Source organism: Gouania willdenowi, chromosome 13 (genome assembly GCF_900634775.1).
Source record: "Gouania willdenowi chromosome 13, fGouWil2.1, whole genome shotgun sequence".
NCBI classification, from domain to species: domain Eukaryota; kingdom Metazoa; phylum Chordata; class Actinopteri; order Blenniiformes; family Gobiesocidae; genus Gouania; species Gouania willdenowi.
The window spans coordinates 41,299,008-41,371,096 of record NC_041056.1 but is presented as its reverse complement, the minus strand read 5'-3'; the positions used below and the strand labels follow the sequence as shown (position 1 = coordinate 41,371,096).

At 38.3% G+C, this 72,089-nt stretch overlaps 1 protein-coding gene across 2 annotated transcripts; it reads right to left on the bottom strand.

Moving 5' to 3' along the window:
- Positions 1 to 15,859: 15,859 nt before the first annotated feature.
- On the bottom strand, positions 15,860 to 68,204 carry LOC114475075 (SPRY domain-containing SOCS box protein 4-like). Of its 2 annotated transcripts, none has more exons than XM_028465783.1 (3): positions 67,931 to 68,204; positions 33,626 to 34,487; positions 15,860 to 16,711 (listed from the first exon to the last, which is right to left on the bottom strand). In XM_028465783.1, exons 2-3 carry the CDS (start codon positions 34,326 to 34,328, stop codon positions 16,584 to 16,586), a joined length of 831 nt encoding a protein of 276 aa, XP_028321584.1. In that variant the 5' UTR covers positions 34,329 to 34,487; positions 67,931 to 68,204; the 3' UTR covers positions 15,860 to 16,583. The 2 variants fall into 2 exon arrangements, with proteins under 2 accessions (XP_028321584.1, XP_028321585.1); XM_028465784.1 differs by lacking the exon at positions 67,931 to 68,204 and adding an exon at positions 40,067 to 40,152.
- Positions 68,205 to 72,089: the final 3,885 nt, after the last annotated feature.

Below are 72,089 nucleotides of genomic sequence, written 5' to 3'. Positions count from 1 at the left end.
CTGAAAATGGCTGCCCTAAAAAACAAAATGTAGAAACTTCCAATGAGGAGGAGCGATCGGGACATGGAAATACGCATCCTCCAGATCGATGCTGGTGAACCACTCGCCCCTCGATACAGTGCGAAGCACCTCCGTGGTGCGTCACATGCGGAACGATAACACCTTTAAAAACATGTTGAGACCTCTCAGGTCCAGCACGGGACGCAGGTCCCCTGTCTTTTTCGGGACCAGAAAATATCTGGAATAAAAACCCCCTGGATCCTGCAGGGGATCCACAGGCATGATCGCACCCTTGTCCAGCAAGATTCGAATCTCGAGTCGTAACACCTGGGCCTTGGCCGGGTGGACGTGTGTGACCCAGACTGGGCCAGAAACGGGAGGTCGGCGGCGGAACTGTAGTCTGCAACCCCCGGACAATATGTTCAACACCCCCACATCCCGGGTGTGGGCAGCCCAATAACAGACCTGCTCCAGGGTGAAACGACCGACCCCCGGACCCCGGATCTCACCTGCGTCCCCCCCGACCCCTAGTGGATCGGGAGGGTTGCCGACTCTGTCGCTCCATGCGGGGCAGACGAGCGGCCTGCGTCCGAGGTCGATCGCCACAAAAATGGTCAGACCTCGTAAGCGGTCGCCGAGGAACAGCAAAGGGATCCGCCGAGGGAGGGGAAACCCTTGGGGGTGGACACGGCGCAGGCGCCCGCGGAGGTGCACGCCGGTGAAGGCCCGCCAACTGCTGATGCATCTGGGTGGCCTCCATTGCCGCCGAACCAAAGAGTTCCCTCGGGTGGACCGGGAGACCCCGCAGAGTCCTCCTACAGGACTCGGTCAGAGGAGACTGGGACAGCCAGACTTGCCTCCGAGCCAACGTGAGAGTGGAGAGCAGGCGGCCCAGCTCCCTTGACATAAACGCAAAAGCCTGCAGAGAAGTGTCAACAAGACCCTGCGTAGGCAAATCTAGACCAACGTCCTCCAGTGACGCAGCCAGTCCCAGCAGCAAATGGGACAGGAAATTCCCGATACGCCCCATACGAGCCCCGGCCTCATAAGCTCAACACAAAAGCTCATCAGTGGCCCGACACTGAGGGCGCGGGCACCTCGCATCGGATCTGAGGGCCTCCTCTGGAGACACAATAAGGGAGGCCACTGCCGGTTCGACCGCCGGCATGCGATCCAAGCCCAATTTTGGCGCCTCCTGCATGGAAGCAAGCGCTCTACCATCGGCAGTAGGCTTGGAATATGCCTTTGTGTCGGTCCAGCAGGCATGGAGCTGACCGACGTATTCTGCGGAAGGGGGAACCAAAAAAGAGGTGGACGAAACCTGCCGCCTAAAAAAGGCACTCGAGGCAGTAGACTGCGCGGGGGGGGGCGTCCAGGTGCAAGCGCGCCAGCGCAGTACGAATGGCGGAGATGGCAGAGCCCTCACCATCCCCCGCAGAGACATCAGACACACAAGTGCCCAGTTCAGACGCCTCTGTATCCACGTCCGCCGATTCAGGCGAATGCAGGTCGGCATCCCGAAATTGCGAGTCCGACGCTGCCACAGACAGGACGTTCTGGTCGTGAACAGACGCCTCGTCTTCATGCCCCTGCACAACCACCCCGTGAGCAGGACCAGCTCCGTGAAAGGACTGGAGGAGAGCCTTCATCTGGGCCAGCTCCGAAGACAAGTGGTCGACCTTCACCGCTAGCCCCGATGGACGACCCACCTTGGATCATTTCCTGGCAGAGACCGCGGCTCCTGTAGCGGAGCGCTTCCGTGCAGCGGAGGGGGCGGCTCCCGCCGCGGAGCACCCCACCAACGTGGCCTGCCCATCCGGAAGCCGAGAGGAAGACAACCTCTGCGGCCAGCACGTAGAACCCTCGCACGTGGCCAACCGGGCATTACGTAAGGACAACGGCATTACCCGACAGTCCACACACGCCGCGTTGGTGAGGCCGTCCCGAAGGTGGTCCACACCGAGGCACGAGGCGCACCGATCGTGCCCGTCGTCCAAATCCAGCGGCGCCGAACAATCCTTACAACAAGGAGAGGCCAGCATGACGTCGGGTCGAGTCGCAGACCAATAGCAACCCAAAACGCTACAAAAACAGACCCACCCGAACGAACACGTCACTGGTAGAGTCAAACAAAAAAAAGAAAAGAAAAAAAAAAAGTAAAGCGAGCAGGGAATGACCACTGCCGATAGCCCGTAACAATACCAATTATCTTAACCAGCAACGAGGAAACCGAACACGGCAGCGTCGTGCGGAAGCAGGCAGCTGAACAAGCTGATTGTACTCTGTGTAACACAAAAGTCACGCCGAACACGGCACCAGACACACAAACCCACTCCTCACCGTAAACGGCAACAGGAAAATACTCACAAGGGACTCACTCCGCAGCAGCAGCAGCCCACGCAGCCCAGGAGGGCGAGACGCGCTCGCAGCTCCCACCACAGGTCACGGGCCGATAGCAGTGAGCCGCAAAAGACTACAGCAGTATGTGGAGTCTGTTCAGAAGAGCAACACTCGACCATACGCGAGAAGAACAAAAGGGACTGTGTTTCCGGTGTCATGTGACTTTATAGATTCACGTGGGTCACCGGAGGTCACAGGTGACTTTCTCGACCTGCGCATGCGCAAGAATGATCATTCAGTGCTTGAAGCACCGCCTCTGGCGGTCAGAAGGGATGACATAGAACCGACAATAAACATTTAAAAGTGAGTCCAAAGACAGTCCAAGAAGATAGAGCAGTGGTTAGTGGAGGAGAACATTGTTTCCTGGTACTGTGCATGTCTGAAGAGATTCAGGGGAAGAGGACGAAGCCCCACGGACCGAACAGAACTACAACCATGGAGGAACTCGTCCTGTAGAACTGTTACTAATTCTGGTAAGTTTTATTTCACCCTGTTGTTAACCTACTACCAATATTAGCTTGCTACAATATTCCCTCATCAATATTATTAACGTTGCGTCTAACGTGGTGCAGGCTAGCCAGTTAGCCGCTGGTTAGCTAGGAAACCATAACAATGCTTTAATATTCCTGAAAGCAGTAGCAATATTTCATTGACCTGTATTCAGAACTTATCTTATTGTTACACAATGGTCATGTCGCATTCTCTGTTTCTCCCTCCCTTCCGTCTTATCTCTCTCCTAGCTGCTGCTTTGTCAGGTCTTGTGAAACTAACAAGAGCCTCTCTCTGCAACTCATCCAAAACCGGAATAATGGAATTAATTAGTTGGTCTCTCAGTGCTATCGATCAGATTTTTTCGACGCAAAGAACCAGGGGTGGTGACCCCGCATGTCCAAGCGGGACGTTTGCGGCTGGATACACACTTGACCCTTGGAACAAGTGGCGAGTTGTGTGTCTGTCCATCCTTTCCGTGGAAGATGTGGAGGACATCTACATGATTGGAATAATGATAGTAGGCATGCTGCTGATCGGAGCTGGTGGCTTCCTAATCTATCGAAAAGTCCGTACTACGCTGGCGACTGTTTTGGAAAAGCTGCCAGTGATTTCTGAAGGATGTAGCAGGGCTCTGAACACTCAGACTCATGTGATGATCGATATCAAAAGCAAGCAAGAGCTGCTTTTGGATCGTCTACGCGTTATGGATAACAACTGGGAGAAGTTCGAGACCCGGCTTGGAAGTGGAAACTAGGCCACTCATTGGATTACAGCAGAGAGACCCAGGACAGAAGGCTATTGGAAATTAACATAGCCTGTATCAAATCACATTGCTTATCTCCCTTTCGGCTCCCCAGCTGCCAAGGCTAAAGCCAAGGTTGTCTCAACTCTTATCACCAGGAAGTTTCTGCAGACGGCGGCTCTTACCCCCACTCCCTCCCCCCGCTCCTTCCCTACATTCCTCCTGGAACTGTTGATGCTGAACTTTTCCACACGTCATCTGGTTATCAGTAACGCAGCTACAGGTCTTCAACTTCAAATGCCTCGTCGGCCATCTTTCCCCACCTCCCCAACCGCAGCTGCATGGAGGCGTGGTTGCAGCGCCGACTGGCAGCACGCCCATGTCCCCAAACGGCTGGACTCCTGTTGTTCTTCCCACCTGACCCCCTCCCCCAGCCAACCTCCCACCCAACCCTTCCTACATGCCTTGTCTCGAGTTGTTTGACTGTGTCATGCTTACATTTATGTTTGCAGAGGCGGTTTTTTTCCTGGTTTCACACTGCTTTCTCTGTTTAGGGAAATCAGTTTCAAACTGGCAGTTTTTTTTCCCCTCACCCCTCCTCTCCTCCTGTTATTGATCCCTTTTTTCACCTAAATATGTGGGCGCCGCAAATGGCTGCTCCGGTGTGTTGATGTGTCTCCTTTCACTGCAACTACCTAGTCAAATTCCTCGTATTGTTCTAAACTGTACCTGGTCAATAAAGCTGATTCTGATTCTGATTCTGATAATATTATTGAACTATGTGGTAACAACATTTCTGATCACTTCATAGTTAGATTTAAAGGTTCATCTGTAGCTCAGCTCGTCTTCATCTCAGAACAAATCCAGTTAGATTCATTCATTCTATGCAAACATGTACAATAATATCTGTTGGTCCATCCTAAAATATCATTTGTTTATGAACAAATGAAACTATTATTAAGAACTAATATTGTTTTCTATTCCTGGACAAAACCAGGCACATTCTTAATCAAAAAGCGTTGCACACTCTTTATTGTACAATTGTTTTACTATATTTGATTTACTGTCTTGAAGTTCGGGGAAATACATACATGACGAACATCCAACCGTTATTTATAATGTAAAAAAGATCCATCAGACTCAGACATAACGCTGGATACAGAGAACACACACATGGATTATTGTTAAAAACACCAGATTTAAAACTCCAGATCTCATCAAACTCAAAACTGTCCAAATGATTTATAAAACAAGTAAAGGTTCACTTCCAAAAGGTTTGCAGAAAAGATTTTTAAAGAGAGAAGGGGAAAATAATTTAAGAGAACTACCTTTCAAGATGAAAAATGCTAGAACAACAAAAAAACATCAAAAAGATGAGTATAACAATATCAGGGGTTAAATTATGAAACAGTGTAAGGATGAAAAAAAACAACATAAATCAGTTTAAAAAGTTTTTAAAATCATATATTGTTAGTAAGTATAAGAAAGAAGAGTAACAATTTTACCAAGTACATGGCATATATACATTCATGTGTATGTACATATGTATATATGTTTGATATGAATGTATACACTGTATATATAAAACTTGTGTAGAATATATAGTTAAAATAGTAATATAAGCTAAATATTTTTTGTGTGTAATTATCTAGAGAGTCTTGTTTAGTTTTGTGATAAGGTAGGTTTGTATAAGCTTTGCTTCAACCTACACACTTTGAGTTTACACAGTTGAGTGTTTGTTTTTGTATTTTCTTATTGTGGAGACTGCTGAAATAAATAATAAATTCAAATATTATTTTTAATGCTTCTATGCAGGAAAAAAAGGAGGAAGATGTTCATGCAGATTTTCTTCCATGGAGCAGTCAGCGACTCGATTCATGGACCAGAACCAGATGATGGTTCATGATGAACTCCACAGCACTGGTGTTGATTCTGGAGTAGATAGAATCAGGCTTTGGTCCTTTCTAATAGAAAACCCACATTCATTTTTTAAGTAAATGTTAATATATATTGAGTTGATTTGTTCATCTATTTTTACTTTGTGTAAATAAAGTTACTGATTTTGTATTCTACAAGGACTTTGTTCATTGTTTGTTGCCTACTTGTAAGCACACACATGTATTTTATTTCTATTCAGTTAATTTAATTACTCTTTACATCCACTTTTTTGCCCTAAGATAGAAACATAACCTGCTGTAACACACACTATTAGGTTTGTATTTTTTTATTTTGATACATTTATAGAATTGAAAAGTTCATACAATACTCACCTAATGAGTAGGACAATTAAATAGAATGCAATTAAGATTTCCTCAATTCAAAATGTATTGAAACAAATCAAACAGCAGCAATTGGTATAAAACATGTTGGAGTCAATAAGGTGTCATTGATCATTAATAACACAAGTTGAACAACATGATGAGGACACAAACATTTTAATAAAGCATCCCTTCAGTCACACACAGTAAATCCTTAGTCCAAATATATATGAATGAAATGACATCAGGACTCGTTAGTTTGACACAAACTTTAGCTGATTCTGGTCGTGTTGAGTCCCACCAACAGCATGGTCACGGAAGTGCACAGTCAGCATTAAGAGCATCTATAATGATAAACAAACATATCAAAATCAACTTATTGTTTTTATCTGCTGTACTTATGCAGGCGTAGTTGAAGCTAAGTAGCTTAGCAAATGCTAACACGGTCATTGTTAAGCAATAAAACGTCTTTGATAATTACCTGTGTTCACAAATGTTGTCGCAGATTCCTGTGACTCCAATGAAGATGGTTACATTTGTTCAGCAGAATATTTACGTAGGATAAGATAGTATTCATATGATGTCAACAGTCAAAACATGGGCTTCATAATGTCGCAGAAGTGCTCATGGGTAAACTGTTACGTAATCAGTGACGAACTGATGTATTGTGGTGACGCAAGGATGTGGCTCCAATGTCCCGCTGCTGCGGTGGAAAACCAAACCGGTTCTTCAGCTCAACAGGTCTAGCTCTGAAGGAGCTCTGGCACCAACCCCAGCTCCAAAAAAAACCTCCGTGCTCTTGGTGGAAAAGCCCTAACGCGTCTATCTCTTTGTCTGTTTGTGTGTGTGTCTCTCTCTCTGTATGTGTGCCACACAATAATATCTCACTGATATCTTCATCTGTCTGTTTGATTCCCATTATTAATGTTTTACTCCCTGTAGTCTTCACTACAGTTTAGGTTGGGGTTGGGGTTTTAATCTATTTTGATATCAGTACAGAGGTGAACTCGTTACATGGCACCGGGGTGTTTTGGAAACTTTGGTTGCCTGTCTATCCTATGGTCAGGACCTCACAGGCTGTCCGTGGAGGTGCCTGAACAAAACCAAAGTAAATAATGACCAGCCGTCCTAGATGCCCGAAGAAAAATATATGGAACTCATAATATTAAAAAGTAAAAAACTTAAACCATTTGAGCCTTTCTCATGGCAGACTTTTCACTGCGTCAAAACAGAACATCTGAAGGAAGAGTGAACCTCCAGAATGATGAAAGTCAATATTTACCTTATTAGTTTGAATTGGTGTTTGAAGATCAACCGATAATTTATGGTCCAGTCTCTGTCTGGGAGAGAGACCACCGCCGGGCAGACTCGGAGTCCCATGCCAAAACCTGGCTTTGGGTTTTAAGCGCGTCTGTTCTCCGGTACCGGTCCGCAGCAGAAGCCCCCCCAGAGCAGAAGATGGATCCTGTTCGTGATCGCCAATTTGTCACAGCAAATTTGCGGTTGACCTCATTTGGTGACATGAATTATGCTCTGTGTTGAATGATGACGTTCAGTCAAAGCTTGATGATTTTATAAAAAAAGGATTTATTATCAAACTAAATGAAAAGGAGTACAAAAAAAGGAGAGCACCATCCTGTGGGAAGGAAAGGCGGCCAGGTACTAAGCAGGATGGTCCAAAAGGTCTTGTCCCCGGCTCAGGATATACAGGACTGACCAACAGTTTCACAGTTTAAGCTTTACACAGATATGAGAAAAAGTCCCAACCCAGAAAAAAAGAAAAGGAGGGAGTCAGATGCCCAACAGTGGAAACGTTGGAGGATGATGAAGACGTGTATATTATGAGGAAGGCCTGCGCCACTGGTATCTGTCCTTGATAGTGTGTGTGCGTGTATATCTGCATGTGAGTTTGAGTTTGGCCTTCAGACAGAGACTCTGTGTTGCACTGTGTATGCAATACGATCTGTACTGTTAATCTAACATGACTCAGATGTTCAAAAGTGCAAAGAGTAATTCAGTCATTGCGTATTAAAACATGACAAATTGTAGACATGAACACTCATTTGACAATATGATGATGAATATAATAATTGCCATAACATGGGATTAGACAGATTTTGGATCATTAATGTGTTATTCATACCACGTTCCGCGCGTTTCAGACGTGAACGTTTTGCATGCTCTCGGGTGCCCTGAAGTTTGTGTCCTCCGTGTGGCACGAGCTGCGGATCCTTTTCAATTTCAAGTCATTGAGATAAGCATGAATTTCATCTGGATCGTCGAGATTTGGCTCGAACCTTGTGAGGTTCCGTGCTATTCGATCCAAATCTTTGGGTTTTGGATGAGACGTGTCATCCCAGGTGGTTTCAGCTCTTTCGGTTCACCTCCCTGCTGTGAAGAGAAAAAATGCAGTTCCTGCCGTGCTGTTGCTGATTCCATCTCAGCTTGATGCTGAAGCAGTCTGGCATGTCTGCATTCGGTTTCCGCATTCCGTATCTGTCGTTCAAGAGAGTCAATTCATAACAAATCATTTTCTCTGAGATGTGTTAGCATGCTGTTCTCATCTTTAAGAGCTGTCAATTCACGATTGGTGATTGAAAGTGTCTGAACGTTTGCCTCATGTTTCAGTGTTTGCTCTTTTAAGAGAATGTTTACATCGGTGAAATCTTCCTTGATGTATCTTACCTCGTGTCTGAGTGCATCATTTTCACCTTTCAAAATCTGGTTCTCATGGAGCAGATTTTCACTTTTATCCTGTTCTGAGGATAAAGACTCATCATCGCTGGTCTGTAGGTTGCTTTGAAGCCTGTCAGACTTGTTCTGAAGCTTCCTTTGAAGAATCTGGTTCTGCTCCTGAGCCAGTTTCAGCTGTGACATCATTAAAAGTGCCAACTTACCAAAAGTATGAGTCAGGTCTGCGTTAGACCTGTTGGAATCAGAGGGAGACGTGAAAGTTAAAAGCGAGCTGAATTTGGTAGGTGTTTGCGTGCTACTTATCAGTTCTGGGGACGAGTTAGAAGTTTGGAGCGCCCCCCCTCACAGCTGTGAGAGGAGGTTGGTGTCCAGGTTTGGACTGCTGGGAGGAAGGGAATCCATTTTGATTAGTGTTGATATGTGTAAGCTTGGCACAATATAATGAGTGTGTGCGCCTGTGTGGTTAAACCTTGGAGTTAAATGCAAACAGGTCACAAAAGGTCAATGATTAATAAATTATTCAGGTTACAGGTGACAGTTTCTGAGAATGTATTTATCTGTGATAACAATCTCTGTGATAGAAATGTTTAGTTTAGTTTGTAAATTATTCACTGGAAGCTTCTCTGGTGGCGTGTGCAGTGGTTGTTATTATTATTTTTGTATGAAGCCAACATTACTGCAGCTCTGCACATCATTGTTGTCCTGTTAAAGTATTTTTATACTAAAACTTAAAAACAATCTGAAATTAGTGCTGACTCAAGTAAATCACCTTTATTATGCATTATAACAATCTGTTCCTTAAGTCTCTAAATTATTGAAACAATTAAAAACATCTCCTAAAAAATAAAATTACAGAAAATTAAATAATCATTTAATATACATTTCAATAAATAAATGCATCCCATGTTGACTCTGAGCTTTATTCTGTCTGTTGTCTGTAGAAGTGATGGGTCTTGACCAGATGATGGAAACTAGGGTCAGCTCATGGTTTTAATGTCCAGGGAGGGGCGTGTCCACTCTGTATGGACTTAAAGAAGAAGAAATAAAAGAAGAGTTAGATAATGTCATGTTCATCAAAAGGAAAACTGAAAGTGATGGAGATAAATATGCTCAGATGGACACAGACACACACAAAGTTTAAACAAACACACAAATACTCTGTCCTAAATTGTCTCACACATTAAAAGCATCTATTTACACTTATATTAATGTACACAAAGACTAGCTCCACAAAATCAGAACGACATTTATTGATCCAGAAATTAAACTGATCTTACCTTTATAGGCTCAGTTTCCTCCTTTGTTTTTAAATCCATTTGAACCTCCATTCATGGTGGTTTTTATCGTCAGAGAGTCTTTCATTTTGAATAAATCCACCGTTATTTGGTCTGTTTTAATCTCTTTCTTTCTCACTCACTTGGTTCTCTATGTTCTTTGTGTTGATTTCGTCAAAACATAGCAGCATCTTTAATGTTTCCGTTACGTGTGAGTAAAATTACCGCAATGTACCAACACTGGCTGTAAAGAGCAACTTATTATCTTTCATAAACTGGTGGAATTTCTCCGATAGAACAAATATGAGCAGAGTTACAGTCATTTAAATTAACGTGATGCGTTCAGGGGCCCTGGGAAACCCAGTCCGTGAAAAGAGCACGTGTCTGGGTAAATCTTGGTTTATAGTTACCCTACGCAACACAAAAGATGAAATTAACAGAATGTACTGTCAACAACAAACCCAGAGTCGCTTAATGGTGACGTAACGCCATACGTGTGTCATAAATTAACGTGATGACGTGTTTGTCTGTGGGAACCGAGTTGAGCTGCTGATCACGTCCGTTCTACCGTGTCAGAAAAGGGACAGGGAGGGGGGGATTCCTGCTGTGAGCTTGGAACGGTCCCAATTGCCAGTGTGAGTACACCCTGAGACGAATCTGCACCAGCAACATGTTAAAGTAACAGGGTTAAGGAAATGCCTTTTTAACATCACCAACTTGTGTTTCATAGGATTTTCTTGATCGGAAGTACTTGTTACGCTGCTTGGATCTATTTTTAGATTCAGCTGTGAACTCGTCAGCTCGAAGGGAATTTTCTAAATAAATGTCAGAAAATTAATGACATTGTTTTATTTATTAAACTTATTCAACGTCCCATATGCGGGTGCAAAAATAACATGTAGGGGAACAAAGGGTAATTAATATTCAAAAATATGAAATATTAATTTTTAGGGATGTAACGATTAATCGTAAGGCAGTTAAAAATCGATTCATAGGTATCACGGTTGATATCGATTTTCTGAAAATTGAATCGCAGTACTTTTTTTAACCAGCAGAGGGCGCTATCCACAAGTGTAGGCGGCGGGCGGAGTCTGCTAATACTTTCTTTCTGGCCGCCTTCTACTCTTAAATATGTTAATAAATGATTCATTACCCCTTTAGCATCGAAAGAATATCTGTAATATTACTTGAATATCTGTAAAAGTCAAGTTTTTCTATTAGCTCTGTCTGCTAGCATAGCTTCTCTTCTTCACTGCAAGATATCTGCATGCCAGCCGACCACTGTGTTACCAGCGCCCTCTGCTGGTCCAAACAAATATGGCGTAAATCAGTGTAATCACGTTTTTTTTTTTTTTTTCAAGTCCAATTGTTAAGGCACAAAATACATTTTCAGTTGCACTTTTAAAAGAAAAATGACTATTATTCAGTTTTGAATTGTTTATTATAGAACCAGAATTTAAATTAATAGGCTTCATTTTCATTTCTATTATTCCTTTATTTATTTCATTCAAGATTTATTTTTAGTTAAATTGCATTGTTTTGAATAGTTTATCAAGGAATTATTTTGACAATAAAAAATAAAAGGAAGATAGTACAGTATTTTCTAGTTTTTTTCCCAAAAAAAAAAATTTTGTCTACAGTCCCATTTTGTAAATGAAAAAATCGTGAGAGAATCGTATCGTGAACCCAGTATCGTGAATCGAATCGTATTGGGAGTTGAGTGAATCGTTACATCCCTATTAATTTTTAATATGTTCGTTGCCAGAGGTGCCATCTAGATTTGAGTTTTAAGTGTCCTAGATCACTTTATTTTAATTAATTGTTACAGTCTCCTGTTTTTGTAGTGGGTTCTTGACGTCAGAATAGAGGTTTAATAAAAGCGTAAATGTCAATAAAAACACAGCGTTTACAATATGTACACGTTTATTTTACAGGCTTATTAACATGATGATAAATTAGGCAGTTTCACAATTATTTACAGTTATTTTGACTCATTGGTATTGTAACCAGAAATTTTGTGAAAATTTAAACTCAAGGTCTGGAATCACCACTTTCATTAAATGATGTCCTGGTTCGGGGTAAAAACAGAAAAATAAATAAATAAATAAGTAAATGAAAATATATATATAAAGAAATTGGTCTTTGGCCATAGAAAATGAATGACTTCACACAGAGAATAATGCACGGACACAAACTGCTTACGTTGTTATACCAAAATTATTATTTTAACAATTATCACAAGTTTTTGCATTAATAACATCACAATTCATTCCCCAAAACAAAACAAAAATAAAATAAAACTGGTCAGAAAATAAATAAATAAATACGCTGCAGCTTTAGTCCCTTTTTGTTGTGCACAACTTAAACTCAGTCCAAAAAAAATGTTGAAAAGAAATCAGTTTTTAGGAGTGTTTTTCTGAGTCACTAGTGTTGTACTGGTGAAGGAGACATGAAATCCAAGTCCTACTGAAGCACTGATGTGGACTCCACAGCCACAGGTCCTGTGTTGGTAGAATTCAGCACAGACCTTCACACAGTCCAGACTATTATGACAAGTACAAAGTTTCAGACAAAAATCCTTTTTTCCCTTAGTTTTAAAGAGAACTGGCTATCACTCACCTCCCTCCACAGTGCATGTGGTTAGTAGTAGTTATAATAAAAGGTTGAACATAAACCATCTATAATCTACACGTGTGCATTAGAATACAATTTAAAGGCAGCTACAACTCTTTACACAAAAAGTTATAACTTTTAAGACATCCAAACAGATTATATAAAACAACAATTAGCATACACATCATATTTTGAACAACATTCAGACTATTCCTTAGTTCAATATAAAAAAATATCAGAACATTCACTATGGCTTTACAGTAATATTTAATTAATATCTTTATTAATATCTTTAACAGAATAGAAAGTTACAGAAAACAATATATATGAGCTTATTTATCATGACAAGTACAAAATTTCACACAATACGCCAAAAATCCCAGGTTTTGATCTTTTTTTTCCTTAGTTTTAAAGAAAGTTGACCATCACTCCACAGTGCACGTGGAAAAGACGGTAAACGCAGTCACACTGCCACCTAGCGGATTTTGTCTGTCAACTGCTGTAAAGTGTCATAAAAAAAAACAATCCTAAAAATTGACACAAATATATAAATAAAACAAGGACATAGCCCCAACACATTTGTCTACTTACACATTGACATAGAAAGCTTATACTTTGTTAACGACTTACTGAAAACTTAAATATATATTTATAAATAATGAATACCTAACACATCAAATAACAGTAACTTTTAGGTGGGTTACAGTTTCACACAAAATGTACATTTTAAACAGGGATCTATGGTATTTACACGTTCTGAGTTTTAGATGTTCGTGTAAATTTGGGATTTATAGGGATTTTCTAACGCTCTGAGGAGGAAGAAGGAAAATGGAAAGTTAAAGTAATTAAATTAATAAAACTTTACCAAAATGAAAATTGTGGACTATGAATCTAGAATTTTTGATTGAGAGAATTTATGAAGTTATAAACCACCTTTCTGCCAGAATTGTGTGTGGCCGTGCAGTTTTACCCTCCATCGAATAGGCGTGATGATGACGACAGCTTCTTCTGCGTAAACATGGGAAAAAGCTTTTCCTGCGTTTTTCCAAGGACGTTTTCCTCTCATTCACTGTACGGGCCCTCGGGATACTGTCGGCCTGGCTGGGTTCTGGTTCTCCTACACGGCACCACTCCTGGACGTCGAGTTTAACTAACATGTTCTCAAATCAAAGATGCTAGAGTTCGTTAAAAGTTACTCATGGGAGGCTATAAAAATTGACTGGCTCCAAAAATGAAAAACTGCCTGATTAATTTAAAAAAATGAAGATAAAACTTAAAGTTAGTCATTGACTGGAGAGGCGTTCAATCAATTTCTCAAAAATTCTGCATCACTAAACTGAAAAACTTGGAGGACGAGACAGAGGGAGAGTGAGAGTTTTGGAACTGAGACTGATAAGAGGGAGCGAGGCCTTTTATAAACATGTCAGGAGGTTATCTGATTGGTTAAAACATCTGCAGTACAGAAATGAGTGAGACCTGATTGGTTGGCAGAAAGAAGCGGGAGTCTCAACTTTCCTGTAAAGAAGACAAGATGGTGGGGCTGTTCCACATGTGCCTTTTAAACAGTCATAAAACTAGACAGGGTGTTACCACGTTAGGTCTAAAATGGAGGATGGGTGTGAGCAGATTGTATGAACCACTGAAAAATGACTTTCAATTATTTATCCCTTAAATGACTGATTTGAATTATTTCTAGCTTTAAGCATGACAAAAGAGGACAAAAACACTGATCAATGATCATGGAATATGAAGAGTTATAAACCCTTGAAAGGTGGTTCCATTAGTGATTAAACATGTCAGATGGAGGCACACGATGAGTCAATTCCTGTAGAAAAATATTTAAAATCGAGGTCCCATGTCTGAACTTCGTTTAAATCACAGTTCTGCCTTTAAAGCATTGGATGGTGTTTTGAGTTACATTGTTTATTTTTATTTCTTCCATTTCCAACTTCATGTTGGAGAAGATGTCTGAGGTGTAACGTTTCTTCCACTGTGGAATGTGTTTGATCTTTGGGGAAGAAGTGAGTGTCAGCACAGAGGCCTGCAGGTCGTCGGTAGGTAGAGGGTCTGCAGGATGAAGAATGGCTGGGTTTCAAGAAATTTTCCTTAGTCCATTTTTAGTCATAAAAGTGTGATCAAATTTCAAATGTGCAACAGTGTTTTTACCGCCTTTTGACCATCGACCAGGGTTCCTACAAAGAGGAGAAGCTCCATACTGAGTGTGTTGGACGTCACACTGAGTCCTCCTGCTGTGTGTGTGTGTGTGTGTAACAGTGAGAGAACAGTGTGAGTCACTCTGAAAACAAGTCAGAAAATGAGAGCAGCTCCACTTAGAGTCTGATGCTTCTTAATGAAGCCTGTGTGTGTGTGTGTGTGTGTGTGTGTGTGTGTGTGAGAGAGAGACACAATGAGCTCCCCCAGGGTTAGTGTTTGTGTTTCAGGAGAACCTGCTGCATCTAAAAGACACTCAAACATTACAGAATGATACACACGGACAGTAAAACATGCACAAAACACACTAAGAAATTTTAATATAACAAAAATACACGGAATGGCAGAAATAATATACAAAAATAATTATGTACTGATAATATATAAAACAAACAAGAAATATACAAAACAAAAATGGACAAAAACACAACATGACTGAATACAAACAACAAAAAATACACAGAATGACAAAAAACATACAAAACGACATCAGAAATACAAACAACATAAACTGAGAAAAATTACAAAATGTCAACAAAAAATACTCAATACAAATATATATATACTGTATATATACACACACACATACAGAATGTCAGAAATATACACAATAAAGCAGTGGTTCTCAACCTTAGGGTCAGGACCACAATTTGAGCTGGTTTTTTTTTTTTTGGCCTATTTTTTACCCATTTTCTGCAACTACACCAAACTCACCATATTTTAACCCATTTTCATTACTTTTTCTTCACATATTTTTGCTCCTTTTAATACATTTTTGCTACATTACTCCCTTTTTTTTTAAACCACTTTTTTGTCCTCAACATTTGAAAATTTTAACCAATTTCTGTGGTTTTTAAAATCCCATTTCTTTTAACTTTTAACCCATTTTATTTCTGATTAAAACAAGGATTTCCATCTTTAAAATGACTATATATTATGGCCAAAATAATACTAAAAACAACAAAAATGCATGAATGAAAAAACAACAAAAATACACAGAATTACAAAAAAAAAAGACAAAAAAAACACTAAAAAACTTTAAAAAAAATAATAAAACAAATTGAGAAAAATATATAAAATGTCAACAAAAAGTACACAAAAATTACAAAAATATAAAAAACAAAAATATACAAAATTACAAAACATCACAGGAAGTGAAACGGGACGAGGCTGGATTAGATAAAAGATGACTTTATTTTTTTTTTTAATTCACATTTCAAAAGATGTTCATTGCATCACTTTCATCCACCTTTACATCATGTGGTGATGAATGTCATTTAAAAAAAACATCCAAAGGCCTTTGTTTCCTTTGTAAACGAAAGGAATAAAAACAAACTAACAAACAGGAAAATCAGTACAAAGCAGCTTTTAAAACACGGGAGGAAAAAAAACAACAAACAACAACACAACGGCTGAGTGCTTTATTTGGTCGATTGTTCCTAGTGTGTGTGTGTGTCTGATCAAATGTCCTACTGGACAATTCAGAAAGGATTGGAGGTGGAGCTTCTTCTTTTCTGATGGTGTGTGCTTTGGGGTTTTGCATAAGAGCAAAAATAGACTCGTTTGGACGTTATTCTGCTGAGTCAGCATCTCTCTCTGCCTCCCTGGAGCCCGTCGTCATCGTTGTGTTGTTGTTGTTGTTGGACAGAGAAACGCGTTAGTGAGTCGGTTCAGAGCAGAAAACGACTGAAGCTGAACTGGACGAAACAACTTCAAAACTCTGCCTTCATTTATCACATCCTCGGGAATGGGAGGAGCCAGAAAAACAACCAAAAAACAACAAAAAAAATTAAAAAAAAAAAAAAAATCTCAAACGGCGTGTAAACAATCCCCTTAAATTCATCACGTTTAACCTCAACAGTGGAGTCCAGTAGGAAGTGTGTGTGTGTGTGTGTGTGGTCACTGGTACTGGAGGTAGTTCTTGAGGGTCTGGGGCAGGGGGAGGGCGTCGATGTGATGGATGCGCTCCCGTCCCAGAGCCAATCGGGCAACTCGTCTGCAGAGGTCCATGAGGGGGAGGGGCTCCGCTGTGGACACACACACGCACACACACACAATTAGTGCACAGTGTGAAACAAACAACAATTTCACAACATAAACATGTATGTAACATAAAAAAATGTATAAATACAAAATAACATCAAAATATACACAAAAGGACAAGAAAGAGTAACAAACATAAATAAAACAATAACAAAAATGCACAAAAAATAAATACACAAACATATATAAAATAACAGAAATACACATCAGTGAAATTCATAAAATGACAACCAAAATAGCACGAAAAAAAAAAAATCACCCCAAAGAATTACTAAAACACAAAAAAATTATAAAAATAACAGAAAAACACAAAATTAATCAAAGTTTGCTAAAATAGAGAAAACAATGACAGAAAAATTGCTCCAAAAGATAATTACAAAAATGAAATAAAATAAAAAGACAGAAATACACTAAAAAACAACAGAAATACACACAATTAATCAAATAAAAACACAAAGACTAAAAATACACAAATAGAGAAATGTACAAAACAACAAAAATGCTCAAAAAACAAAACATTTTTATTTGTCGCATGCAACTTTGAGTAAATGTGCATTTCTGTTGTCATTTTATATCTGTTATTTTTGTTAATTTTCAAGTTTTTTTTGAGTCATTTTGTGTATTTTTGTTTCTCATTTTGTGAATGTGTTGTTTGTGTATTCGTGTAGTTGTATTTGCTTGTTTTTTTTATTAATATACTGTTTGCTTCTGTATTTTTACTAGTGATGGCACGCCATCACAAAAATAATCTAATTAATCAGAGTCATGATAATTAATTCAAGGGTAATTAATCTAAATCAATGACGTAGCAATATTTGATAATTAACGTTCTTGAAACACAGCAACCACTTCTCCTCTGGTTCTCCTGTTTGAAGTGAAAAAAAGAGTTCATTTTATTTTTTGTTGCCCTTTTGTTTATTATTTAGAATTTGTAAGCTTTTTGAGTTGTTTTTGTATTTTTAGTCTGATGTGTTTTTAAGGTTAAATGTGTGTATTTCTGTTGTCCTTGTGTATATACAGTATTTTTGGGATTTTGTTTGTTTGCTTTGATGGAAGCACAAGATCATATTGAAGGGTTGCCAGTTAAACTGATTTAAAAGCTTTAGAAGTAAAAACACGGATCATAAACTCTTCAGACACTGGGACAAAGGGTTTCACGGCTAATAAACCATGACAGCGTGAGCAGAATAAATGTCAGGATCATCACATCAGAGTCAGACCACTTAATCATGAGTCAGCACTTTACAAAGACGATTTAACGGGTTCTAGAGAAAGATCAATGACCCCGTCTGACCCTGGTCTGTTAAGCTCTCACTTGGTCTTAATGGAACCCATCAGTTGGTCTGACATCTGCTAGGACAACTGTTGGCATAGCAACCAGCTCCTCACCAACTGTGTGATGATGGGCAGCATGAGCCGAGTAGCATTAGCATTATGCTGCTAACTTTTATACAAACTACGGTGCATTCTGCTGACGATTATTTAATCAAAGGAAATACCAAACAAGACAAGTTAGTGCATGAGAAAAACAGCTGAAAGTTAGAAAACGGGGCACGCGTTCAGACGCACACAGGGGCCAAATACACAACAGGTTGTTTATAAGTGAGCCACAAGCTTTAGGCGGGAAAACAAGCAATTTCCCAATTTTGTAAAAATATGTTAAATTTGAATGTTAAATATTAAATCTAAATGTTAAATTTAAATGCTAAATATTAAATGTAAATTCAAAACTAAATGTTACATTTAAATATAAATCCTAAATCTAAATGTTAATATTGAAATTTAACATTTAGATTTAATATTTAATTTGAATCTAAATGTTAATTTCAAATGTAAATCTAAATGTTCAATCTAAATGTCAAATACTAAATTTAAATGTTAAACGCAAATGTTAAACGTTACATTCAAATAAATTGTTAAATGTAAATCTAAATGTTAAATTTCAATACTAAGTCTAAATCTAAATGTTGAATCTAAATGTTAATTTCAAATGTAAATATAACTGTTAAATTTAAATATAAATGGTAAATGTAATTCTAAATGTTTATTTCAAACGTAAATCTAAATGTTAATTTCAAATGTAAATCTAAATGTTAAATGTAAGTCTAAACGTTGAATCTAAATTTTAATTTCAAATGTAAATCTAACTGCTACATTTAAATATAAATGGTAAATGTAAATCTAAATGTTTATTTCAAATGTAAATCTAAATGTTAATTTCAAATGCAAATCTTAATGTTAAATGCAAGTCTAAATGTTGAATCTAAATGTTACATTTAAAAATAAATCTTAAATCTAAATGGTGAATGTAATAAATCTTAAACGTTAAATCTAAATGTTAAATAATAAATCTAAATGTTAATTTTTTATATTAGATCTATTTAGATTTAGTAGTACGAGTAGTACGTTAGTATAAGTAGTACGTTGGTATGAGTGGTACGTTAGTATGACACGTACAACACAGCCAGTGCCTTCTGTTCCTTGTTCTGATGCTGCTCTAAAGCCGAGGATGATGATGATGATGATCAGAGCTTTAGGTAAAACCTCTTCATCATGGAACATAAAGGCTGTGACAACAATATTTCAAAGTGGATGATATCCAGCCAATCACAGCTAGCTGTGGGGTCGCCATGGTAAGGGTTGCCAGGTGAGCTAATAGTGATGAGCACATGCTGTCAATAATCAGTGAGCACCAACAGATCAATGGCTGTTCTGTGAGATGGAAACAAGAAGTCACCATGGAAACCAGATGGAAAATATTTCCATTTGAAAATAAAAAAAAGCATTCTCAACCTTTTACATTTTTTTTGTTTTTTTAATGAGGACCCGGAAAATCATCTTACTGTACGTTTTGCATTTAAGCTCTGCTCTACTATAGCAGGTGTTAATATTTCAACTGTCGCTCATAATGTCATTCAAAATGTCACGCTGCATTATTATGATGCAAATGTGGTGAGAGATTCAACCATCTCTTACAGTACATGTTATGGAATCAAATGAAGCCCAAAAAATGAAAAAAGTTACGCGCAAAAAAAAAAAATAACGCCGTTAATCGCTTTTTTCCCTACTCCAAACAGTGCGGAACCGTTCTCATTTCAAGAGTTTCCGGTATACCCATAATACTGATGCATAGACAATAAGATGGGAGACTGCCAACCTGCTCAGCTTTGTTTGCGTTAATTTTGGCTATAAAAACACTGGAGTGAAAACTAAAGCCCAAATGTGTGCAAATTGTGCAAGAAAGAAGGGTCTGGAACATGTTTGGGCCTTCAGTAAACTACTTAGCATATGTCTCAGCTCCCTGTAATGTGATCAGTTTCTCAAGTATGCATACTCCGTACTTGTGAACTCCTGGGTACTGACTCATGGTAGCAAACTTGGAAAACAGACTTGAGGAGTGCGCAAGCGCGGACTTCGCATACTCTTCGTTTTGGAACAAAGCAAACTTCCTGACATCGTTGTGCGCAACAGTGTGGAGTATGTGTGCTCCACTGTAAACAACAAAGAAAATTAAATGTGAGTAGATGTTATTGTTGTAAATAATTATTTTGTAAACCAATAAAACATTTGGTGATAAATTTAAAAAAAATCTGAAGAGATTAAAAAAAAATGTATGTTTAACAATAATAAAATATTTTATATCAGAATAATGTATTTGAATTCTTACTAATTAGATTGTTTACAGTTGTGTTAAAAATTATTCAACCCCAGTGTTATAGCAAGTTTGAGACAATTTTTTTTATCTTATTTATAATCAGATCAAATAAGGACTTGTAAAATAAACAAATTCATCTAAAATTATAACATTTTTTGTTATATACCAACAAATGTCCTTTTTGAGATTCCCTCAAAGGTTCGACCCCCTAAAGACCACTCTTTAGGACAGAGGTTTCAATCAGGTGTTAAAAACACCTGTAGATGTTAACAGAACCATAACGAGCAACAAGTAAGCAGATTTAAAAGGCCTGCGATACTCAGCTCCTTCTAGACGGTGTCTTTGATCATTCCCTGGACTTCACCATGTTACAAAGAAGTCAAGAGAGGAGGTAATTTCTCTTCATAAGCAAAGATGTGGATATAAAAAGTTAGCAAAGACATTAAACATTTCAAGAGACACAATTGGAAGCATAATTCACAAGTTTAAAGCTAAAGGCACAGTAGAAACGCAACCTGGACGCGGCAGAAAAAGGATGCTGTAGGCAACTGCTGTACGGTACCTGAAGCGAAAGGTGGAGAAAAATCTCCGGGTGACAACTGAGGAACTGCAACAGAACTTGTCAGAGGGAGGTACTCAGGTTTTAGCCCAGACAATAAGGCACACACTGTGAAATGAAGGCCTCTGTGCCAGAACTCCCAGGCGCACCCCCTGCTGACTCCAAAGCACAACAACAGTCGACTCCAGTATGCCAAAAACCACATGGACAAGCCACAACTGTTTTGGGATACTGTTGTCTGGAGAGAAGAGACAAAATTGGAACTATTTGGGCCTATGGATCAACGATATGTCCGGAGGAGGAAGAATGAGGCCTATAAAGAAAAGAACACGTTGCCTACTGTGAAGGATGGTGGGGGGTCAGTCATGCCTACCAAGAAATCTCGGGTTTAAAAGTCATGCAGTCAGTGACAAACCTGAAGTTTGGGAGACGTTGGACCTTCCAACAGGACAACAATCCCAAGCATACCTCCAAATCTAACAGAGCTTGGTTGCAGACGATGGGCTGGAAGATTGCGGCCATCACAATCGCCCGACTTAAATCCCATAGAAAATCTCTGGTGGGACTTCACGGCAGTTGCAGCACGCAAGCCCAAGAATGTCAATGAACTGGAGACCTTTGCCCATGAGGAATGGGCTAAGATGCCTGTAGATCACTGCAAGAAACTTGTGTCTAGCTATGTTTCACATCTGAAGGATGTTATTATTGCCAAAGGGTGCTGTACTAAGTACTAAATATGTATGTGACTAGGGGGTTGAATAATTTTGTCAATGAGGTAATCATAGAAAGTACATTTGTTGGTATATTACAAAAAAAAATGTTGAAATTTAAGTTGTTTTACAAGTCCTTATTTGATCTGATTATAAACAAGATAAAAAATAAATGTCAGACTTGCTAAAACACTGAACTGCAGTGGGGGTTGAATAATTTTGAACACAACTGTAGGTATTGAATTCATAATAACTGTATCAATAATAATAATAAGCTAAAAAAACTAATGAGTAAATAGTAAGTCATTTATTTATAAAGCGCTTTTTGCAGATAAAATCACAAAGTGCTGTACAGAGTTGTGGTAAAAATACAAGTGCAACATCATAATAGAATAATAACACATGGGTGCATACACATCTTAAGAGCAGCAACATTAAAGGATAAATAAAAATTAAAATCCAGTAACTAAAAGCTTTTCTGAAAAGCGAAGTCTTCAACAGTTTTTTTTAAAAGTGTCCACACAGTTGAGCTCCCTGAGAGACTGGTGCAGGTTATTCCAGAGTCTGGGAGCTCCAGCCTGGAACGCCAGGTCTCATCGGGTGTTAAACTTAGTTTTTGGGGTATTTAGGGGACCCTCACCTGAAAACCAAAGGCTTCGCCCTGATGAGTAGGGGAAGAACAAGTCTGTGATATATTGAGGGGCCTGACCATGTATCGCTCGACACGTAAAAACTAATATTTTATATTCTATTCGAAACTTAACTGGAAGCCAGTGCAGAGTAGAAAAAATGGGGGTGATGTGGGATGTTCTGGAATTACCAGTTAAAAGTCTGGCAGCAGCATTCTGTACAATCTGGAGTCTGTTTAGGGTCGACTTATTAAAACAAGTAATAACAGAATTACAATAGTCAATGTGTGATATAAATTCGTGTATAACCAGTTCCAGATCTGATTTTGATAATAGATGCCTCACTTTAGAGATATTTCTCAGCTTTTAGTCAATTGACGACAGTGTCCCTCCAAAGACATTGACTGATCAAAAACAACCCCAAGGTTTCTGAGGCTGGTTTTAACAGATGAGCCCAGATCACCAAGAGAGTTTTTAGTCAGGGGATCTTTTTAATCAGGAGAGATGATCAGAGTTTGTTTTTTGTTTGAATTTCTCTGAGTCATTAAAGGAGCAGTACAACTGGATATCATCAGCATAAAAATGATAAGCTATCAACATGCAGATTAAAATCACCAAGGTTTAATACACTCGCCAGTTTAACAATAGATGACATAAACTCAGAGAATTCATCTAGAAATTAACGAGCAGGACCAGGAGGTTGGTAAATTAAAACACAGTTAGAAGAGTGTTCATTTCCAACCTTACACGTCTGAAGCTCTAAGGAGTTGTACGTGTTCATGTCCATCAGTTTGCAGCTGAAAGCGTCGCGGTACACGAGCGCTAATCCGCCTCCACGTCGCCTGAGCCGTGGAGTTCCAAACACGAAACAATCCAGAGGGCACATCTTATTAAGATGAACATACTCATCCTCCCGTTGCCATGTTTCCTGTAAGGTACAACAAATCCTAAAAAGGTCCTTCAAGAGGTGTGATTTTTTGGCTAGCAATCTAGCATTCTGCAAGCCGCGTCGTAGAGTGACTTCCTCGTCGGCCTGTGGAGAGCTGCGACGCAGCGGACGAAGCCACCAGTGATCCACACCACAATGCCCGGGATGGCGTCTTGAGCGGCAGGTGACACAAGCCGGAGACCAGACGCACGGGAGCCACAGGTTGAATCCGCCGTAATCCATGTGATACCTGGCATTCAGGATCAGACCCAGGATTTGACCTCCAGAACGCCTTTATCCTCAAAAGGACTCCACCACGTTTACCCTGTTTTTTGGCACGCTTCCTTTGGAGGACAAGTGAGCGCAACAGGTAGTCAGGTACTGACGCCAAGTGAGGAGGAAGTCTGGATGTTTGATCCTCAGAGTTGAAGCCCAGACGTACCTCATGTGAACGATTGAGATCAATAAGTGCCTGAAGGTCGTACGCTATCAGCGCAGTGATGTTTTGGCACAGAATACCAATAAGTGCGGCTACAAACTAAAGTTTCAGGTACATGCTGGCGCCATCTTGCTAAGGTGGTTAGTGTATCTGCAGCCATCACATAATAATAAATATAATAATTCTGAAGAGATTTTGGAAATACTTTAGGCCCACAAAAAATAATAAAATTATTAATATTAATGATTATAAAAAACAAAATAAAAGTAATTCTCCTTTGAATAAGGTATTTTAATTCTCAATAATTACATGTTTTAGGTTTTACATTTTTAAAGAAGAGAATCTGCACCACTTCAGGTATGAAATTAAACTCCTAATCTAATGCATTATTATTATTATTATTATTATTATTATTATTATTATTATGTTCAATATGCTGGTCAATGTATTTTTTGTAACTTACACATGTGCAGCTTATGCTCTTCTGTCGTCATCTTTGAAATCACAAGCTTGTTTGAAGTGCATGCTGGGAAATATAGCTGGCGGAGTACGCACAAGTCTCCTCTGATGCATGCTGGGTAAAACGGGCGGAGCAAGTTCTCATTCTGGGATTTACAGCAGATTTGCTGAGAAGCGGACTTTGAATTGGAACAGGACTTCTTGGGCTGCGCGTGATGACGATTCACGAATCCACAAGCACACAAGTCCGCACAAGTCCACAGATTGAGAAACGGCCATAGACTGTTCACATCACTAATGATGAGTCACATATATGCATTGGTTCTTGGGTCACACGCTCTGGAAATATGAAAATATCATTTTTTTTTTACTATTTTCATTGGCCCATAAATGCATGTAGGAAAGATAGAAAAAAATCTGATCTGTTTTAATTTATAGTATGAAGGTTACTCTTTTGGGATATAAAACCATTTTACTTCATGTGACTTCTTCAGTAGGAATGTCCCGATACAACTTTTTCACTCCCGATGCGATATCGATATTACAGCCTTGAGTGTTGTCCGATACCAATATCAATCCAATACGATATCAGCACGAATCATACATACTTTTACTTATTTTGTAGTGTGGAATGTTAGAAAAGGCTTTATCAAGTGACGTTACTCAAACAGAGAACAATAGTCAGCAACTGTAGGTATGAGAAAAACTGACCCATTTATTATTAACCAATTAGTTACATTCATTTTAACCTTCAACATAAGATATACAGTATTCTACAATTGAATAAATATAATATAATATATATCGGAGATTTTAGATGCAGTCCGATAAAATCCGATATTTGTTTTCTGGCTGATATCGGACTGATACACTCCATTCTTCATTTTTATTTCGGACCCCAACTTTGGCCACTTTTGTTATAAGCATAAAGATTTATAAAAAAAAAGTGAAAGCATGCTCCAGACATTGGAATGCACAGTGTGCCCTCTCCTTCTTCTTCTTTATACCGTCTCCTTCTACGAGCCAGAGAAAAGTTTCTGACAGATTTATGGCTCACTAAATGAGAAATGGAGTGTGAGAAAGTGCGGTTGAGGACGAGCGAGTGCCTGATGTGTCGTTAGGTTGCAGACGCTGAGCAGCCTGGCAGGTTCCAGCCCACCTGACACTTAACTGAGAACCCAGAGGATGGAAGAGGACGAGAGTTTACTGTGTGCGTCACTTAGTCTGTCCTCACTCAGGTGAGACCTGGTGATGGCTCCGTTTCTCTCTAAATGTGTGTGTGATTCTCTGTGAGACAATCCAGCGTTGTTTCATCACACATGGAGATGAAGTGTTGAACTAGTCTCTGTGTCACATTAACGCCAACGTGGGTTTGATGTGCTGAGGCAACAGACTGGGGTACCATCTCCAGGTCATGCTTACAAAAGAAAAGAGCATAAAACTATGACTGTAATAAAACTAAATCAAATAACCAAAGAATGTGAAGCATCTAAATAATCAGCTCAGATTGGTCCAGGCTAAATATGGAAAACAGACACAAAACACTAAATTCACGTTCTGAATTCTCTCTCTCTTTTTTTTTTTTTTTAAAAAGGTGCATTAGTTTGAAAAATTAACTTTCTAATGGTTTTGCTACAGTAATATACATTCCTTTAGCCTCATTCAGAGGGCCTAAGAAGAAAAAGTTCTGTTTCGTCCCTCCTTTGTTATTCCACATTCTGTAAAAAGTCAGCTCAAAATGGGCCAGTTCTATTTTTGCCCCTTATGAGTCATAAGGTGGAAACTCCTCCTCCTGACAATCCTGGCTCCTCCTACCCTACATAAGAATGTGAGCTCCTCCATTTCAAACTACCTCACAGGTGAAACAAACACGACGAAGGCAGGGCATTGACAGAAAAGTGTCGCTGTTTTTGGCCGTATTAAACAATGGACAAATATATTTTTACTGCCGTCATCAGGTTTTATTTCTACGAGTACAAATATGTGCTTGGTTTTTGGCCGGAGTTGGAATTGCACCCACTGGTGGCCCTGGAAGTCGGTGCTCGTCGCTCAGTCGCATCGTTGGGACCAGGGGCATCTCTGGTGCTCCTTTGGCCGGGCAGGGTGCCTCATCCCTGGGTAGAGTCCTGGCTGGCGGGGCCTGGAAGTATGTCCTATCGGTTTTCTAAAAGCGCTTGAATCGGGCTGAACAAGGCATCAGTGAAAGGTCTGGTCCCCCCCAGTCCAAATAGGTGCACCATTCCCGGGTAGGGTCCAAGTCTGAGTCTACAGACATGCCCACTCATGCATATGCACGAGGGCCCAAAAACGGCCTGTTTTAAGAAGCAGTTTGAAGGTCACTTTTCAGAAGCTAAAACTCCTGAAAACAAGTAAGTTTGGGAAAATAAAACTAAAATACTTGGAATAAAACAGATAATACAATTTGTATTTCTTATTTCCTGTTATAAATACATCCCCTCAAGATGTTTGCTTTTACTTACTGTACATAAGATACCTCTTTTTACTATTTAACTGTCTGCACATTTCTTGTATATTCTGCACACCCTGAGTGATCTTATGCCAAATGTAACAAGTGAATTTCTCCATTGTGAGATCAATAAAGGATTATCTTATCTTATCTTAAGACCTTAAGAAGGAGGCAGCCAGATGCCTTCAAGAAACTAAGAATTTTTTTTTTCAACAATTTGAGCCCATTTTTGCTTATTTTTACCTTTTTTCTGCAACTACACCAAACTTGCCTTAGTTTAACCTATATTAATCACCTAGTCATGCCATATTCTTGCTCCTTTTAATGTATTTTCCTACAATTTTTTTTTAACTTTCAAGACATGTTCAGCACTTATAAACCCTTTCCCCCACTTTTCCACCTCATGTTACATATGTTGACCCATTACTGTCACTTAACCTCTTTTCACCATATTTCATGCTTTTTGAGCCAATTTCATGGTTTCATATGGGTCAGCAGAAAACTTCAAACATTCAAAACAACCAATGAGAAGAATCTAAAAACAGCAACCTCTCCTTTTTCACTGTCCAAGACAAAAATGAAATGTAATTAAAAAAGCTTTAAAGGAAAGCTAATTAATGGTGGACTAAATCACCCAAAAACTCAACTTTTCTAGGACAGGAGTGCAAGCATAGCAGATATGAGCATTATGAGATGCTCACGCCTTCGCTTTAGAGCTGTGTCTCAGAAACTCATTAAAAATGTGTGTGTGTGTGTGTGTGTGTGTGTGTGTGTGTGTGTGTGTGTGTGTGTGTGTGTGTGTGTGTGTGTGTGTGTGTGTGTGTGTGTGTGTGTAGGAACCTTGACGTATACATGGCGTACAGCCATGGACACAGTGTCCACACCACAGTCTTTGTGTAACATGTGGACAGGAGCGTTAGGGGTGACTGAGGCTTGTTATATAATCACAAAGCCATGGACTTCTTCTATAATCCATTTAAAAACAAGCGTTGCCCCCCCACCCCCCGTAGCCTAGCAACCAATCACTGTGACCCACTGACCATCAGGCTCATTCATTGTCATTTAGCATGGACGATGTACATTTACTGGGAAATTGAGCAGAGTGGACAGTAGGACTGATCGATTTTGGAAAATGATTTAATTGCGATTTATTATGCGATTATTTTTTTCAAGGGCCTCTTGTCATATATTTTTCAATGAACAATCAATCTGTTTCCTAAGAAACAATTTCAGATTTATGTAAACTTTTAAATATATATTTTTTATTTTTAAAGCACAGATTACAACAATAAAGCAAACAAATCTGTGGCTTTACCTTTTCAACATATCTAAGTAACTTCACATTTCATGAAACATGTAAACATGTGGACTACACTTCTTAAACGCTCTCTGAACTTAACAGGACAGGACAAGACAAGATGAGACAAAAACACAAATTGCAGCCTTTGCAATTAGAAAATCGCGTTTTATAATATTGCAATAATCTCAAATGCAATTAATCGTTCAGCCTTAGTGGACAGTCCTTTTACCTAATGGGTCATTTCACAAATGGGTCATGCACTTCGGTCTCAAAATATATATATATATATATATATTTTTTTTTTTTTACTAATTGTTCCTTAATTATTCAATAGACACTGTAATTTTTTTGTTTGATCGGATGAAAACTTTTTGATATGGCCAATTTAGTGAGGGGGGGTATGTGTTGATAAGTATTTTTTAGGGATGTCCCGATACAACTTTTTCATTTCCAATATGATACCGATATTGCAGCCTTGCGTATCGGCCGATACTGATATTGATCCAATATCAGCATGAATCATACATACTTATTACTTTTTTCTCTTTAATTAAAAAAATATTAATTACTTATTTTGTAGTGTGGAATGTTAGAAAAGGCTTGATCAAGTGATGTTTAGCAATGTGTGATATTTTATAGTTTATGATTTATCGTCAAAAACATTCTCACTGGTACGAATGTGTCATCCCACGATATAAACGATAAATTCACATGTCGGAAATTAGCGAGGGCCACAAGCCATTTGTCCCTCAATTTAGCCAAGAATGCCCCACAAAACTTTGTTTCACGGGACAAAACTACCCCCGTTTGTTATCAACTTATTATTTTCTGGAGCGAAGCAATGTTTACGGAAGCTCTGCGGCGGAGCCTCCACAGTGTGCACTACCCCCCTCAGGTGATCGTCTCAGCTACCTGAAGCTGCCGTGCTGTGATACATCATGAACCACTACTTGGTTAAAACCAGACAATAATTCAACAAAGTGAACCGATCCAAGTTCCTCCATCAGATCCACCCAAAAGTTCCACAAACACAGGGACAGAGATGAACCTGTAGCAACGATTATGAACTGGAAACTCAACTAAAGCTAACTATGCTAAGCTAACACACCGACTGGGCTAAGAGCTAACGCTAACCACTCCATATAAGCAATAATAGACCAAATAAAAAACATGTCTTACTGTCATAAAACCACAGAGAGCCATGGATTTGTTTATGGTCAGATTTAACACTTGTTGTGTGAAATAAATGTTAGCATAATATTAATGTCACTATGCATCCGTCCAAACTTGTGAAACGCAATATTTTTTAATTATATTTCACGTGTTCACAGACAAAGCTGGTCCCATTAGACTAATGTAACTATTGAGATTATTACACATAAATATACTGAATGATTGGTTTAATTATAGGAAATCAGAGTTATTTATCAATCATAACTTTATGTAACTCATAAGATAAATGAAACAAGATTCATCAGCAGTAAAAACACTGATGGAGTTATTCTTGCTTTTCATGTGCTTTTTTTTTTTTAGAAAATAATTTAATGTGAGAAAATAAATAAAAAACATACAATAACACTAATAGAGTAATCCACGTGCACTAATATATTCCATAAACAGCTCATAAACTCTGAGTCATCAGCTATTGTAGCTTTTTTAATGTATCTGGTGTTGATGTATTCAGATTTATTTGTGTTTGTAAAGAACCTGTTTACACTAAGTTGTGACATTCCTTATTTATTTTTTTATTTATCGTTAGGGATGTAACTATTAATCGTAAGGCAGTTAAAAATCGATTCATAGGTGTGTGTATTTTATTGCAATAACAAAATATGCATTGCTGTCTCATAATGATTGCACTTCCTGTGGTGTTGACCTTTGACAGCATGTGCAGACAAGATAAAAAAAAAAAAAAAAAATCGATTCATAGGTATCACGGTTGATATCGATTTTCTGAAAATTGACTCGCAGTACTTTTTTTCCACAAGTGTAGGCGGCGGGCGGAGTCTGCTAATACTTTCTGTCTGGCTGCCTTCTACCCTTAAATATGTTAATAAATGATTCATTACCCCATTAGCACCAAAAGAATATCTGTAATATTACTTGAATATCTGTAAAAGTCACGTTTTTCTATTAACTCTCTCTGCTAGCATAGCTTCTCTTCTTCACTGAAAGATATCTGCATGCCCACCAACCACTGTGTTACCAGCGCCCTCTGCTGGTCCAAACAAATATGACGTAAATCATTGCAATCACGGTTTTTTTTTTTTTTTTTTTTTTTTAAAGTCCAATTGTTAAGGCACAAAATACATTTTCAGTTGCACTTTTAAAAAGAAAAATAACTATTATGCAGTTTTGCATTGTTTATTATAGAACCAGAATTTAAATTAATAGGCTTCATTTTCATTTGTATTATTCCTTTATTTATTTCATTCAAGATTTATTTTTAGTTAAATTGCATTGTTTTGAATAGTTTATCAAGGAATTATTTTGACAATGAAAAATAAAAGGAAAATAGTACCGTATTTTCTAGTTTTTTTTCCCAAAAAAAATATTTGTCTACAGTCCCATTTTGTAAAAAAAAATTGTGAGAGAATTGTATCGTGAACCCAGCATCGTGAATCGAATCGTATCGGGAGTTGAGTGAATCGTTACATCCCTATTTATCATGATTTTTATCATTATCGTGATAAATAGAAATTCGTCCATTCCTAGTGATATTAAACAGAGAACAATAGTCAGCAACAGTAGGGATGAGAAAAACTGACCCATTTATTATTAACCAATTGGTTACAAACATTTTAACCTTCAACATAATAGCTACAGTATTCTACAATTGAATAAAATAAATAAAACATGAATTGGGGAAAAAAAAAAAAAACAATCGTGTAAGGACATCCCTAGTATTTTTCTTACATCTTCATCTTCCAATATGTCAGGAACTCCATCACATAGAAAGGTGAATATGGTATAGTAATAAGCTCCACCTACTCTCTCAGAATATAGAAATAGATCTGCTATACATCCTATCTGGTGGACATGTCAGCTCCTCTAAATAGTCACAAAGTCAGTGTGTGTTTGGGTCTGGAACATGTTTGGGTCTTCAGTAAACTACTCAGCTCCCTGTAATATGATCAGCTTAGAGCTATGAACATAGACTGTTCACATCACTAATGATTAGTCACAGATATGCATTGCACTCTTAAAATCTGAAAAAAAGACCTTTTTTTTTTTTACTATTTTCATTGGCCCATAACTGAATGTAGGAATATAATAAAAAAAATATAAATATTGTATAAAGGTTACTCTTTCTTGGGTTATGAAACAACTTTTCTTAATGCAACTTCCTTTTTTATTTATATCCTTTACATTGTAGCTGGTCTCTGTCATATAATTATTGTGTGCATGGGATTTCCAGCAAATTTGTTTAAATGACCCTAATAAAAGATTTTGGAGTATTAATGTTACAGTGAAGGTGAAAATATGTATCTGCTCTGGTCATGCTGGTGTAATATTGCAAATGGACCCTGGTGATCAGTTTACCGGGTTTACCAAGAGTGTCTACAATCACATGGTTAGCCCAGGATTTCACACACAACGTGAGGGTGACTCTCTGGTTGGTGGTAATTATTTTAAGGTTTGAAAAACAATGTTTAGGGATCATATCACACATTTCCATAAGATTTGTTCATGTTAAATGAGTGGCTGGAGGTTAGCGAGGCCAAGGTTGCCCTCACAACATAATCTCACATGATGTCAGTGTAACTATCCAACTTAAGTAAGCAAATAAAATGATTGTATTAGCACCATTTAGCATGTTTGATAGGATTTTAGGAAGTTCTATAGTCAGTAATGTTATCTAAACAGAAAGATGATGAAACGGAAACAAAACGGAGAAGTGACACAGACGATGCGTAAACGGGTAAACCCTGAAGCAGAATTTTTGAAACAGAGGCTCGAGAAAAAGGTACTGAAACAAACTCATGGTCATTAAAATGGACTGTACTTCTCATTGTCTGAGTGTAATCCAGTGCAATATAACGATATATATCTTAGTGCGAAATAAAAACGTCTACCATACGATATAATCCTCTATCGTTTGAATCGCTAATGCAATGTGTGTCAGTGTTCTCGCCAGCGTTGTTGAGTGTAGGGGTGCCCAACGTTGCAATTTTGCTCCCCTATAGAGCAACGGTGCCCCCTACGTTCAGTTTTCATCAATGTAAGGGAGATTTTCTGTTGTTTTTTCCTTTTCTTAATCTGTACTGCATCTGCATAACCCAGAAACACATTCATCAGCTGCACCGTCTACTCTAGACAGGCGACCTGCCCAGATGCTTCTGTCTTTACCAAAGGACCCCTGCAGCCCTTTAGATGCCCTCGATGCTGCCCGTGTGCATCCTCTGCTTACATAATTGTAATCACCGTCAACGTATTTAAGATCCGAGGAGTGCGGACAGTCCGGACTCCGCTGTGCGAGGAGACTCAAACATACCATGGCCTGGAAGGTCCCGGTGGTGAAGGCATCGCCCCGCGCCCAACTCGCCGCTTACCGGGGCCGTATACATAATTACCTCGCTGAGCCCTCTCCGCTCTCTGGCGGGGATGGAGACCCCTTACCTCCAACACGGGGACCGGACCACGACAGTTGGTGTAAGGAGTCGGTGGCGATGTCGGCCACCCACCCGACCCGTCTAAAAACTCGGACTGCTGTGTAACTGTACCAGCTCCTTTTATTACACAATCATTTAAAAGTGAAGCTGAGTATCTGCACATTTGTCTCAGCACTTACAGTCCATGGCATTAATAATCAATTGTGTTCTCTTATCCATCCATCTTTCATTTAAAAACGTGTTATGAGAGCTGATGTTGTAGGTTTTGTGTGTTTTTAAAGCTGCTTCGATTGTGCACAGCAACATGTTTAGTTTCTTGTGGGATTTATGCTGCTCATTTAGATTTTGTTTGGAAGTCTTTATTTTTTACTGAATAAGCTTTTGTGTTAGATCAGACTGAATTACTGTAGCTGAACAAGCTAATATTTTAGTTATTTTTATACATATTTATTTCTTTTGTAATATGATTACTGTTGGATTCGGTGATTTGATATAAATAAAGAGACGAGTAATACATCTGTTTGGTTAATTTAATGAATGGATATTGATACATATACCCTGTTTAAAAGTATGAAAAAGCCCCAAATTGACAACAGTATATGTAGCAAAAGTTAGAAATATTCCTTCATTGAGAAGATTCTTAAAGGAGAAGTACCATTTATTTTGGGATTTTTTCGTGTTAAAAACTTGCACAAACATTGATACTCTGTGTAATATTCTCTGCACTAGACCTTTACACTGTGATGGAAATGATCAATAAATTTGGTAAATTTTTGTGAATCTGCTCTTTTCTGTATTAATATGAAAGAATTGAACCCTAACGCTCTATGCAACCCGTCACTGTAACCAGACAGCTTTGATTGTTATAAATATCTGTATTATATTTGTACATTTTTATTATTATTTATCTTTTTCTTCTACTGTAATGTGTGCACTTTTATTTAATTAACAGTCTTCTACTTAATTATGTACATTTTTATTCCGCTCTTTAGTGTTTATTCTTTTTATTTGTAATATTTATTGAGCCTCTGCAACACAAGAATACATTTCTTGTAATTTTAGGGAAAAAAATACTATATTGTGTATATATAAAATGTTCTCCATATCACACAGCACTGTCTGAGTGTGTGTGTACTTACGATCCAGTCCATTAATGTAGCGTATGGACACCTCACAGTGGCCCCACACAGCACTGACCATTGGATACAGTCTGCGGCCCTTCAGTCCCCTGAAAGCTACTCCCAGATACTGTCCATCCACCATAAAGCTCAGCGTTCCCTCATCCATGTCCAGTATCACCGTCATACAGTCTGGAAGTACAAACGACTCGTCAGGCTCTAGGAAGCTGGGGTACGGAGGCCCAGAAAGGGGCCGGTTCTTTCCGTCGTGGTAGAGTTTGTTCCGACCTAGGTCCCAGCCCCAGGACTCAGAGTCCGAGCCCACCAAGGCCGTGTAGCCCACTGAGTGTAATGGTGCTTCAGCCGTGCCTACACCAACCACGGCGTGGGTTCCTCTTTGTCTGGCCGGCCAGTGGATCCTCCACACGTTGAGGCCCCGGGTGTAGCCCACCTTACCGCGGATACAGTCCGTGCTCTGAGCTACAGGGTGTCTGTGGAATGTCAGCTTATCGTCCTCTTTGACAAACACATTCAGCGACCGGTCGTCTGGGTTCCATGCGTGACGAAGCTGAGTCTCTGCGCTAGCCGCTGGCATGTCCAATAGTAAATCCAATCTAGGGGGCCGACAGAAATCAGGTCCCCGTAGTTCCCGGCGCACGGGCTGGTACGACGGCTCCCCACGTACGTCTACTGACTTGATGCTGCCAGAGATCTTCTGGCCCATGGCTGGAAGGGCAGGGGGGGGGAAATGGATGGACCGAGGATGGTGATGAGGGGCCACAGGGTCTGGACGTTACCTCATGGGCACAGCAGCAACACTGCAAGTCTGGGTGGAAGGAGGCACGTGGAGATGCACCGTCTTTAGCCAGGGGAACGCACACACCTAAACCACAAAGAAAAAGAATGGACAAAACCATCAGAAATCTGAAACATCTTAAAGGGGCGGTATTATGACAAAATTATATGATATCCAGTACATTCCTTAAGCATTATTCAGAGGGCCACAATTTAAAAAGTTCTGCTTCCTCTCTCCCTTGTTTTTCCACATTTTGTAAAAAGTCAGCTCTAAACATAACAGAAACTCCTCCTCCTGACAATCCTGGCTCCTCCTACCTTATAAGAATGTGCGCTCGTCCCTCTCAAACTCCCTCCGTGTATCCCCGTTGTGCTTTAATGACTGAGAGCTGAACTTAAAGTTTTTCACCGGTTTGTTTTCGGTGAGAGGTTCTGAAACTTTAGAAACTTTCGAAGCTTCTTCAGTGTTTTCCCTCTCTGCCATTCTTCTTCTTCACTGTTTACTTGTACAAAGTTAGTAGGGTACCCCTAGTCCCATTAACACTAGCACTGTAAGGTACTACAGCTGAAAGAAAGCAGGAAGCGGCTGCGGGATGGATTTTATCATTTATTTACAAGATAAAATGATGCGTTGACACTATAAAATACACGTTGACAAATTTTTGTAGTCGACATTATCAATTATGTCAACTAATCATTGTAGCCTTAAAGTAAAGCAACTTGATAGCATGTTGTTGCTCATAAACAAAAGAAGCAAACAGGAAGGAAACCAAAGAGGAGACACAGTTAGCTTTAGTATACAACTGCTGAGTGTGTTAAAAGCTTTGCCTCAGCACAGGAATAAAACTTAACAAGCAACCACCGTAAGCCATTAATAAAGCTGTAGGCAGTAGCAGCTGGCTGTGGTAGTTAAACTAAACTTTAAGACTTTGGCATCTAATCCAAACTTTAATATTCTAAAGTTAAAAGTCCACTGTCGGTTTACGTTTCTATTCTGACAGCATAATATTAAATACTGCAATACTAACAAGGATGAATCATATTTCATCTACAGATCAGATGTAAACTGGAACTAAGGAGGCATTACTGACCTGTTTATTCAGTAACTTATAAAGCAGGGAAGAACTAACTTAACCTTTTACAGTGTGCACTGTTACCAAAGAGACTCGCACCAGCATTTATTAATTAGTTTGACTTTCAGCTGGATTATGTCAAAAGTAATTAAAGGGATCCTGCAGCGTTTTTACATGTTTGGCCTAAAACTTTTGAAATTTACTTAATAGAAGATCTATGTCTAACAAAACCCCCCCCCAAAAAAACATGTCATTATGCACTATATTTATTTAATTAGCTTTTATAGTTTTAGAGCCTGTGTTCCTCCATCTTGAAATCACATGATTGATGATGTCACACGGCCCCACTGCCTGTAAACATCCCATTGTTTTCTATTGGAGTGAAACATTCAGCCTGATTTATAGATCATTTATCAGCTTTTTAGAAAATTTAGCAGCTTTTCCAGTCAAAATGACAACTTGTGCTGCTTTTGGTTGCTCTAAAAGAAACAGGAAAAGTTAAAAATGTCGATGTAATTGCATATTTGATAATTAAAATTATGGTGTAAATGAAAACATCTGTTGCTGTTCTAAGCATAATTGAAAGGTAAATTAGTTCAAATCTTTGGCTTGAAAATTTCATAAAAACTACAATTTAAATAAATGCAAAACTGGGGAACCTTGTTACGGTTCTATGGCGCACGCACGCGCGCACGCGCGCACGCGCACACGCGCACACACGCACACACGCACACACGCACGCACACACGCACACACGCACACACGCACACACGCACACACGCACACACGCACACACGCACACACACACACACACACACACACACGTTTCATATCAAGTTTTCCCACTACCTGTCACTTCTCTTGAGTATCATTTTATCTTTTTTTTTTAGAATGAATTGAAATCTAGGGGGATACTGACAGAAAAAAGGCTCAGACGCCCACACCAAAAACATAAATACCAATATTTTTAATAGAAATTAGATGACAGAATATTTTTTAGTGTATTTTACTGATTTAAAACATGTTATCATTAGAGATTCTAACAGAAAGCTAACACAAGGTTATGTTTTATGGACTAATAAAGGCTCAGTAATTGTGATTAATTGCAATTGGACTCTAGTAATTGAGATTGTAATTGTAATTGACTTTCAGAGGTAAAATAATAATTGTAATTTTAGTTGTAACTGGAAAAAATGCTGGTCACTGTAATCATAATGGAGTTGTAATTCAACATGGATATTTGAAGACGTAATTGCAATTGAAAAATGTAATTGAGCCCAACCCTGTATCACCGAAAAGATTTTAGGAATTATGATATTTCTGCACAGAATGTTAGATTTTTGTTCCTCTCAGGAAGGTATTCAGAAGGCGTAAAAAGCAGTGGTGAAGTGAAAGTCCCACTGCTGAGCAGATGGTATTTACCAACAGGTGGAGCCTGCTGTTGGTTGGATTCTAACAGAAACCTGTTGGACAAATAATGTCCCCTTCAATAATAAAACTCAAAGCCCAGAATAGTTCTACTGCTGCTACACATGACAGTTTTCCTCAAACAAATTGCTTTGATGGAAAAGAACAACTGCTGAATTATTATCATAAACATTTCATACATTTATTTTAGGCTTTAGTCGTTTGGTAGCATTTCCTGTGTGGGGTCCTGTACACTCCCCTATTGGTCAGGATGGGGCTCTGCTCTGCATGTTTCTTCCAACTAAAGTACAAGCGGTCCTGATCCTCAAGGGGCATTGGGGACGATTTGGATGTGGATTGTGTAACATCGTAGTAAGAGAAAATCAGGACAAGAGGACAGAGAACAGAAGAGTCGATGCCCAATGTTGGACATCATTGTTTGCCTTTTACTTCAAAAAATGCACACAAATTTACTTGTAATAAGCTCATCTTAGAATTAAATGTACAGCCCAGCATTTGTAAAAACATGTGCCTCTGCTGCTTTATGACTGAGCAGGAGTTTAGTATATAAAGTGAAGGCCAAGAAGAAGATCATCACGACATGCAGAAAAACAATCCTGTCACATTATTGTCTGTCCGTGGAGACAATGGAAACAATAAAATCTGCCTCTACTAGGGGTGTAACGATTCACTCAACTCCCGATACGATTCGATTCACGATACGATTCTCTCACGATTTATTTATTTTAGAAAATACTGTACTATTTTCCTTTTATATTTAATTGTCAAAAGAATCCCTTGATAAACTATTCAAAACAATGCAATTTAACTAAAAATAAATCTTGAATGAAATAAATAAAGGAATAATACAAATGAAGAAGAAGGCTATTAATTTAAATTCTGGTTCTACAGTAAACAATGCAAAACTGCATAATAGTTATTTGCAACTGAAAATGTATTTTGTGCCTTAACAATTGGACTTTAAAAAAAAAAAAAAAAATTGCCATTGGACTGATTTACGTCAGATATTTGCTTGGACCAGCAGAGGGCGCTGGTAACCCAGTGGTCGGTTGACATGCAGAAATTCTAGCAGTGAAGAAGAGATGCTATGCTAGCAGACAGAGCTAATAAAAAAATGTGACTTTTACAGATTTTCACGTGATATTACAGATATTCTTTCGGTGCTAAAGGGGTAAGGAATCATTTATTAACATGTTTAAGAGTAGAAGGCGGCCAGAAACAAAGACGAGAGAAGAATATATATATATATATATATATATATATATATTCAAAGTATCGATGTCAATTGTGATACATATGAATTGATTTTTAACTGCCTTACGATTAATCGTTACATCCCTAGCCTCTACAGGACAAAATTACAGTAGAAGCAGCTAGTTTAAAAAAAACACAAGTGGAAAAGATGGAATAAGTGTTTTATTGTTAAAGTGTAAGGAATGGCAGCACAAGAAGTTATATAATGAGAATGAGAAGAGAAGTGATGACTGAGGGAAAGAGGAATGGCCAATACAGGTTATATGTGATTTTCAGTGATCAGAGAGAAGGACAGAAAAAAACTGTTTTTTCTCTCTCGTTCTCTCTTATTTTTAACTTGGCCAAAACTGACACAGAAATGCCTCACATGCATGTTTTGGGACTATATCAGGAATTTACACGTGATTTTCTGCTGAAAACTAGAACAGTGGTGCCCAACCTTTTTGTATCATGACCTCATTTCGTTATCACAAAAATACTGGAAGACATCTTTTTTCTTCTGGAATTACTTTCCGATTATGTTTGTTATACTGTGTTACAAATACTGAGTATTGCCAGGATTAGTGACAAGTCGTGCCAGCATAGATGTTTTATACAAGTGATATATATATATATATATATATATATGTGTGTGAAAGTATAGAATACAGTTGTTTGAGACTGTGTTGCTGTGTTTTTGTTAAGAAAATAATTTAAAAGATCATTCAAACAATATATTTATCAGTGTATTTGAAAAATAAAATCAACTAATTAATTACTAAACATTTCAAAGAACCATTAAAATTCCAGGCGACCCAAAATGGGGTCAAAATCTCTGACTACACAGTCCATAGCAGACACAACACAACAAACATAACAACAAATGAATTCACAAGACACAAAAACAACAACAAAAATACACAGAATTATAGAAAAATATACAAAAAAAATTCTACACAAAATACAACTACAAATACATCTTTCAATAAAAGCAATGAATCTCTCTGTGTGTGTGTCCTAGTGTTCCTCAATCTATCTTTGCAGACCAGGATCAGACAGACCTGAGAGTTTCAACATGGCTGCTGCTGCTTAGTTCAAGCGTGTCAATGTTGGATTTGTTTGGTCTGCAATGATACCATTATTAAATTATCTGTGTGCATCTAAACTGACTGTTGTAGATTAATGACACTAAACGAATCCGGACCGAGTCTGTTTCGGTCCGAGGATCCGGATCCGCGAGAACAACAAACTGGAGGATGTTGAACTCCATCCATTCTGATTCCAGTGTCCTGGCTAAAAGCCAAAATATATGAAAACAATAGTTATCACTCGACACATTTCACAACAAACCTAAATGTCCCTGACGTCCCACCTTCAAACACAACCTCATTTGGCCATCCATGAAAAAGCTACTGAACCTCCCACTTTTCTAAAGCAATACATAATTCCAACGGGCACTGCACAAGACTGATTAAAAAAAAAATTTAACGTAAGAAAATAAATGCTATCCTTACGAGGCTAAACTTTGATTGAAAGTCCTGGAGGCTCTGACCTTACCTTAAAACAAAAACAACCAGAATATTTGCATTTCCTGAAGAAAACTCAAGTGAGGATGCAGGTGCTGGCCTGCATCGCACTGCATTAGCAATTATTATCTTAGCATCAACATTAATTTAGTGTTAACATCAGCCGAGTGTTAGCATTAACCTAGCGTTAAGATTAACCTAACAATAGAATTAGCATTAACACTAACCTAGCATTTGCTAGAGTTGAAAAAGGTTGAAATGGGTTGAAAAGGTTGAAAGAAGTTGAAAAGGTTGAAAGAAGTTGAAAAGGTTTGAAAATGTGCCTCCTGCGTCCTCACCAATGAGCAGTACACATGAAAAAGAGTATCCCGTTGGTTTCAAAGGTCAGAACTAAACAGACGTCTTACCATGAAAGCAGGTCTACCAACAGTCAGCCAGCTCTCACACAGCCGTGTTTAGGTCAGTGCACAGTCAACAAGCAGCGCGCACACACGCACACACACACACACACAGTGTGTGTGTGTGTGTCAGTGAGTCAGTGAGTTCCTGCGTGTGACGTGAGGATGGGGAAAACACAGCTTGGCTCCAGTTCACAGCTCAGACAGGAAAACAGCTGCTGGGCAGAGCGGAGCACACGTTCAGTCTTTCCCAAGCAGAACAGAAAGAACAGAATGAACAGAAAGAAACCACTAACTCTCACACAGGAAAGTCAGTAAAATGATGGTCCATTGTTCTATGAATCTGTGATAACCACATTTATTTATTCATCTGAATAATATCCACTGTTATCTGGAGGTTCACTATTATTATAGTCATCTTAAAGATGGAAAATCCTTGTTTTTATCAGAAATAAAAGGGGTTAACGTGACCAAAAATAGCAGATTCTGCCCACCGCCAACACTTCTGGATAGCGCCCTAAAAAAAGTACTGTGATTCAATTTTCACAGTATCGATGTGAATCGTGATACCTATGAATTGATTTTTAACTGCCTTACGATTAATTGTTACATCTCTAGTATGTATATATATATATATATATATATATATATATATATATATATATATATATATATGAGTATGACTAACTCACTAGATCATCAACTTCACTAATTCAATAAATAACTTTTAACTTTAAAGTAAGAGTGGAACTAAACAACAAAAAAACCCAACTTCACTAAATTTCTAAACCATGCAATCCCCCAATGCTGTGAAAGATGTCTGGTGAGAACCCTGATTACATCACGTTTCCTACTTTCTTACTAAAGCGTTAGTGCACTTCTCTAAATGATATCATTGCTCCTGCTGATGGACCATCATTCTGGGCATCGATTGCAACAAAAACACTCATCACCTCAAACTAAGACGTAAGCCGAGAATTGAGACGTTTTAGAGAAAGCACAATAAAAAAAATGCTATATAAAGGACAGACTCCATAGAGTATTACTCACTGTGTGTAATGTGAAACCTTTTCGGAAACAAAATGAGACGGAGCAGGTTTAATGATGAGGAGACATCCTTATTTTCTGCTTCGTAAAACAAATGGAGGATTTGACATTGTGTTATGAGCTCAGGTTGTACTACGGTCGATAATAAGAGCATTTGTCTAAATGACTTCCTGCTCTTCAGACACACCCTGGAGACGAGGCTGAGCTCCACAGAGCTTCTCTATCTCGAATCCATACGCTCAGGCTGCAGGAAAGCTATTTTTTACACTAAAAATCACAATTTAAAAAGATGCGATTAACAGATTTTGGACACAACAAAAGTCTCACCCAATTCCTCTAATGTATGTGTGGGGTCAAGTTAAACATTTCCTTTTTTATTTTGTTTTTATTTTATTGTGCATTGTTAGAATAAATATTTTTAATTGATGTATTCTTTAAAGCGCTATATTAATTTATTCAATTGCAATGCTTTAATTTCAGTGAGGTTGGTACACATTTATACCCATAAATGCAATAGACTAATAATTTGCAGTTATTTCGGTCATTATCATAATTTTTATCCATGTATTTTATAATCTCCTAAAAACAAATCATGTACTTACTTTAATTGGAGCCAGGAAATAGCCCGAGTCTATACACAACAACAGAGGAAGTACTAATGAATAAGAGTGACTGTTAGCAGAGAAAGAAGCTCCACTAGTGAACACTGAGAAAAGTACTAAAGTAATAAAGTACTGGTGTTTGTTTGGAGCCGTCTCAGCAGAATCTATATATCTATAAAACAAGAAATCTGTGTGTGTGTTCCTTAAATATATCTGCGAATGAGGCTCAGATTGACCTGAAACTTTCAACATGGCTGCTGCTTGGTTCAAAGGTGTGCAACGTCTGATTTCTTTGGACTGCAATGATACCGTGAATAAATTATTTCATAAAATTGTCCACCGGGGGCAGATAATTTTATGAAATTTTAGAACTCACAACGTCATCACTGTGGATTGAGCCTTTGTCACGCAGCACAGTGGGCCGGGTTATACTGCGTTCACAACGGATGCGTCACAAAATGTGTAGCGATTACATACAAAGTCAATGGATAGATGCGTCCCAGATACAAAATCTTTCCTGTGCAGCGGTGCGGTCTGATCCGCGCATCAAGAGTGTTGGCCGTGCGAGCCCACTCCCAATTTTTTGTCATATTCGCACATCCGCAAGAGTTGAAAATATTGAACTCTTGCAACTGTTTCGCATGACGAAAGCCAATCAGAGTCTTTGTTGACGATGACGTCAGACTTTGAGAGTCGGCACAGAGCTAGCATAGCATTAGCCGCTAATAACACTGGATTTTTTCACTGGTGGTTTATGTTTATGAGAGGAAAAAACGGAGCGCAGCTCTTCACTTCAGCCAGCAGTGAAACTCACCCAGTTGGATGTGTCGCTGGTGGGCGGGGCTTCGCTTCAAACAAGCATATGAAGCAAATGGGGACATTTTTTGATCCTGTGAAAGCTGTGGAATGTTTCGTGGGCGCACCAGACCCAATCACTCTTTGGGCAGCGGGGCAGAGGGCGGACAGTGTCCGTGCCGGGTGCAGCCTGTCCCAGGTGGATGTGCCACGGGGGCCCGGAGCGCCGTCTGCGTGTATGTGTGTGTAAACCCGGGTCACCTCCTTGAGTCCGAATATGTACAGTATAATGTAAACACTATTAAAACACTAACGATCTCTGAAATAAAATTACAAAAGCTGTTAGGTTGGAAATATCAACAGAGTGAACGAGCTTGTTTACGTTTATATCCCCCTCGACCTATGACACCCCTCCCAGGTCGCGCATGCGCAGTTCCAGAGTGTGAAAAGGGTTATTCGGATTTAAGTTCAATTCTAGGAATTAAGTGTTTACAAGGTCAATTTAAAGAGGATTTAACTGAATTAAAAAGGTATTTAAGCTCCCATGTAAACCATCCATAAAAAATCTACTCAACCTCCCACTTTTCTATAGAAAGATATACTTCCTACGGGTACTGCACTAGTAATTATAAAAAGAGACGACTGGCACAAAGAGGGGAAGTGAAGGAGAAAGTGTGTGTTCAGAGCTTTGGTAGAGCTGTTCACCAGTGGGTTTCTGTTGGATTTGTCATTTCCAAAGGTTTGTCTCTACACACTGCTGCCAACAGTTTCACACTGTTTCAATGATCAACAGGCAGCGGGCGGCATTAAAGACGCAGCAGTGATCCAACACAGGCTGAGAGGAGGAGGACACAGAGCCAGAAAACAAACCACGTTCAGAACAACTTGGATTTAAAAACGAGAGACAGGAACAACTTTATGTGGACAGATAAAACATTTACAACTAAAACTAAATCTAATAAACTTAGGCTCGTCTCCTATAGGTCAAGGGGTATGGCTGCGCGATATGGAACACAGGGTTGCGGTCAATTATAAATGTAATCATGTAATTGATAGTTAATTACAATTGTGGCGTAATTAAATATAATTGCAATTTTAAAATTCTGTTGCTCTCGTAATAGTAATGAAATTGTAATTGAGTTCAGATAAAAATGGGGAACCATGTTACAGTTCTATGTACAGTTCTACACATATGTAGTTAATTATTAAAATGCGTTTCACATAAAGCTTTCACACATTTTACTATTTAAAAAAAAATATTAAAACCTATATTTTTATTGATTATGAAGCCTAACAAGGTAACCAATAGATAGGAAAGAAATTAGATGATAGATATTTGTTTTTAGTGTATTTTACAGCTGATTTAGGACCCGTTTTCATATGAGATGTTAACAGAAAGCTAACACAGGAGGAAGGTTACATTTTACGAGCTTATTTATTAAAGGCTCAGTAATTGTAATTAGCTGCAACTGGACTCTCTACCTGCTCCAGAACTGCTGGGTAAGTTTTCTTATATTGTTTGTATTGTCCTTCAGCTATAAGAGCGTTACCACAGCTAATGGGGATCTTGATAAAACAAACTGTTACATTAACATTAGCTAGTTAGCTGAAACTACAGGTGACCCAAGGCTAATAAGATAGCAGCTATTAACGCTGCTAAGTGTTAACAAAGCATGTTAATATAGATAGGTTTTAGAATGCACTCAGAAATCCATCTAACTGAGCTTTAATGCTGTTCTTAGTGGTGGCAAAAGCAGCAACTCCTAAAACGAGTATTTTAATACAAAATAAGCCAACAGGGGATGGAAATTAGACCCTGGTGTAGGGAACTAAACTGGCTACAACCTTGAGTATTTACATGTAGATTTTCAAGAGTAGCTGGACGACTAATCTCACAAAACCGCTGTGATTCCAGTGCATACTTGTTTCTTCAGAAATGGAAGCCTCTATATTATTAGCAGTGAGGTCTGTATCAGCCTGGTGAGTCTTCATACCACTTAAACCTTTTACATTTTACTACACTACAACCACAAACATACATTTATTTTACTCTAACTGCATGTGATACACCAACACAGTGTGCTGTTTAACTGTAAAGTTGAAGGAAAATGAGAAAGTCATGAAGAAAAACAAAGAGAGGCAATGACACATCCAACTGATCCAGGCCCTGGTTGTGTTGACAGGGACTTAACAGAAGGGTGGCTTACATGGCTTACACACACACACACACGCATACACACACACTGGTTCCAATGCATCTCACTCCTGGCCACATATTTCCTCTCACTCTGCCCACATGTAGCTCTACTTAAAGCTACAGAGCTAGTTTTAAGACTTACTGGGAAATGAAGTGTCCTTAGTGCACATTAGAGTCAAACGATGGAGGTCAACTAGGTAAAAGGTAAATAAATGTAAAGAGTAGTGAGGGGGGTATGTGTTGAATTTCTCATGTTCTTATTTTTTTCTATTTTCAGCTTCCAATATCTCAGGAACTACAGCACATAGGAAAGGTAAATGTGATATTACTATACCACATTTAACTTCCCTATGTGGAAAGTATGTATTTTGTTAATTGTTATGTATTACTATAATGGTAATACAGCTCCACGAGGGCTGGGATAAACATTCATTTTTTAAACAATTAATCTAGGAATTATTTTTTCGATGCATCAATTAATCTAACAATTCATTTTTCCAGTTCAATTCAATTATCTCACCATTAATTGACTAAAAGTAATTTACACACGTTGATTTACATATCTAAAATGAAAAAGAAAGAAAGAAATGAATTCCTTATCATTACAATATACGTTTATTGCTCTTCAACTCAAAATTCCAAAATAAAATTCAAATAATATAAAAGTACAAGATAATGCATTCAGAGTCAGAGGTAACATTCAATAAAAAATAAGAAGGCAGTGAGAGCCTGTCATGGTGTCCTTTCTGAACCAACATAATTTAATATCTATGTTGAAAACACAGAACTAGCTTACTGAAAAAAGTCCATCCTTTAATTCTTCATTCACATGAAAATAACAACCTAAAGTAATACTCTGCCACTCACATTTTTCTTAAACTCAAAATGCTAAGACAGAAAATGTGTGTGTGTGTTTTTTTTTCTTGTGCGGCTGCTGCTGCTGATGTCACGGTGGGTGTTTCCTCCTTGTCAGGTCAACGCGCTGCCGTCTGGTCACACCCGGGACGGGGGACGAGGGTTACGGGGAACAGCTACCTTCGACAAACATGCGTTCCTTCACTGCCTTGCACTTTTGAAACTCGGAGGAGCCAATCGCTTGGCAGGGCGACCGTGGCTCAGGTGGTAGTGGGTCGTCTTCTGATCGAGAGGTTGGGGGTTTGATCCCAGTACCTGACTATGTGTCGAAGTGTCCTTGGGCAAGACACTGAACCCAAAGTTGCTCCCAGTGGTCGACTAGCACCTTGCATGGCAGTCCTGTCCCACTGGTGTGTGAATGTGAGAGTGAATGGGTGAATGAGCTGATATGTAAAGCGCTTTGAGACTGCTTCAGTGTGGGGATAAAGCGCTATATAAAATCAAGTCCATTTACCATTTAGTTGTTCTCCGAAGCCGCCATCTTTGTTTTGGTTAGACGAAGCATCGGCGCAAAAGAGTTGTCTGCTTTCAGGGCTCTACACTAACTTTTCTAGGGGTGGCACTGGTGCGACTAACTTTCTCAGTTCGTCGCACCAGCACAGAATTTGGTCAGACCCTTTATTCCTTTGAGCGGGGGGGATATGAATTGACATCTAGAAATAAAACAGTATCTTACATCTTCAAATTCTTACACATCTCAGTTTACATGAACACAATGTTATATAAAGAAGATTTTTTTTAGTTAAATGTATTTGAAAGGCTACAAAAAGTAACTTGAATTTGATAACACATAGGGATTAACGATTAATCGTAAGGCAGTTAAAAATCGATTCATAGGTATCACAGATCATATCGATACTCTGAAAATCGTTTGATTTTCTGTGAATCTGTATCAGGTAGTACCGAAGGAATTCGGTCGGTACCTAAAAAAAAACAACCTGAATTCATATGATCAGTGATCGTTTTTTTAAACTCATTGATCGGCCCAAAAATCCAGATCGTGTAAAGCATAGTATAAAGGTTACTCTTATTTTCTTTATGAGACTTAGCATGGAAGCTGAAAATGGAAAAAAAATAAAGACAAAAATCGACACATACCCCCTCAATAAATTGTCCTAATCTCAAACAGTATAAAGTATTCATCCAAACTAATAATTTACAGTGAGTCTATTCAATAATTAGGGAATAATTGGTAAAAAAAAAAATCCAGATTTTTTTTAGGCCAACATGTGTGGGCCATTTGTTGAAATGACAGAATGACCCACATGCAATTCGTAAATGTAAAAAAATGAAGTTGTTTATTGTAATTGTGAAAACAATCATCATAATCGCAATAAATGTAAGCAAGTTCATGGTTATTAACTGTAACCTCAGTTTTATTTATTTATTTAAATGTTAAATACTGGGTTCTTACCAGGAATTTCTCACAGCGTAGGGGGACAGCGTAGCCAGGGGCATCGCCCCTCCAAAAAATATTGAAACTTATAACCCTTTGAAATATTATTTCCTGCATTCTATGGGTCAAATTTTGAGAGAGTCTTACTTTACCGCCTAAAGTTATTTGTTGAATTGGTGAAGGTGATGAGTTACTCATGCTTGTTAGGGATGTAAATCACCGGTTTTATTAAGATATGATACGATATCAATTATCAGAACAACGATTCATTTCATTCATTTGTTGATGTCACAAAGCACGCCACGATACAATTTTGATTTGATTCGATTTAGAGGCCTGTGATTGATATGAAACAATAATCTGTTTTTTTTTTTATATTACTGGATAAAAACACAATATTTATACATTTAGAGAATTTCATTGCCTGACTGTTTAAGGCATTTACATGAAAAACATTCTTTAAAAAACACTTTATTCTCACAACTAATGTTTGGTGTTTTAACAAAAAAATAAAAGCGGAAGGCAAAATGACGAAGGATATCGGTGTTTATACTTTTGATCGATTTGACTAAATAATTGATCAAACAATCGATGAATCGATCTAAATGGATTCATCTTTACACCCCTACTGCTTGGTATAGGTCAAAAGGCTGACTCAGAAATATACTTTTCTAATATCGATTAGCTATTATGTGGGACGCGCAGTAATATTGAATGTGTTATGACATCTTCTGAGAAAAATCACTAACAGATTTTAACAGAGTTTTAAGGATAAGACATGCACCAATAATCTCAAACATATGATGGTCTGCCTTATTTTGTGAGGGATACACTAGGGCTGGGCGATATATCGAATATACTCGATATATCGCAGCTTGTAGTCTGTGCGGTGTTGAAAATGACCATACCGTTAAACTCGCTGACTTTTTTTTTTTTTTAATTTATTTATTTATTTTTTTTAAATATCTTAGTGGCATTATGCACAAAAGGTGCACTTAAATTTAGTGTTGTTTTGAAATGTCATCTTAATGACAACATGCACAAAAGGGCACTATTTGTTTTAAAATATTGTAGTGGCATTATGTACAAAAAGTGCACTTTAATTTTGTGTTTTGAAATGCCATGTGAGTTGCATCCTGCACTAATGTCTTGTTTTGAAATGTCTCTGTGACAATTTTGCACAGAACGTGCACTTTCTGTTGACAATTTTATGTTTGAGCCACTCACTGTTTAATAAATACAGTTATGTCAACTTTGACTTAGTTGTGATATCCCCTTTTTTGCATGAAAGTTTAAAATTGGCATATATTAATGCAGTATGATCAAGAATGTTTTAATGTAGACATATAGAATCATCATACTGGTGTGATTTTGTGCATCAAAGTGTTAATTCAAGGGTAATGCAAAATATCGAGATATATATCGTGTATCGTGACATGGCCTAAAAATATCGCGGTATTTATAAAATGCCATATCGCCCAGCCCTAGGATACACTATATATAAATACTGTATATTCTAAATAGCTTTAAACTTTTTTGCAAGAAGAAGTCTAGCCACCAGCCACAACAGCACATTTTCAACTAATGCACACAGACACTATACTCACACTTTCCAATGCCTCAGAAGAGGATAGGAAATGACTCCTCCTCGTCATCAAAGGGGCTGAAAATCAAGCTGAACTGAAGCTTTGAATATTTTAGACATTTTAAAGGGAAGAAAAACTCATTTATCAAGGAGGGAAATCCTCCGGCAAGGCTACAGCTGGTGACGGCTTCCAATTCTGTTTTAATCACAAAACATTCCCTTGAAATGGTGAGTTTGCGCGTTGGAGGAGCTTGGACTGAAATAGCAGCACATGCAGGGTGTCTTGTCCACAGAATAAACAGCTACTTCACCCATCCCCACAACGCTAAATCCATTAGTTCCTACAGTCAGAACTCATATAATTCAAAGGTCTTATGGAATGACTGATGGTAGAAATGATATCTAATGTAAAAATAAAAAAACACTAAATGTATTCAGTGAAAAGAGAAGGTCTCTTTATCTTTAGAGGGATATTTACGGTAGCCCAGAAGGGCAAACAACACAACACAGCAAAGAATGATTATTTTCAAAATAAAATACTCGTGTTCAAGGCGGATCATAATTTCATCCTTTGATGGAGGTTACCCCTGACAGAGGAAAATACCGACCTCCCGGGGCCTCTTCGGACTAAACCCAAAAACCAAGCACATATTCAAACTCGGGAGGACCAGATCAAAGTACTTTTAAAATCGGGTTTCACATATAAACATTGCATTTATCCATGGTTGAATAACATATATGTCGATGGGTATTGAAGGATAGCAGATTGCGTTGCTGTTACACAGCGGATCAGTTTCGGAGCAGATGCACATCCAGTGGAATCCCAGGGTTACAGTGTGTGTGTGCTCCTGCAAAGGGGGTGCATTCTATAGCACAACAGGTGCTGTCTTTCAATCCCCACCACCGCTGGTTTTGCTGCATATCTGTTGCAACAAAGACTCAGAAGTTCACACTAATTCATGTAAAATCGCGCATATATATATATATATATATATATATATATATATATATATATATATATATATATATATATATATATATATATATATATATATATATATATATATATGTGATTCAACCATGGATAAATGCAATATTAATAAGTGAAATCCGATTTTAAAAGTACTCGGATCGGGCCAAGTGCGGTATCAAAGGAAAGGTCTGGTCTTCCCGAGTCTAAATATGTGTTGCACCCGCTAGAACTGAATAAGGCTGAATGATTAATCGCATTTGCGACATCATAAATGCCGATACACGTAAAACACGCAAAAATCGGCCGATTAAATCGGCATGCCGATGAATTGGTTGATCACTACCCTGTAGTGCCATTGCGTACCCTCATTTGAGAAACTGCAATATTCAGTGTCGCGCTCGCGCTGCTGCGGAGGTTTGGCGTGTGCATTAACGGAATCAAGGAATCCACCAATAAAAACATTTAAACACGGAAATGGACAAAATCGGCATGAAACGCTGTTACCGTGGGGCAAAGAATGTTTTTTTATGGGTAAATGTTTCCGGGGATCGCTTATTAGGTGCACCACCCTCTCTCCTCCTATCCTGGCTGCATTAAACTCATCTTAAACCACCACAAACACCCTCTAAAACAAGGCAAATCATCACTGACTCCTAACTACAGAACCTTTAGTGCCAGTTTAACTTTGCTGTGCCTGTAAAGCTCCGTCCGTGTTTCGTGTAGCGCAGCAGCGCTCCATGAGAACGTGATCAGCTTTAATCATCTTCACCTGCTCAGTGTTAGAACTGTTGTGCCTGGCTCACTAAGAATAACTCCTCTGGTTAATTTATGTGTTCTGGGGTTGTGTTGTTGGAATGGTCCTATTATTCATGATTTCTTTTTGTGTTTAATAGTTAATTATTTATTTATACGCAATCCTGTTATAAAATATCTTCAGTCAGGCCAACTTTTGTCAAAGTTATTTTCAGGACAAGGATGAAGTTTTCTTTCAAAATCTTTCATGAGATGTCTCACTCTATTTTTGTTCTTGTTCTACATCCCTTTGTTTTATTATTTGTTAAATATTTTTTACTTGGTGTCGTTCTACTTTTGTTAATTTCAATAATGTTCCTGGTGCGACCGACTGAAAAAGTTGATAAGTTAGTGTAGAGCCCTGTAGAGAAATGGACAATTTAATTATTAAGCATAATCTGACGTAACGAGGCGATATGACAGACTTCACCTTCTGAAAAGGATATATGACTTGCATGTTTGGGACAATGTCACAGATTTATACCATTTTTAAAATGGCTGGTTTAAAGGGCCCATGTTAAGCTAAATTAACTTTTCTGTGCTTTAAACATCATAAAGGTCCATTAGGGCTTCATACACATGCCCAAAGTGTTTTTTTTTTCATTGATTCCATCAATCATTGTTAGAGGGTGATTTACTCCTTTCTTATGCTACGTTCACACCAAACGCGGTTTCTGCGGGACCGTCCGCGTCTGTCGCGCGAAACCTTCCGCAGGATTCGCGGGATCAAAAAATGTTTCCCTATTCGCTTCATTCGCGTCTGAAGCGAAGCTCCGCCCACCAGACTCCCAAACGGCGACAACCAGGCTCTGTTTGTTTCCACCATCAACTATGGAGGACCTCCGTTAATTCACTGCTCCTAACCTCGGAAGGAACGTCGGCTTTCCTGGCTTCACCAGGTTAACCAGCGCCACATCCAACTCGGTGAGCTTTACTGACCGCTCCAGAAGCTACACCTGGATGATGACTGTTTCCAGCGGTACCTGTGGATGACCAGCGCCCGATTCGACGACCTGTTGGGTCGGATTGGCCCACGGATGTCCCTGCAGGATACCAACTACCGGAGCTCCATCTCTGCAGCCGAACGACTGTGTGTCTGTCTCCGGTAAGTTTCATAAGCAACCGAAGATGCCATGATTCATCAGACACATCTCTCAAATACACAATAAAGATAGATACTATATTAATCCCTGCTTTATTTTGTTTTTTAATCATAATATATTACAACTAAAATAAAAGTTAATTATAATAAATTATTTACTATTGTTATTTTTGTCCTCTGGAGACCTATTCTGGAAGATGAGGCTTGTTTCATTAATATTTATTGTTTTTAACTCTTATTAATAAATAATTTTTATTTACTACTGTTAATTATTGTCATCTGGCAGATAAGGCCTGTTCTCTCTAATCTCTCCACCTTTTATGCACACGTACACACCCACATTATATATATCTGATTATCAATGATCTGAGCTTTTCTATATTGTTCACTGTGCAGGTATCTGGCCACAGGTGACTCCTTCAGGACCACAGCTAACAGCTATGGACGAGAGGTCTTCACATCGTACTTCTCTGCAGGAGCTGTTCCATGGCTAGACATATTCCACCAGCACACCCAAAATGACTATTTTAAGAGCCAACCACATACTTCTATAGAGCAAACTTCCTATTGTATTAACATGTGTATAATAAATATGGAAGAATGAGAAGAGAAACGTCTGTCAGCTTCATTTTTAACCAGAAAGAAATAATCCAAGAAACCTCACCTCTGAAATTAATTTAAGGCATTAAAGGTCTCACAGAGAATCAATATGAGGAAACTATATATTCTTGTATGAACAACATATATAACCTTGATGTGGTGTACACATTGCTGTTAAGATGCATTGATAGAAATTAAAAAGAAAGCAAAAGTACACTTTAAAATGTGTTTTTAATCAACAATTCTGAAAGAACACCATGTACATTAACAATATAATACCTCAATTTTAAACAAACTATTTACTTCAATATTATAATACTTACATAATAAACAAACTAGTATAAACAACTATTCACAATGTGGTTCCTGCCATGCAAAGAGTGCCGCCCATCCAGCCCAATCCAAAACCTAATTAAAATTTTCCAAATTTAGTGTTACCGGATGATAATCAAGAAGTTTAAAACTTTGAAATTTAACGTTCCCTAAATTCTGGTGGCACTTTTTGCAGGATAGGAAGCAGGTCTCTGAAAAACATCTCATCCTCAGTCAGAGCTGGTGGTGAGGAGGTGGTCTCCTGAAGGTCTGTAGGATAAGCTGCTCCACCTCTCTTGGAGAGCCTTGGCTGGGCCTCTTCTTTGTTCTTTTTCCTTAAAAATAAACAAACATTATATATATATATATATATAAAATAGCTTATCAAGTCACTGTTACTTAAATAAGATCATAGATATATTTTAATTAAACATTAAATGAGGTAATGATCAACATTGTCATCACTGATGTAACAAACATTTATAGATACATTTTATTTATAACAGAATGCAAAACAACTTCTGTCATGTTCATATCAGATGGTTTGGCTGCACTTGTTTCTGCAGGAGATGCTGCTGTAGCACCATCACCATCATCATCATCTTCTCCTGCTCCCTGAGACAGCAAACACAATATATGAAACACATTACTATAGATTTTAAATTACTATACTAGATTTAGATCCCCCACTAGAAGAAGCCCTGTGATACATAAAGGCCTGAATATTAAGCTGGTATATATTTCTACATGTCTGCACTGATAAACAAACCTCCAGTCTCTGATGGTTGACCATACTCTGTGGTCCTGTCTTCCTCAACCCTCTACCCCATGTTGCTGCTTGTCTCTCGCGGTGAAACAAAGGGGTCGATGAAGGACATGACCACAGGGTATTTCCACCGTTTGGATGTTCCTGCAGATGACCCACTACGGTTCTCCTGACTTTTTTTTCCTCTCATAACCCATAAGTGAAAATAGCTGGTGTTAGCGGCTAATGCTATCATTAGCTAATGCTATCCTCACTCACTGCCGACTTTCAAAGATGAAAACTACAGAGAGAACATTTACCTGCTGCTCCACCTCCTCGCTGATTCTCCTCCACACCAAATCCTTCCTGGTCCCCGTTAAAATAACAGGCCGTGTCATACAGCTCCCGGTGGTCACACACCGCTACGATTAGCTTCTCCTCAATGGTTGAACGGGTGAAAATACTGGTTTCCGTGTTGCCTGCCTGACGTCATTGCCAACAAGGACTCTGATTGGCGTTCGCGCCTGCGCGCCGAAACTGCCGCTGGAGTTCAATATTTTCAACTCAAGCGAACGGCGAATAACGCGAAAATCGGGAGCGCGCTTGCCGCAGCATTCGCGTTCAACGCGCGAAACAGTTCGCGCCGCCCCACCGGCGAATAATTCGCCTCCCAGCGCGTCTAAACCATTGACTTTGCATGTAATCTGTTCGCTTGTGCCGCAGAAACCGCGTTTGGTGTGAACGTAGCATTACAGGGTGAGCCCAAACACCTCGCTCCAATTTGATGACGAATTTGACACAACACTGAGCTGGAGAAGCCACGCCTCCAGGAAGCTCTCTGCCGTGATTGACATGTAAACAGACACGCCCACGAAAGTGAGCATTTCAGCGTCCTTCGCACAGTGCTATGTATGTATTTTCTACAGTCTATGTACTGTATGTACAGGCGAACGCCCCGCCCCCACGCTCTGTCTTGTGTTTATAAAGCAGCATGAGCTCGGCTATGGAGTGGGTGGGAGGAGGGCGGGCCGTCCTCTGGCCCCACGTCACCGTGCCAGAGGAGGAGGAAGTCAGTGTGCCGTCTATAGACACACCCAGTCATGAATATGCATAAGCAGGTCGCAAATCAGCCTGTTTGTGTAGAGTTGATCAGAAAGTGACTTTCAGAGGCTAAAACTCTGGAAAACAGGAGAGTTTGTGAAAATAAACCTCAAATACTATGTTTTTGGGGTTCTTTGAACTAATGGAGGTGGGTGAAAAATAGCATGAGATGTGACCTTTAATGTTAGCTTTAGCACACGTAGCAAACGACTGGAAGTCAAATGTGATACAAAAATCACTTGTGATTTCGTGCTCGTTTACTCATTCCCGCTGTGTTTAAAAATGTAATTAATTAGAATTTGAATTGTTACCTTATTCATTAACCGTGTTAAGCAGGTATTATTTCAGGACTTTTACGAGCCTGTAACGACTTTGTTTCCGTTTCGTCTTTCCCTGATCAAAAATGTGTAAACTTATACGGAGATGGGTAAACTGAACAAAATTAATAAATAAAAGAAAATGTGATGCAATATGAGGACTTTCATTCAACTAAACTTTTAGCAGAGATGGGCAACTTCTTTCACGGCAGGGCAACAAAAATGTGCTTTATCAGAAATCAGAATGCCACATTACCAATATTCATGTCAGCATCTGAGCATCAACACAGGAAAGAACAGTTTATTTTGTGTATTTTTTTGTCATTTTCAGAATTTGTATCATCAATGTGAGCATTTTTAGAGTTATTTTCTGTTTTGTGGAATCTTCTGCTGTTTAATGTATTTTGATGGGATTTTGCTTTTCTTTGGAGTAATTTTTTTCTGTTACAGTAATTGTTTTGAGTGTCCGTTGTTATTTTAGTGTCTTTAATGATTCATTTTGTGTATTTTTTTAATCTTTGTGTGTTTGTTATTTTATGTATTTTCGTAGTCATTTTGCACGATTTGCTGTGGTATTGTGTGTTTTTATTTTTTGTAGTATTGTGGGCTTCACATTTGTCCAACTTCTTGAATTACATATTTGAGGTGATTTGTATTTGGGGGCGGGCTGAGCAATGATAGAACACTCCCAGTTTGCCATGAGACGAGAGCTTGCGTTGATGTGCACAGCGAGGCTAGGAGGCATGTTGTTAACAGATGAAAAGTTCCTTGTAATTTGAACAGCTAAATGAGCTCATCACTGCCTGTCTCACCCCAGGAAAGTAAGTCATGGGCTTGAGTTGAACGCAGTGTGAATTTACTCAGTCAATTATTGAGCTGCTGATTTAGTGAAGGACAGGACTGGGTTTTTATTATAAAACTAAATTAAAACCAGTGAGAACCGTGCAGGTGACGTGCTAAAAGGAAACAAAGAAGCCAATGAGCGTGTGGAAACAGGGATCCTGACATCGAGCAGAAGGCACAGAACAGCAACGAGATCCACGTGGTGTATATCAGCCTCAATTATTCATGTGAATGCACTGTAGCCCAACAACGTCCCGACCCTTGGAGCGCTCAGCGTAAAAGTCAGTGCATTACGTTACAGCAGATAATTAAATATATTTAACCTCTGGGAAAGAATAAACAGTAACAAGCATTCATATGCTGCCTTCTCTCTGCCAGGCTGGGGCCGTCACACAATGTAGGACAATCCATTTTCCCTGATCACAAAAAAAACAGTCGCAAATTACATAATTCACTTCCTGAAATAAAAATGGCAAAATACTATGTATTTCTTTAAACAAAATTACAAATTTAAGCAAAAGTTGCTATACGACATTAGGGATGTAACGATTCACTCAACTCCCGATACGATTCGATTCACGATACTGGGTTCATGATACGATTCTCTCGCGATTTATTTTACAAAATGGGACTGTATATAAATGACTGAAAAATATTCCTTTATTTTTTTGGGGAAAATACTATAGTATTTTTCATTGTCAAAAGAATCCCTTGATAAACTATTCAAACAATGCAATTTAACTAAAAATAAATCTTGAATGAAATAAATAAAGGAATAATACAAATGAAGAAGAAGCTTATTATTTATATTCTGGTTCTATAGTAAACAATACAAAACTGCATAATAGTTATTTTTCTTTTTAAAAGTGCAAGTGAAAATGTATTTTGTGCCTTAACAATTGGACTAAAAAAACAAAAAAAAAAAAAAAAAGTCATTTTACTGTATTTAGGTCAGATATTTGTTTGAACCAGCAGAGGGCGCTGGTAACCCAGTGGTCGGTTGGCATGCAGATATTTTGCAGTGAAGAAGAGATGCTATGCTAGCAGACAGAGCTAATAGAAAAACGTGACTTTTACAGATATTCACGTAATATTACAGATATTCTTTCGGTGCTAAAGGGGTAATGAATCATTTATGAATATGTTTAAGAGTAGAAGGCGGCCAGAAAGAAAGTATTAGCAGATTTCGCTTGCCGCCAACACTTCTGGGTAGCGCCCTCTGCTGGTTAAAAAAAGTACTGCGATTCAATTTTCACAGCATCGATGTGAATCGTTATACCTATGAATCGATTTTTAACTGCCTTACGATTAATCGTTACATCCCTATACGACATCCAACATGCATGTTTTGGGACAGTAACACACAGTTGCACGAATTATTGCCAGTTAACGTGTGGCCAAAAACACAGATTTATCAATTCTGAGAAAATGTGATATATGTAGTAGTGGGACTCGATTAAAAAAAATGTATGTAATTAGATACTTTGTAAATAATCTTGATTAATTTACATTAATATCAATAACTATTTGACACGAGAAGCAACATTTTCCAATTTAAATGGAGCTTAAACAACAAAAAGTGTTTTATTATTCCATCACTGAGTGCTAACAATGTGTAATATGAATAAAAAAAATTATGATTGCATTGTTCACAAAGCAAATAAAATAAAAACATCACTTAGTCCAGAACATTCCAGAGAAGTATAAACAGAACAGTGTAAAATAGTTAGAATATCTGTGGATATCATGAAATAAACAGAACAACTGATGAAGATGATGAATTTAGTCTGAAATAGTTTTTCTATAAAGCAGTTGATAAATTGGGTAATAATCTGTAGCAGCCCTTCTAGCCCCGCCCACATCCTCTACCACAGAGTGGTCGACTGTCCACTACAATCATTTATCACTGACTTTGTTCATTTGTCACTCATGGATTTATTCATTTTGGTTCTGAACCCTGTCTGAGTGTCAGTGTGGATTGGAGACACTGTCTGCTCTACTAGGACCATTGTCTCTGCTAGCTGCTACATGTTAGCATTGAGGTGTTAGCTGCTACATGTTAGCATTGAGGTGCTAGCTAAGGCTAGCAGAGCTCCACTGATCCACAAACTAACAATTGTCACACGACTGGGCTTTAGTTTTCCATTCAGTGTTTTTATTTAAACTAAAATTAACGCCAACAAGGCACAGCAACAACTTCTCCTCTGGTTCTCATTGCCAATTGAATGTCACGACACAGTGTCACTTAAAGTCGCTAGACGGGCCTCAAATTCAAATTCTACCTCTGGAAATTTTTGTCCGAATATGGCCCAAATTTTCGGTGCATCGCTAATAAAAGCCCTAAAAAAAAAATAAAACCTAAAAGCCTCCTTTACTCTTCACATACACTCCAGAGGGACATGAACATACCATGAGGCTGTAACGCTGCCATGTGGAACTGAATGTGTGCAAACATTAATGCACCAGTGCTTTATGGTTCACTTGAGGTGAGTGGATTCATAGAAACCCATTGTGTGCAGACTTGGTTTCTGTGCCATTGGCTCAGCATAGGAAACCAAGTCACACTGAGAGAACGTGAACAAAAGCATGCAGCCATACATACACAACACACACACACACACTCAAAAAACTGACCTTCTGAGTCAGTAACAGACACTAGAAGCAGCAGTGTGTTATTACTGAGTGGATATGTTTATCCACAGAGGACAGAAGTGAATTTAATGCTGCAGTGTGTACCAGTATAGAAACACGTGGGTGGAGCTTTAACAACACAACAGAGGTGAAACTTCTCCCTCTGCTGAGACAAACACCCCCGTCTTCATCCTAAAGATTGGAATGGGCTGTGGGAGATGATGATGATGATCCTCAGCATCATCATCAGCAGCAGCAGAGAGTGACAGGGACAGTTTTATACATGCCCAGTTTAGCCCCAGGGACAAAAAAATTACTGGAAGCACCATTTACACAACTGGGAACATGGTGAAAGCTGAATATAATGGAAAAATCGTTAAACTCCAAACTCTGCTGACTCACGCCTCAGATTTTCTGTGACTACAATAAATGTACGTAAAAAACAAATTCATGTTCTGAAACAGAAAAAGACCCGCCTTTAAATTAAAATCAGCCCAAACATGAGATGGGAATACCCAACATCAATGTTTTGGAACAATATGACGCATTTCTGGACTATACAGTGCATCGCTGCATTGGCCGCATTCGAAGAATTTTGCAATTTTCCAAGAAATATCCACGTAAAGGCCGCACCCTATTGGCTGATGAGGGTGACCTTTAAATGACTCGGCCAATCAGAAAGGGCAGGTAGGAGGAATGATATACTACTGATTGGTTTAGGGAGATTTCCGTGTACTCTGATGAGTTTCCATCTCCACATGAAGTCTCCTCCTTACTGCTCCACGTCTACATATCAGTGCATTTACAGCTTTTTATGGTCACTTTTTACAGGATCCAGACTGATTTCAGTACAACAGCACTCCTTCTCGTGAGACTTCTACATTCACTGGCCATGGGAGCTTTAATTCCTCTTCAATTCATAATTAAAGTGAAATCCTCTTTAAACCTTGTAAACACTTAATTCCACTTTTAGTTAATTCCATTTTTTGAGCATGCTTGACTGCTCAACAGCTGTTGCATGAATCGCTGGCCTTGAATGACTAAAGTACATCTATCACACCGAAGAATTAATAAACGCTTAATCAGCGCAGAAAGAAGGCTCCGCTCGGGCTGCAAGGTTTATTAATATCGAATCACAGTCGAGGTTTTGACTACTGCAATCTCTGGCTTGTGAGAGATGTTGACCAATCAGAATGGTGGAACCTTCAGCTGGTACACATAAAAGGTCTGAGTTTCCATAAAGCAGATCTAAAATGTTTAGACAGATGCTCTAATTCCTCCAGAAGAGGGCACTGTCCACATAAAACCAAATATTTTTTAAAGTAGATTCATGTGTTTTGTTCTAATGTGGGGCAATTTGAGCATTAAGAATATGTTGTTTGACAGTCTACAAGTAACAAGACTTCCTTCACTCATCATTTTAGCAGTTTATGTATTTAAATATATCAAATATTAAAATCGCAATATTGGTCCGCAAAATTTCAATTAGATTTTAGTCAAAATCGTGCAGCCCGACGCTCTGCTAACATCCCTCTCTCCTGTGCATGGTTAGCTGTGCTACTTCCTGTGTGCTAGCGGCTGTGTTGAAGCACTGAGAGACGTTTGAGGAAACACTGCATGTATTTCTCTTCTGTAATTAACTGTCACACCGCAGAAAGCAACGCTGCAGCTCACGGAACTGTTTATACACTTCTTAAAGGGACAGCGTCCTGAACGTGGTTTAGCAACACCACAGAATTTAACCACACATTTCAGTGTTAATGAAGGAAAAAGTCAAAAGTGGCACAAAATGTTGATATTGTGCTGTTGTTGTGTTTCTTGTAAAACTATAATAAAAAAAAATAAAATAAATCGAGTTTAAGTTACCTATCGCCATTTTGAGGAATTAGGGATGCACCGAATATTCAGTGGCCAAATATTGCAAAAAAAAAAAAAAGCCACATTCGGGAATTGGTTTAGTTAGTTAAAAGGAATGCCTAATAGCGTGTGACGCAATCAAACAATGTGCAGTGATTTTAAGTCGGAAAAGTGTGCGCGCGTTGCGTCAGAACCAGCAGCAGCAGCAGCTCCTCCTTTTAGCACACAAACACAGCCAGACTCTCTCCTCACCGCTCTACGTCACCAAGTAAAAGTTGGATTCCACAACCTAGTCCGTTGTTAAACATCCCCATCGTTTCCTCCTCAGTTTACAAGCAATGTCGGGTCTCGCTGCATAGGCTGGTGTAGCATTAGCACGGAGTGCTAACAGCTGATGTGTGTGAACAATGGGTGTGGCTCTAAGCAGTGACTCCCAACACGATCGGCAGCAGAAAAAGCAGTGCAGTTTGGGTGTCTCGTAGTGCAATTTGTATTTACATATATGTCAATAAAGTATAATATATATTCTATATTAAACCACAGTGCTGTTTTAGCTGATAGATAGTTGGAGAGGGAGGAGCTCACGTTCTAGGAGGCGTGTTAGGTGATGTCACCTACCAACGTGGGCAAACACCAACTCACCCGTATGGAGCTAACTTTGTTTTTACAAAATGTGTAATAACAAGGAAGGGAGGAAACATAAAACAGAACTTTTTACAGTTTGTTCCTCTAAATGATGTTTATCACTGTAGCTAAACCATTAGAAAGTGATTTTTGTCATCATACCTCCCCTTTAATGCACTTTAGTTTTGTTTTTTTAATGCATATTTTGTTTTTTTGAAGGCCTAATATAAATGAAAAACTTTGTTCTGCTTTTTATGAAAAGCAAAGGCTACTGGAATATTTAAAAAAACGTCTGAATATTCAATAAACATTTGCTTTCTTTAAAAAAAACGTGTCTAAACATTTATTCTAGGCTATTTATGCACTATTAAAAAAAATGGTGAAAAACTTAACAACATTCGATATTTATTTATTTATTCGGCTTCAGCCACAAATTTTCATTTTGGTGCATCCCTAATATGAATATTGGTCCAGGCCTAAAGTAAGCAAAGCAGCAACGTTTTATCTTGTAAAAGATGTGATTGTTTAAACTTTGTGAAATGAGGCGTTCAAACACTGCTTAAAGTAGGATTTTATTAACATGAGTGTGCTAACTCAAAAGCAAACGAATCATTAAACTGATCTGCTGCCTTGGTATGTAGGAGGTGTTGCTAATGCTAATGCTACACCACTTTAGTTAAATAAAAAAAAAAAGACTGACTAAAATAACATGTCAGCCCTTTTGTTTGATGTTAATTGTACATGGAACCAGTTTGATAAAAGTAGGTTAATTGGTTTGTTTAACTGGTAAATAACGACAATAGTCTGAATATTCTGAGTGAAGAAAACCGTGATTGTGATTTTACATAGAATTCACTAATATCACAATTTTTTCTATCTTGATCATCATCAAATACATTAGTTTAAGACTAAACATCTGTAGAAAGCAGTGAGTTGCTGAGGTTTTCATGCTGTCGTGCACTGGGTGAAATTACTGTACAGATATTTAAATGTAAGGACAGAAAAAGTTCTGTTTAAGGTTTTAGCAACAAAAAAAGACAAAACCCTCAAAGAGTAAAACTGCAGTCTATGGAAGAACAATCCCTCTGCAACTACTCAACCTAGTTTGTTAGAAATCACTTAAATTGCTGTGAGGAGCAACTAAAGTTGAGTGATGGCGTGTTAAAGTGCAGCTGAGTTTAGTGTGATTAGCTTGTGTTTTACAGCACACGGTTGCTCTCCTGGCCTATTAAAACCACCCGATGTCACGCCAACAACACTGCTGAGTCGCCCCTAATGGGATTTCACTCCATTACCATTCTGCTGACTCAGTGGTAGACACACGTGCAGCCGCCCCAGCGCCACAACCAGGCTCTGCTGAGGCAGCACCAAGTCTGAGTGGATGACTCCATGACTGAAGAGTGCGTGTGCGTGTGTGTAAATCCAAGGCCACTGATCTTGGCATATGAGGAGTATATACCAGCAGCAGAAAAAGGACCATAAGCATTACAGTGAACCCGTTTCAAGCAGACACTATTCTGGTCTGTGTGAGGTAATATAGGGGAAAACTGTCCTTGGATTCTCTGGTCCTTTTGTTTGGCCGGAAGGGGAGTCGTAAAAGAAGGGTTCATACTACGTACTTCAAATAGCTGGTTCAGTCTTAGCGGCTCCGGTATTGAGTTCACAGACCACATAGTGGGGTTAGTCCTGCATCTCAGAGTTACGGGGCAGTTGTGTTTACACAGTTCGTGATAACACAAAAACAGGCTCCTTGGTTAATTCTTGCTAGCAAAGGGGGAGGCTTTACGCTTGATGTGGTTTGTTTCCTACATGCTTAATCTGATTGGTCGGTTATGATGTGATACATTACGTTTAATCTGATTGTCAGCTATGTTGTGATGCATTACGTTTAATCTGATTGGTCGGCTATGATGTAATGCATTATGCTTAATCTGATTGGTCGCTATGATGTGATACATTACGTTCAATCTGATTGGTCAGCTATGTTGTGATGCATTACGTTCAATCTGATTGTCAGCTATGTTGTGATGCATTACGTTTAATCTGATTGGTCAACTATGATGTAATGCATTATGCTTAATCTGATTGGTCGGCTATGATGTGATGCATTATGTTTAATCTGATTGGTCGGCTATGATGTGATGCATTTAATTGTTGTCTGGTCATTTCATTTTTTTGAGTTTCACAAACAATGTTTGTTGGTCATTTAAAGGGGACATATCATGCTAAATCCACTTTTTTAGCCCTTAAATGCATTTTTTTGTATATTTAGAGTGCTTAGAAGTACAGAAAAATCAAATTAGTCTCTTCAGATGCTCCGTAGATATCTTTATATTCTGTTTTGCTCATATTTTTAAATCCGTTTCGATTTTTCTATTCTCTATTACATTTTTTGAACTATTACATCACAGTATTTGCATCGGAATTGCCAAATTAGGACATCAACTCCAGGTCCAACACTTCGAGCAATCCGCCATTTTTATTTCTCGCTTTTATTTTGAAGTCCAAGCTCCAGGATGCCGAAGTTACGAGAGGATAAGTCAAAATGTTGGGTTGTTGGATGTAGTAACCCACACACTTCATTACACCGTCTCCCAGCGTCAGAACCTTTTCAAAGTGCCTGGTTGAGTTTTATTTTTTACAGAAATGTACCCACATCTGTGGTTAAGGTCATTTTTGTGTGTGTGAAGCACTTCAATGATGACTGCTTCATCAACCTCCACCAGTATAAAGAAGGATTTACAGAAAGACTTTGTCTGATTGAGGGTTCAATTCCTTCTATCTTTGGAGACGACAAACAGAGCACTTCGGTAAGCTGTAAATAACGCTAAAAAGTGTGATAAGACGTCCCTGTCATTGTTTTGTTAGCATTAGCAGTTGCACCGTCTTCAGACTTCATATGTTAGCGCTGTGTGCTCGTTTTAGATCCTTGATGATATGGCCTACGTGATTTAATTTAAGTCTAAAGTTTTCATTAGTCATTTCATTTTGCCGTTTTTGTCTTTGAAAAGACTATTAAAATGCATTTCGTGACGTTAGCTTGGCGCTAGCGTTAGCTCGGTGCTTGTGTTAGCTCACTTGTTAGGGTTCTGCAGGTTCATCATCTTCATTTTCATCTCGCTCCACCGGGTCCAACTCTGGCTGGAACATGTAAGGCTGGATGGACAAGTTTTCTGTTGTTGACATTTTGTAAATAACGTGTGAATAAAAAGTTTATGCGCCGCTACATAGCCGTATCTCTTCTATCAAACTACAAAAATGGCCAAGCAGGGTGGAGTTAAACCGAGTGTCACCTGAAGAGGGGGCGGGGTATGGAGTGTCTCATTTGCATTTAAAGAGACCACACCAAAACGAGTTGCTCTCAGAAGCACATCAGAAAAGGGGTAGAAAAGGGGTGGAGCTATAATAATGAGGAATTCAGACCCAAGCATTGCAGTTCCGCTTTATATAGACCATAACTGTATGATTTATATGTAAAAAGGAAGGATTTAAAACCATGATATGTCCCCTTTAAAAACAAAATTATAATTTACTCAGTAACGGTTGGGTGTAAAAATGTAACTAATTACTTTACTTTTTCTCAAACATACTTGTGCATAAGCAAAATGACTGATTAGAAATATACAAGTAGTACCCATAAAAGCAACTCAATTACAGCTACTTGAGTACTTGTAAACAGTTACTTTCACCTCTGCTATTTGAGTCCCTAAAGTTCTTTAGCTGAGGGACTGTTGATTAATTAAACATGATCCAGATCACCATTGTTGACCTCAGAGGCGAGTGTGTGTGTGTGTGTCACCCACCCACAGTGTAACACAAGAAGGTCACCTCATGTCATATGACCTCAGGGGGGTTAAATCACAGATGATTGCTAACGCTAAAAGGTCAACACCTCCTCTGTGATGAGCTTTAAAGAACTTCATTGAGATGATTGATCACTATGTTTCATTAGGGGTGTAACTTAGAGATATCAAAGGGATTTTTCCTTTGGTTAATTAAATAAAAAACAACTATGATGTCCATGTGACCATCTGCTGCGGTCCACCCACACAGAGCTGGACAGTAGCCCGCTAATGCTCACCGGGGCAAAGCAGATGGCGTGCTAGCCTGCTAGCATAAAAACCATTTAGCCCTGCAGATCAAACGAGTGGCATCACATTCCTATCGTCTCCAGTGTCCCACACTCACCAGGAATTAATCAACCATTGGTGAACCACAACAAAGGGATTTTAGAAATGATAAATAATGCATCAAACAAGGACATTCAAGACAATAGTAGGGGTTAGGGATGGGTGATAATGACTAAAAGAAGTATCCCAATAATTTATAGTATTTATCACAATAACAATAAAAATTCACGATAAATAAAAACTATAAATAAAAAAATTCACAACTTAATGTTAACAGGTACCTGTTACATCTGAATACATCAACACTGGACTAGGGCTATTGCGTTGCACAAGTTTGGACGGATGCATAGTGACATTAATATTATGCTAACATTTATTTCACACAACGTGTGACATGTTTAGCTTTTATTCTTCCATACAAGTATTAAATCTGACCATAGAAAAATCCATGGCTCTCTGTGGTTTTATGACAGTAAGACGTGTTTTTTTATTTGGTCTACTCCTTATATGGAGTGGTTAACGTAAGCTCTTAGCCCAGTCTGTGTGTTAGCTTAGCATGGTTAGCTTTAGTTGAGTGTCCAGTTCATAATCATTGCTACAGGTTCCTCTCTGTCCCTGTGTTTGTGGAACTTTGGGTGGATCTGATGGAGGAACTTGGATCGGTTCACTTTGTTAGATGATTGTCTGGTTTTAACCAAGTAGTGGTTCATGATGTATCGCAGCATAGTAGCTTCAGGTAGCTGAGACGAGCACCTCACACACACAGACGGCGGTGTGTGCGGGGTCGGTGCACACCGTGGAGCTTGCGTAAATAGCGTTCCACTCCAGAGAAAACTAAGTTGTTGACAACAAACGGCCAATTCTGACTCGAGGAACAAGGTTTTTTGGGACATTCTTGGCTAAATTGAGGGACACATGGCCCGTGGTCCTCGCTAATTTCCGACAGGGGAATTTGTTGTTTATATCGTGGGATGAAATATTCTTACCTGTGAGAATGTTTTTGACGATAAATCATAAACGATAAATTATTGCACATTCCTAGTAGAGGTGTAGCAATTTGTTTTAACAATGATAGGATTCACGATCCCAAACAAATCCCAAAAAGAGTATCCTTTAAACTATAAATTCAAACAGACCAGATTTTTTATTACATTCCCACATACAGTTATTGGCCAATGAAAATATTGGATAAAAAAGTATTTGTTCATATTTCCAGAGCATGTGAGCTAAGAACTAATACATATCTGTGACTAATCATTAGCGATGTGAATAGTCTATGTGCATAGCTCTAAGCTGATCACATTACACGTACACGGAGCTGAGACATATGCTAAGCTGTTTACTGAAGACCCAAACATGTTCCAGACCCAAACACACACTTATATATATATATATATATATTCATTCTGAGAGAGCTTATTATGCCACATTTACCTTTCCTATGTGCTTGAGTTCCTGACATATTGGAAGATGAACATGGAAGAAGAAAAATAAGGACACACCCCTCTCACTAAATTGACCATCTCTCAAAAACTTTTCATCAGATCAAACTAAACCTGTACAGTGTGACTATTTAATAATTAAGGAACAATTGATTAAAATGTCAGAACTTATGAGCTCGACGTTTGTGGGCTATTTGTTGTAATGACCCTAATGTAAATATGTATACGTATATATGTTTGAAGTGCATGTATAAACTGCATATATATATATATATATATATAAAATGTTGTGTAGAATGTATATTGAATGTGTATTATAAAAATAGTAACATTAGTTTCGTACTTATTATTTTTTTTTTTATATTATCTAAAGCAGTGGATCTCAACATCTTCATCCTGTGAACTCCAAAATAAATAAATAATAAATCCCAGAGAGTGGGGACCCCCACTGTAGCTGAAGGTGGTTGAACACAGGCATGAACATTGTAGAACAGTCATGTGGAGACAGGACCATCTATAAGGGGGAATAAAGGGGAGAGATTTTTGGGGTCCATCCATAAAGTCAGTAAAATGACGGTCTATTGTTCTACGAATCTGTGATATCCACATTTATTTATTTATCTGAATAATATCCACTGTTATCCAGGAACGTTGTTTATTAATATAGTCATCTTAAAGATGGAAAAGGATGGTTTTAATCACAAATAAAATAGGTTCAAAGTGACCAAAAATGGTGGAAAAGGTGTAGGTAAAAACCACAGAAATTGGTTAAAAGTTGCACATTAGAGTGGCCATAAACAGACTGAAAGGGTAGTAAAAAAGGGTTCAAAGTGTCAATATGTAGGACAATTAGTTTAAACTGGCAAAAAAAAAAAAGTGGTTAAATTGGCAAAAAAAAAAAAAAAAAAAGCATGCACTATGGTAAAAAGAGGTTAAAAGTGACAATAATGGCTGAAAATATGTGACATTAGGTTGAAAGGGTTTATAAGTGCTGAACATTTGTGCAGAAACGACATTGAAATGTGATGAAGAAATGTCAGAAAAGTGAGTTATGTAGCAAAAATGAATTAAAAGGAGCAAAAATATGGCAAGAAAAGGTGATGAAAATGGGTTAAAATACGACACGTTTGGGGTAGCGGCAAAAAAAAAAAGGGTAAAAGTCATCAAAAAATGTTTCTTGAAGGCATCTGGCGACCCCCTCTCAGTTTCTCTGGGTCGTGACCCCAAAGTTGAGAACCCCTGATCTATTTGTTGTGATGGGGTCGATGTGTAGAAGCATTTCAACCTACACACTGATTATTTAGATATATCTGGTTTTTTTTCTTCTTCTGACAACTGCCAAAATAAAGTTAAAAAAAATTCAAAGCAAAAGTTAAGAAGTAAATGTTAAACACAGCATGAATTAATGTGCATTTCTTCACTTCCTTGAGGGCCTCTTTTACTCAGTAAAAGAGACTGGTGCTGCAGTTTTGCTGCAGCACCAGTCGTTGCAGTTGAACTAGTTTAAACCCACAAACGCGCCCACAATCATTCATCAACACAAACACATATAAAAACGTCCCCTCGGATCCAAACCACACATTAACACACACGACCAATGCCGACGCACAGATATTTAACCACATTCATTTACTTTGAGGGATTTTTTTTAACTTTCGTGGACCGCACAGCGACAGTGAACTAAATGTGCAGAAAAGTCAGTGGAGTTTGGAAGTAAAACAAACAAGCAAAGGGAACGGGACGTGTTTGTGGGAAAGTTTGGACTTTCATGAGTTTTAAACAAGACATTTTCAGCTACAACAACAAAAACATCAAGGTAAAAAAAAAAAAGCAAGGAGTCATGAAGAAAAAAAAGAGAAACACTCACCGCACGCGTTTTTTCCGAACAGCGCATCCGAAGAAAGAAGAAGAAAAAGGAGACGAAGAAGAAGAAAAACGACCCGTTTCCTTTTCCGTGAGCGGAACAACTGCTGAAGTGAAGCCCCGGAGAGGCACCGACAGTACGGGTAACAGAGTTAAGGCCGAGCGAGACGGAACGGTGCGGACCAGCGGCTGGTATTCCGTGTTGATGAAGTCAAAGGAGCTGAGCGGCTTCCTTTGTTCCGTGTGTGTTTATCGCCGTGTGTTCATCACGCTCTCTGATTGGCTGAAGGGCTCCGGATCAGCAAAAGGTGACCTGCGTCAAACCAGCGCGAGCCGCATGTTCCACTTCCGGTCAGGACTTTCACACAAATCCTCCAATTTTGATCCTACACGTGTTTCACGCTCACTGCGCTGAAAAAAAAAACAGCACATTTATAAACTCCCAGAACTCATCAGAGTTAAAAAAAAAAAAAAAAAGTATAGTCTTCAGTACTCAACGAAAAGTATCGATGCTTGAACAAAAATGAGTATTGAAGTTGCTCCTTTACATGAGTAAAAGTAGAAAAGTACATGCTACTAAATTAATTTAGGTAAAATGAATGTCCCTTCAATAATAAGACAGGGGTTTTAAATCAGCAAATTCTATATTGTTAATTTTCTTTCCAAGAACTTGTAGAATACCGGTACATGGAAACACTTTAAATCTGTTACATTGGAGAATGTAGCACTCATAAGAAATACAATTTGTAAACAAAATATGTAAAGGTTTAACAAAAAAAAAAAAAAAAAAAAAAAGTGCAAATGCTTAATTCAATTCAACTTTATTTGTATAGCGCAAATTACAACAAAGTCACCTCAATGAGCTTATCAAAATATAAAATGTATAATAAGAAAGAAAAAACCCAACAAGATCCACATGAACAAGCATTTAGCGACAGTGGGAAGAAACAACTTCCTTTTTAACAGGAAGAAATCTCCGTAGAACCAGGTTCAGAGGTGGCAGCCATCTGCGTGGACTGGTTGTGGTTAGTAGACAGAAGGACCAACAGAACAGGATAGAGAGATAGAACATCAGAGTGTCTCAGACTAGTTGAACTGTGAACCACAGATCAGGAAGTGACATCATCAGCTTCACGACACCTGAAACAGAGCAGAGAGAGAAGGACGAGGAGAAGACACTGACTGCAGAAAAACATGATACATTATTATCAAGTCTGTGTTGGCCTTGGGCCTCACTCCTAGTGCCTAGTCAGCACTTATTATAAAGGGTGATCAATCTCTTCCTGTTTATTGGTAAGATAACAGCGACTCTAAGGTCTGTAAATGTGACCATTTATAGACGAGCTCATGTTGCTCTAGTGGCTATGTTATGTTATGTTATGTTATGTTATGTTATGTTATGTTATGTTATGTTATGTTATGTTTATGTTATGTTATGTTATGTATGTTATGTTATGTTTACGATTTAGTCCTCAATCAAACCCAGAGCAGCTTTTGAGTTTAACATTTTTAAGAAGTTTGTTGAAAAACTGGTAATAAAAAAAAATTAAAGCTGTTACCATTTATGAACACCTGAGAATTTAGCACTCATTATGGATATAAATGTGTAAATAAATAAAAAATAATAATAAAGTTCAAATGCTCAATTTGAGTTTAACATTTTTAAAAACTTGAAAATGTTATTCATTAAACTGAGGGACCAAACAGAAAAAATAGTCAAACTACTAAAATTTTGTCTTTTTAACATTGTGACGTCATCTTCAAAGGTCCTAAAGATAACGAGCTCATGTTTAAGATGTAAGGAGTAGAAAGTACAGATATTTGTTTTAAAAAAGTAAGAAGTAAAAGTAAAAGTCATTAAAAAAAAAAAAACTTAAGTAAAGTGCAGACACCAGAAAAAACTACTTAAGTACAGTAACAAAGTATTTGTACTTTGTTGTCACAAAGAGAGAGAGAGAGAGAGAGAGAGAGAGAGAGAGAGACAGAGAGAGAGAGAATTTAGAGGAAAACTATATTTTCAGATGTAATATGCCAGAACAACACTGTAAAGGATGAGTAGGGCTGGACAATATGGACCAAAACTCATATCTCAATATATTTTTCTGAAAATAGCGATATACAATATGAGTCTTGATTTTTTTTAACTTAATAAAGTCTGACCAGAAAAACAATTCTGGGTTAAATTTGTTGATGGAAAAAATGCCGCACAGACACATTTATTAAACAGCTTTTGGCTTTTTCTCCTCTAAGGGACAGCACGTGTGAGTGAGTTCTGTAGTGTGGATTGTTTAGATCTGCACTCAGTGATCATCTAACTGTAATCACAAAAGTAGAGACTCCTAGAGTATTAAAATAAAAAAATAAAAAATAGTCTATAAAATGTACATCTCAGAAATATGTTAAAATTGAAACAAAGACACTGTTTGACTATACTCTATGAATAATAGGAAATACTTGTATTATGTGATTTATACTGTTTGATTGTATAAATAAAAAACAAGTTAAATATCTGGATATAGGCGATATTGTTGAAGTATAAAAACAATAATATGGGTTAAATTATGGAAGTGTCTAAAATATGAAATAAAACAAAGCAGCAACAGAAACCAGTTTAAAAAGCTTTTAAAATAATTTATCATTAGGAAGTATAAGAAAGAAGAGCAACTATTTTACCTAGGACAGCAATAATATGTATATAATGGTATAAATATATTAATACTTACTCAGTAAACATAATAAAAGTATATATTGTAATATAGAGTATATTGATAATTCAAATATTGCCACTCCTAATTTGGTATTATTTAAACTGTCGTAGATATAAAATAGTATATTATTGGGCGAGATATCGAGATTCAAATATATCAAGTGTTCTATTTTAATGATATGGAAAATTACATATATATAATATATATATATATTATTATATATTTATATATATATATATTTTTTAATTTAATTTAATTTGTTTTATTTTTTTATTTATTTATTATTTCGTAGCTTATTTCCTGTATTAAAATACTCGTTTTAGGAGTCACTACTTTCTCTACTTCTCAGAACAACGTGAAAAGAACAGTTAGATAATCACTGAGTCTAAACAAGCACTCACTCACACGTGCTGTCCCTTAGAGGAGAAAAAGCCTAAAGTGGCTCATATTGTGCAGCTGTTTGTGTATTTTTCTGGTAATTGTGGACATCTTTCTGAGTCATCTTTTTTGTCCCATTGTCCACTTTTTGTCTTTTTGTGTCCTTTTGTGTAGTTTGTTGTTCTTTAGTGTATTTCTATGTTTGTTGGTAAGTTTTTGTAGGTTTTCTTTGTGTTTTTGTTCTGTCATTGTTCATTTTTTACTCATTCTGTGTGTTTGTTGTCCTATTAAATATTTGTGTTGTTCTTTTGTGTATTTCTCTGTTAATTTGTGTTTTTGTAGTAATTTTGTGTAATTTTTTTTCTGTTATTTTCTGTATTCACTTTTGGGGATTAATATTGTATATCGTCGTTTTGAGAAAAATATTGAGATATGAGTTTTGGTCCATATCGCTCAGCCCTAGTGTGGTATGTATGTATATATGTTTGATGTGCATGTATAAACTGTATATAAAACTTTGTGTAGAATATATATTGAATGCGTATTGCATGAGGGCAAACAGCAGCAGAATTGGTTTAAATCCCACTCAGTGTAAATAAACCCAGCTGTGGATGCTCCTCTTTACAAACACCAATGTGTGCTTTTATTTTGTAGGAGTTGTGTGACACGAGGTTTGACTTTGTAACATGTAGGTTAAAGGTAGAGTGGAGGCCTCATACCTCACATACCTTCACACTGAGCTCTATATCTAAATATATCTGAAGAGCAGACATAGGCAACAGGTGGCCCGTGGGCCGCATGCGGCCCTTGGTCTGGTATTGTGTGTCCCCCAAGGGGCACATGTACAAAGACTCCAAAAACACGCAAAATGTTGGAATAAAACATAAAACAAAAGGACTGAGGATTGATACGCGAAAAAAAAAAGTTATCATTTTATACATTTTGTTGTCTTTTTGTGTATTTTTCTGTACTTTTGTATATTTAAGTTATTCGGAGTTATTTTTGTAAATTTGTAATTTTGTGTATTTCTATTGATTTTCTGCAACTTTTGCCTATATTTATGTACTTCTGTTGAAC

Coding starts and splice junctions, on each gene's coding strand:
- LOC114475075 (XM_028465783.1), bottom strand. CDS start 34,328: ATGGGCCAGAAGATCTCTGGCAGCATCAAGTCAGTAGACGTACGTGGG. Junction 16,712..33,625: donor CTACATTAATGGACTGGATC/GTAAGTACACAC, acceptor GTGTGTCCACAG/CGGAGCCCCTCCCCCTCATG.